The 54776-nt window shown below is 42.7% G+C and overlaps 3 protein-coding genes across 4 annotated transcripts in view; 1 reads left to right on the forward strand and 2 right to left on the reverse strand.

The window, feature by feature from the left end:
- The window catches only part of LOC311307934 (ferritin, heavy subunit), a 3355-nt gene extending 420 nt beyond the window's left edge, over positions 1-2935 (reverse strand). The window contains exons 1-5 of the mRNA XM_084436827.1: positions 2592-2935; positions 2067-2172; positions 1496-1642; positions 863-988; positions 1-95 (exon numbers count right to left, since the gene is read on the reverse strand). The exon at positions 1-95 is cut by the window's left edge and continues 420 nt beyond it. Coding sequence (XP_084292953.1) covers positions 1-95; positions 863-988; positions 1496-1642; positions 2067-2168 — 470 coding nt within the window. The 5' untranslated portion in view covers positions 2169-2172; positions 2592-2935. The remainder of the gene's footprint in view (positions 96-862; positions 989-1495; positions 1643-2066; positions 2173-2591) is intronic.
- An 11367-nt stretch (positions 2936-14302) lies between these two features.
- arfgap2 (ADP-ribosylation factor GTPase activating protein 2) lies at positions 14303-35826 on the forward strand. Of its 2 annotated transcripts, XM_084436948.1 has the most exons (17): positions 14303-14393; positions 15423-15541; positions 17381-17453; positions 18377-18508; positions 18805-18885; positions 20276-20387; positions 21284-21340; positions 22183-22235; positions 23779-23915; positions 24027-24158; positions 25996-26115; positions 27177-27305; positions 27542-27694; positions 27782-27908; positions 28773-28863; positions 32343-32464; positions 32574-35826. In XM_084436948.1, exons 1-17 carry the CDS (start codon positions 14322-14324, stop codon positions 32592-32594), a joined length of 1731 nt encoding a protein of 576 aa, XP_084293074.1. In that variant the 5' UTR covers positions 14303-14321; the 3' UTR covers positions 32595-35826. The 2 variants fall into 2 exon arrangements, with proteins under 2 accessions (XP_084293074.1, XP_084293075.1); XM_084436949.1 differs by lacking the exon at positions 25996-26115.
- Positions 35827-37860: 2034 nt separating this feature from the next.
- pex16 (peroxisomal biogenesis factor 16) lies at positions 37861-50793 on the reverse strand. Its single transcript, XM_084437267.1, has 11 exons — positions 50575-50793; positions 48898-48933; positions 48538-48614; positions 45321-45454; positions 44318-44418; positions 43142-43222; positions 41292-41441; positions 40728-40800; positions 39438-39557; positions 38447-38511; positions 37861-38214 (listed from the first exon to the last, which is right to left on the reverse strand). The coding sequence occupies exons 1-11, from the start codon at positions 50696-50698 to the stop codon at positions 38156-38158; spliced, it is 1020 nt and encodes a 339-aa protein (XP_084293393.1). The 5' UTR covers positions 50699-50793; the 3' UTR covers positions 37861-38155.
- Positions 50794-54776: the final 3983 nt, after the last annotated feature.

The following is a 54776-nucleotide window of genomic DNA, read 5'->3' on the forward strand; positions in this document are numbered from 1 at the left end:
GCGCCCATACGGCGCAGGTTGGTCACCCAGTCACCCAGCTCCTTGATGGATTTCACCTGCTCATCCAGGTAGTGGGTCTCAATGAAATCACACATCTGAGAGGGGAAAGATGATCAGATAGATGGATAGAGATAAAGATGGATAAAGATATAGAGAGTAGGAATGGAAGAGAGAAAAGAAAACAGTTAAAATACACAAGTGCAAAGTGCCAGTTCAAAATCCATCATAAAATGCCCATTGTGGTTTTTCTGCGTGTTCTATCGATCAGTTATTAAATGCGTGACCCATTCAGAAAACTGTGGGGCTGCACATGTATAACACTAGGGGCCGATAAATCGACTGAATCAGTAAAAATTCACCATTCAAATCATCACCTCCGGCGTACACCACAAACCGAAACTAATGCACCTCAACTATTTTTCTTTCATACCACAAACCAAAACAAATGCACCTATAGCTGAATAAACTCTTACCACTCTGTTTCAACAGTGTTCAATAACCAACTATTGATCTATAATTGTTGATACTATATTAGCTTTTGTTATTATATTCATTGTATTTATTACGTTTACAATAAAATAATCTGTGCCACAGGGCAAAATATTACAACATTCAGCATTGCACTGCCTTGGATCCTGAGCCTGAGCAATAACACATGCCGAATGTTAACTTCATACATCGGCCAGTTCGCTACATCATACATAATCCTACTACAGAGAGACAAGACACCGTCAGTCTCATTCAAGGGAGATGTCAATGGGGATTCATTTTAATCTATGTAAACCATTCTTAATTCTGTAGTCCAAGGGTGTGTGTGTGTGTGTGTGTGTGTGTGTGTGTGTGTGTGTGTGTTTGCACTCACGTGTGGGTCATTGCGCTCTGAGGAGACCTTGTGCAGGTCCAGGAGAGACTGGTTAACACTCTTCTCCAGCTGCAAGGCACACTCCAGCGCCTCCAGACCACTGCCCCACTCGTCACGCTCTGGCTTCTGTGATTCAACAACACAATGTGGGCCAGTTAGACCGAACAGATACACACAAACACACTCCAGCGCCTCCATGCCACCGCCCCATTCGTCATGCTTTGGCTTCTGAAACAGGAAACCACCCACACAGAAGACAGCGGCTAATGTTTTAATTGACGGTATCCAAGCTGTGACAAATTTTACTAATTATTAATTCATCATCATCCATGAGTAAGTTTACAGTTTAACAATTTATCTTGGCGGTTGTACTTGGCCAGTAGCTGCGGTTTTGTGTCTTTTCAAGATAAGTGATAAGATAACTCCCTCACACCCTCTGTATCTCCACTGTCTTGATTCTGCCCTCCCAAGATGGGCCCTATCATCTCCCCACATGAAACAACAGTTGTAGGTATGCGTTGAGTCGCCCCAGACAGCCCTACACCAACACCCCCTCCCCCCTCCTAAAAACACCTACAAATACACACAGGTAGGCAGGCGAGCACACACACCCACGCACACACACACACATACCCTGATGTCCTGTAGGAAGATCCTCCCGCCCCTCTGGTTCTGTAGTTTCATCAGTTTCTCCGCGTGCTCTCTCTCCTCATGGGACTGCTGATGGAAGAACTTGGCAAAGTTGCGCAAGGCCTGGTCATCACGGTCGAAGTAGTATGACTGAGACAGGTAGGAAAGAAGAGAGAGGAGCAGAGAAGGGAGAGAAAAAATAACTTGAAAAAAACAATAGGTCTTCGGTAATAACGGCATGTAGTGCACCTGATGCCCTCTGTACTATCTCTCCAGGAATTTAAACCCAAAACCCCATAGTTAATGATGGCCCATTCTCACTAAAAGCATCACCTTCTTTCTCCATACAAACCCTCATATCCCGCCAGTGTATTTAGACAACAACTTATCTTTAAGCCACTTGTATGCCCCATGACTCAGTGGTCTGTAATCTAGGACCGACACCAGCACTTAAACACGCAGTCTTGCGGGTGTCCCTGACTGCCCTGTCCTTGTCAACGCCCCGCCACCGACTTCCATCCTGCCTCTCCCCCCAAGTGTTGTCTGTCACCCTGTCCCTGTCTCCCCACCTTACCATGGACAGGTAGACGTAGGAGGCATACAGCTCCAGGTTGATCTGACGGTTGATGGCTGCCTCGCAGTCCTGATGGAAGTTCTGTCTCACCTGGGAAGTCATGGTTCTGCAGAGGCAAGGCAGGAAAGCACATTTCTGATATGCATTGTCATACCTGAAACTGAGATTTGATCTAGACTTTTAGGTTGACACAATTTACTAATGCAGATAGTCCATTAGAAGGAAAAGGCATTTGATCGAGTCAATAGTTTGTTGTCTAAACAGACTGACGCAGTAAATTATGCACATATGAACAGGTGTTACGCAAAAACAAAATACTTCCAGTCACATCCCAGCACGCGATCATGTGGCAAAAAGCAAAGAGTTAACACTACACCGAGTTAAAACAACCAAGCTAACCATTGACGGTTGGCAGACTAAACTGCGCCAGACGCCAACCACACAGCTAGCAGGGGACATTAGCCAGCTAGCTAGTGCTAGCTTCGTCGGTAGGCGTTTAATTACGTGCGCCCAACCAAATCTTACCTTGATGGGTTTCTCGTCCAAAGTCGAAGAGGTAATGAAAGCGTTTGTAATGTATTTGATTGACTGTTCGATTCGTTTTTCAGCTATTCTAGCAGGCGCTAACGTTGAAGGCTGACGTCACGTTGCGGGCTTTTTAACTCAGGCTAATATTACCTTATTTAACGCGTCAAATTCAAAGCAAAAGACCGATGTAAATGATCGTCTCGGTGTGGATGGATCAGTTGATCAATGAAATGAATCGAGTGGTGGTTTTGAGACAGTGGAAAGGTTGCCGTTCAAGCACTGTTGAAGCAGGTAACCTTCACTGACTCTGTAAGCGATGTATGATTTGTGCTCGATCTGTCGCTGTGCAGTGGGGTAAATAGAATGACGTCGCCAGGAGGAGGGGCAGTTTACCCACTGCTACAAGCCAATCAAAGCATCAAGCGAGTCTGATAATGATATTCAAAGTCTACCAACTCACAACCAAAGTATTGAAGTAGAAATACCATACAAAGTTGTGGTATTTTTTGTGTACTTTACAATTTCCATTGACTTTAAAGGATAATTCAAGTCTATGATTTTGTAGCCTCTAAACACATGTAATATGTGTCTTGTTTACAATGAACTTAAACCAAACCAGAAAATGTCATTATTTTTAGTAATAAGTTCAATAAACCGAATGTGGTGGTTACAGACGCTGTTATTTTGAGTGCCGTGCAATGCCAAAATACTGTGCAATTGTAGAATCAAGGATTTACCTGCCCAGCGGGAGTGAGTTTCCATCGGTTGCCGGAACACCGCAAAAAGTCCAAAGAACTAGGTTAAATTAAACCTATTTGACAATCTATTGTCATCTTTTGTGTGTGGGCGATCGCATATTTTTAATTTTGTTGAACTAACTTTATAGGGTATGCTAGAGCTAGAGGGTTAGCATGGTACACTCGAGTCCACGTCCTAGACGTTTTTCTTTTTTTGTAGTCCTCGTTATTTTGCTTCTAGGAATTTGTCAACGCATTTCGATGTCCCCCGGAAGTGCAGACTTTGTGAACATGCTTTATTTACATGGAGCAACTACAGTCAAGGAAAACACATTTTTCTTTATTGTTTTGTGGGTGTCTAGTTCTTGAGCCTAATGTTGTTCTACTTCACTGGATTTATCGGGTTCAGGAGTTCCTCAAAGTGCTCCTCCCACCGCTCAACAGGCCACCTACTGTAAATACTGTCCAAACCTTTTGATGACTTTGCTGAACTGCCGTCTATCATCTGTATTGACTTTGACTGTGTGGTTATTGTTGGTGATTTTAACATCCATGTTGACAACCCTCAGGACAGAGGGTCTAAAGAACTGTGTTGTGTCCTTGATAACTATGGACTGACTCAGCATGTGACGGAGCCCACACACAAGGGGCACACTTGGTCATCACCAAAGGTCTGAATATTTCTAAGGTTGAGGTGTCTGATGTTGCGCTCTCTGATCATTCGTGTGTTTTCGTTGAGAGTACTATCTCCATGCACACAAATGTTCAAACAGAGGTAATTACAAAACGGTACATCACTGAACACACCAGTTAAATATTTACTCAGGCTTTCTTGTCCACACCGGCCCTCTCTTGGGTCTCAGTCAATGAGCTTGTAGATCATTTTAATTCTAAAATTACAAATATTATTGATGCCTTTTCACCCACTAAGGTGAAGGTCGTCTCTGGTAAGAAAAAATCTCCATGGAGAAAAAAAGAGTGTCGAAAAGCTGAACACAGGTGGCGAAAAACATATCTCCATGTTCATTATGACATCTATAAAGAGAGACACTTCCCATTTATAATTTGGAGCTGAGAAATGCATGGCAGTCCTTTTCTGACATCAACAAAAACAATAATAATGCACATGCTTTGTTTGCCACTGTTGATAGGCTAACAAACCCTCCTGTGTCAGTAGCCTCTGAACTTCTGTCCACCAGGGCCTGCAATGAATTTGCCTCATTCTTCACTGACAAATTTCAGAAAATTAGACAAGCAGTCAGTGCCCCCATATCAGGTACAGCATATGTGTTGTCCCAGTGTCCACTTAAATTTGATATCATCTGCCAGTCAATTAGGCTAAAGGTGCAGTTAGAGGTTGCAAATATATAAACACATCACAATGGCATATGAATAGCCTATATACACCAATCTAAATACAGATACAAAAAAACAGATACAAAAAAGAGAGAGACTATAGATTATAAAAAGGACTTATCAACGTGCAATAAATAGGCCTACATCAATGTAGACTACACTGTTTGGAAAATGAACGCACCAAACACCAGTTCACAAAAAGGGCTTAATGTCAAACTCCTCATTAAGGCCATTAGGTGACATGGTATTGAGTTTATATATCAAGTAGGTCTCACGCTTGAGAAGCTTTCTCTCTAGGTCACCTCTCCTACGTGGCTTCTCTACCCTCTCCACTCCTAAATACCTCAGGGTGCTAACGTTGTGCCCTGCTGTTTTGAAGTGGGCTGTGACGGGGTTACGCTCATCGCCAGCTCTGATCTTGCTTCTGTGTTCACTAATTCTAGTGCGTAGCTCCCTGGACGTTTTGCCAATGTAGGCTAGGCCACAAGGGCAGCGGATCATATATACTACATGTGTGGTGTTGCATGTGATAGCACCACTTATAGGGATGTCACAGCCTGTGTGTGGGTGGCTAAAAGTGTCTCCATCATTGCCCACGTGTGCGTTGAAATCTCTCAGCAGGACAGTGGAGTCCCCCGCAGGAGCCCCATATAGGACTCCATTTAGGGTCTGCAAAGGGCCGAATACTCTGGTGCATATGCACTATGGTGCATATGCACAAACCACAGTCAGAGTTTCCCCCCCACAGCCATAAGGCGTAGGGAGGTGACCTTCTCGTCCACTGGGGTGAACTCTAGCAGAGCGGCGCTCAGCTGGGGGCTGGCTAGTATGCACACACCTGCCCTACGCCTCATACCATGAGCCACTCTAGAGAATAATAAAGTCCAACCCCTATCCAGGAGTTTGGTTTCAGAGCTGGTGCTGTGCGTGGAAGTGAGCCCCAGCAGGTCTAATCAGTAGTGCTCCACCTCCCTCACAAGCTCCGTCTTTTTCCCCCCCAGCGAGGTCACGGTCCATGTCCCCAGAGCCAGCCTCTGCCGCCCGGGTCCAGTCCATCGGTGCCCTCTGCCTTCACAGCCACCTTGTTGGCAGCGCACCCGACCCCGACGGTTCCTACCGCGAGTGGTAGGTCCATGGGACTTTCTTTCTTTCTTTCTTTCTTTCTTTCTTTCTTTCTTTCTTTCTTTCTTTCTTTCTTTCTTTCTTTCTTTCTTTCTTTCTTTATTTATTTATTTATTTATTTATTTATTTATTTATTTATTTATTTATTTATTTATTTATTTATTATTCGTACACTGGATACTTTTACATTTAATACTTTGTCTAACCTTAAGTGAGTTTTACTTATCATATTAGTACATTTAATATCATTACATTACAGTCATTTACTGTAGCTGACGCTTTTATCCAAAGCGACTTACAACAATTGCATTGAACGAAGGAAAAGCCATGTACTACTACTCACAAGTGTATCTCCTTTCTAAAACAAGAGCATAATCTAGTGCTGAAGGCAAAGTGCAAGAATAGCAAACTAAAAATACAATAGGTGCTTAAGAGGGAGGATCGTGTTAGAACTTCTTGAAGAGGTGAGTTTTGAGCCTGCGGCGAAAAATGGGCAATGACTCTACTCTCCTGACGTCACTGGGCAGTTCATTCCACCACTGCGGGGCCAGGACAGAGAAGACCGCAGTCAATCGACCACAGGGGCCAGTGTGATGGGGCAACTAATTGCCCTGAGGTAACAATGTAGTGGTCGGGAGGGGGTGTATGATTTGACCAGGTCAGTATGGCTTTTACACTACAGAAAATGGATAGAAAATGGGAACTGTGTCAAGATGTTTGGTCATATTAGAGAACAGAGAACACACTGCAGTATGGGTTTTCTTGTGTTATTCCCCCACATTCAAGATTAGAAGGAAAACTACAACTACAGTGGTAACAGTCATTCACAAAATATCCCTAAAATATGGTGGGAGTGAGACTGCTAATGTGTGTGTGTGTAAACAGCTGAATAGCAGAAAAATAATCATCCCCAGCGATAACCAATGTTGTGAAGGCCAACCTTACCACTGTGTGTGATTACGTCATACGGTATATCATGTAATTACAGAGTATGCAGCGGTATAATACCATAAATATTGTTCAGCTCTATGTTCAGTTCTAGACAACAACTGTCTGGCTTCCTGAGCAGCCATGTCTCACTGTCTGTGTGCCCTGGTTGTCATGTGTCATTCATGCCTTAAGTGTAATCAAGAGGACATCTCTACAGCCTTCACCTCCATCCACCTCTGCTGCTGTACAACAATATCCTAAAGAGAGGACTTCAACCAGCACAACAGAGATGTTCTGCAATGAGGATAAACTATTTTATGGTATCATATATCCAGTCATAGATAGATTTCAATCTTTAACTATGATTGTATCTGGTGGATGTTCAGTTGACTATTTTTGCTGTAAATGGTTAGAAAGACATCCAAAGAGGACATTTTAAGGCATCCCATGTATATTGATCTCAGTTTATAGTATTTGATTCCAGCTGGCATCTTAAGCATGTAAAGCTAGATGTTTATCAATACAGAGGCTATTTATTATTTTGTTGGCTCAGCTAGAGTCTTCATTGCTTCTGCAAGGTCATAAAGTGCAAGTTGGATATGGTACCTTGTAGCAGTGCCCTGTGCCTACTCTTAAATCAGGATAATGGATCACTTGTGGTTATAAAATGTTATAGAGTGTAAAGTCTGTTCCATTCCTGTGTCCAAGAGGAGTCCCCAGTACCAGAAATAGGGAGGTTATTTGCTGCTGTCCTCCCCTTTAATCATTGATAAGATGTTCACTTTGTAGATCCACATCAAACAGAATTTCAGAGTGTGAGTGAGTTAAAGATTAATGTAGTGATGACAGAACACACCACACTCACAGACATAACTTTCCCAATATAAAAACTCAGCATACGTACAGTATGTTACCCTAGCCTTAACCCTAACCCTCTAAAACGGTTTGGGAAATTTTCACTTTGGCTCAACTTGGAGTAAATTTATTTTCTATTTCATTTAACCTTTATCTAACCAGATAAAAGCAGTACATCTCAGTAAATCTCTTTTACAATACTGACTTGGCCAAGAAGGCAGCAAGGTAACTGTTCTGCCAACGGGAACTGGGGCCTAGACATGTGTAACACAACCCACAGACAGACGGACACTGAAATACTAGGCCCAAAGATTATTTATTAAAACTAGGAGGAGTGTGATGTGCGTCTAAAGTGAGTAAGATATGTAATTATGCTATGTGAATATGTGTATGAGCTGAGTGACGTGTTGACAATTTGCATGCACCCAACAACCAAGTCCAATGGGGACGTCAGATGTGTGGATCCGAGAGGTGGAGGGGTAGTCCGGAGGGGGGGGGGGCGCAGAGAGGAACAGAGATCCCAGAGGAAGGGGTCTGAAAGGGCTGAGGTCCGTGGGGTCCAGGGGGAGCGAACGCGGCAGGCGTGGGAATCAACGAGGAGGAGCGGGAGGGGTTCTTGGGGTGAAACAGAAAGAAAACAAATGGTAAGTAGAGAACAAGGAGAACTGAGCAAAGTACACGTTTGGGAGGGTTAGGGTTAGGGTTTAGGGTTAGGGTTAGGGTTAACGTTAGGGAGCTTGTCGGTGATGCTACCGCATGGGTTCAGTACGTTCAAGCACTGAGCACAGATCTCTGCGTCTTCTTGTAGCGAGGCTGACTGCGGCTGATCGGAGTGGCTGATTGCCGATGGGCAACAACCGGAATGGAGAGGACCTCGGGGCGCGGCTTGGGACGAAACCCCAACAGTAACATGGCTTCACACAAAAAGAACATAAAACATCAAATCAAGTCAAGTCAATATAATTACACATTTCATCAAGAACAGCTGGTGGTAAAAAGACCCCTGGGATTTTCTGTTTAAAACTGTATAAAGAAATGAGGGAAAACAGTTTGAGACAAGTCTGTAGGTCATTCCAAGACCAAGGGCCACATTTTTTTTTTTTTTAAAGAAGGCAAGCGCTTGATCTGAGATTGTAGAAGTCATGAGCAGGTATAAACCTAGAACCCCTAATTAGGAAAGTTCACTTGCCTAAAATGGCTTTGTACATTAAAATATACCAATGCTGCATCCTATGCATCGTAAGTGAAGACCATACAACCAGATGGTACTGTACAGCGTGCAATGATGAGTCCTGTAGGCTGAGTCAGAGCAGCATGATAAAGTGGGTCAAGCTTGGCCTAGGCAGTGGGACAAGCACATCTGTAAATAGTATCATCGTAGTCTAGCTGAGACAGGAATAAGCCTGTTACCACCCGTTTACAAGAAGATGGTGTGACACCGATTTTTGTCTATATAAGAAACCCAACGTAAACATGAGTTTCTTAGTATATTTCAATGTGGTGTTTAAAGTTAAGATTTTTGTCCAGCCAAATGCCCAGGTATTTATTAGTGTCAACAAACTCAACAGAGATACCATCAAAGGTGTCAATGGAGAGGGAGGTATTTACAGATTTATTAAGTGCAAACAACATAGCTTTGGTTTTGTTACCAGCTGGACCTCAGTCAACCAAAGGAGTCATCCTCCACTGAGTTTGAGATTGTGTCCCTTAAAGGACAATGCTCGTTTTTGACAACCTGGACCTTATTTACGACATACTGTATTATAAGACGTTTGACTCACCGAGATCACTTTGGTGTAGTTCGGAGGCATGTAGAAGAAATGTAAAATCGAGTAGAGTCAAACGTCTTATAATATGTCGTAAATAAGGTCCAGGTTGTCAAAAACGAGCATTGTCCTTTAACACCGTATCCCTAACAGCTCATATACAGGTCATCAGAGCAGACCCTAACCTCAAGTCTGCACCAGTCATCCTCCTCCAGGAGACATCACTTCCAGCCAATCAGCAGCTGGATCAGCCATTCCACCTGGAAGGCAGACACAGCAACTTCAACAGCACAGGACACAGGAAAGGCCTCGCCACCTACAGTACTTCCCAGAAGACTTCACATTCTGTAGAAATGCCACTGATGACAAGTTCCAATTAACATCCATCTCATCAGATCTGCTCACCATCACTAATATCTACAGGTCTAATAATGCATCCCATGACTTCTTGACTGCCCTGTCAGATTTCAGACAAGATGACTCCATCTCTTACACTATCCTGGGAGACTGGAACTTTTGCAAAGATATGACACCAATCATCCAGTCAGGCAATTTCTGGAGGCGCATCAGTTCCAAGCTGCCATTCACCCTCCTCAAGCTACTCACATAAAGGGCAGATGCCTGGACCAGATATACATAAGATTCACCTCTCCAGGTGTACAGTGTAAAACCACTTGTGTCAAAACATGCTACTACTCAGACCATGAACCAGTTTCAATTACACTTCAATTGGACCGTCAGATACTGTAGGTGAGAAGTCCCTTATACTACGTGTGTAGTGTTGCTTTGTCTGATCAAGCGAACCTCTGCAGCACTGACAGATGTGTATTTATGACTGACAGCTCCGTGATATGTGACAGGGAACCTCAATATAGAGTGATTTGATGTGAAGCCAAACTGTCAGATAGGTGCATAGTCCCCTGTAGGGGGTGGGTTAAGGTCAGGGGTAGTAGGAGTCCCCCGGGGTGGGTCTGGGTTGGGGTTAGGGGACCCGGTCGGTAGGGGGCTGGGGCGACGAGACCAGGTGGGGTTAGGGAACCCGGTCAGTAGGGGACTGGGGCGAGGAGACCAGGTGGGGTTAGGGGACCCGGTCAGTAGGGGGCTGGGGTTAGGGGACCAGTTGGGGCTAGGAGACCAGGTGGGGTTAGGGGACCCGGTCAGTAGGGGACTGGGGCGAGGAGACCAGGTGGGGTTAGGAGACCAGGTGGGGTTAGGGGACCCGGTCAGTAGGGGGCTGGGGTTAGGGGACCAGTTTGGGCTAGGAGACCAGGTGGGGTTAGGGGACCCGGTCAGTAGGGGGCTGGGGTTAGGGGACCAGGTGGGGCTAGGAGACCAGGTGGGGTTAGGGGACCCGGTCAGTAGGGGGCTGGGGTTAGGGGACCAGTTGGGGCTAGGAGACCAGGTGGGGTTAGGGGACCCAGTCAGTAGGGGGCTGGGGTTAGGGGACCAGTTGGGGCTAGGAGACCAGGTGGGGTTAGGGGACCCGGTCAGTAGGGGGCTGGGGTTAGGGGACCAGGTGGGGCTAGGAGACCAGGTGGGGTTAGGGGACCCGGTCAGTAGGGGGCTGGGGTTAGGGGACCAGTTGGGGCTAGGAGACCAGGTGGGGTTAGGGGACCCGGTCAGTAGGGGGCTGGGGCGAGGAGACCAGGTGGGGTTTAGACATAATCCAGGATGGGTGGGGATTGGGTTCTACTCATTAGACCCAAACCTCTGATAGTGTGTCTACAATCAAAGGGTGTGGAGGGGTGGGAATACATTAAAACTATACAGTGTTGAATCCCTCTCTCCTCCCTAGTGTCTCTGCTCCTGCTATACTCTCTCTCTCAGCCTGTCTTGGGACAACAGATTGGCTGAGGAGGACAGAACGCCCAAGATTAATATGCCATCAACTCCACCTTTTACTAACATGATGATTGGTGTTTGGGCAGAATGGCGCCGACTGGGGTAGCCATGGCTTTGTGGTGTCATGGATGTATTGGTTACAGTATGTTATGTGTTGTTTTGTCTCAATTTGTGTCCTGCAAGACCTCCTACACCAGAGAGGAATTTATTGACCTGGGACTTTATCCCAGACTTACTCACCAACTCTGTGGATTTACTGGATATCCTGGTCAGAAGGGTTAGGGTTAGGGCTGTCTTCGCCCAAGCTGTGAGATGGTGCGGGCGCAAGCGAGGGAGGAGAGCTGGGGCCAACGCGGAGGAGGAGGGTGTACCTGACCAGCCAAGGCGCTGTTTGTGGGTACATGATATCATCCACGGCCAATAGCAGTATATGACTCATGTCATATAACTGTGTAGTGTGAAACGGCAATCACAAGTGGCTCAACCGGTAGGCTACTTTATCCATCTTGAAGTCTTTTGGCGGCACTGGTAACTACATCCAAACAAACACAGATATTTCTAAAAACGCATTTTCTCCCCCGGTAAAAAAAAAATCACGTCCACACTAACAGATTTTTGGAAAATATCACCGTCCACATGACAAGGAAAAGGATGGAGATAAAAAGGCTTAAAAACTGACCCTTACTAACTTACTCTTCCCCACGAATCCACTTAAACCTGAGTTTTTACAGGTCTCCACCTTGGAAGGCGTCCTCAATAAGATACGTTTTCAGTGACCAAAAACTCTGCGTACATGTGGACGGGAGGCCAAAACGCAGAGAAAAAAGTATGTTTTCATAAATATCTGTGTACGTGCGGACAATAGTGCATAACTAAGTTATGGACGGAAGACGTGTACCAATTGGAATTCTCCTAGTCCGATTGGTCAGCTGTCAGAAAGGCGTTTGACAGCACACAGTGCTTTTCTGAAAAGTTAAACAAAATTCAACTCAAAGGCGTTGGCAGCTGCACATTTTGTGCATGGCTGTAAGCCAGCGCACCATAGATAGCGTTTGTTAGGTTGTTACTCCCTCCCTCCGTTCCGTTGTTGACCTGCATTTCTATGTTGCCACCACAAGCAGCAGTAGTCCCAGCACACCAAAATAAATACACTATGGCCGTGTCCAAAATGCCTGCTACCTGCTATATAGCAGGCGAGAAGTAGCATGCTACTTCAAAACTGTGCCTGCTACCTCTCGCCTGCTATTCTCGCCTGCTACCTCGCCTGCTATATTGGCGAAAAAAACGGCGAAACACATAGCATAGTTCAAAGCATGCTATTCCGGAAATCACATCACTGTCCAGCGAAATTTTCAGGACAGCTGTCATGGCCGACGCCGGTGACTGTCAGGCGGGACAGAGCGAAGGAGTTTTTAAATGTAAGTATTGGCTAAATTTGTCCATGGAAAAATTATTTTTTCTGTCAGATATCTTAGTTATAACGACACAGAGCTACAAATGCAGTTTTGTGTTTATATGTGAGCTAAAAATTCGATTTTGAGAACTCACAATGTTGTAGCTAGCCCTGTAGACATGGAAACGCAATGTTACTGGCTAAGTTAGCCAGCCAGTGGAGCGTAACGACATAACCCACACATTCCCGTCACCTGACTCGAGTAGCATGCTACATTTTCTCACCTGCTATATCGTTTTCTTGGAGTAGTATGTACTAAGTAGCATACCTTACCCTATATACTGTAGCAGGTAGCAGCAGGGGCGTGCTGGCCATCTGTAGGTTCTGGAGAATCACAGAACGGCGGTGATAATGGCAGGTGGCCGCCAGGATAACTGACCTGGGCCGCGGTAAACGCCCCCACCGGTCGACAAGTCGCACAAGAATAAAATTTGCCTGCCAGCACCCCACCCCCCCTCCCCCTGCTCAACAAAATGAAAAACATATTATAAATACAGAGGCGGCTGGTTCAGACTCCAGGACTCTTTTTTGGTCCCAGCACGCCCGTGGGTAGCAGGTAGCAGGTAGCAGGCAGGCTCTATGACATCCCACATTCCCATGTTCCTCGGGAGTGTAGTGGATAAAGCGTCTGACTCCCGTGCGGCAGATCAGGGGTTCAAGACCCTGGTGGGGAAGACTACCGTCCTACCAGTCCTGAACAGAAACAAGCCAGCCACGCACATAAGCCTGGCTGGACCTCGCCTGGTTAAAAAGGCGGCCGCCTTTTGCCTTTTCCCATTGAGTTGCATGTAAAAAAGGCGCCAGGGACAGCGGTCCGCTAATAATCCGAAATGCTCCCACGATTGCTCTACCACCATTCCACCGGTAGTTTATTGTCTATATCCTAGCCCATTGACCCTAGGCTTATGGATTTATATTGCTAAATTAACTTACTCTGAACATTTTGGGGTAAACCTTCCTTTCATAGTCCCCCAATTATTAAACATTTACCTCTAAGTATAGCCTAATATATAATGGGTAATTACTGAGACACCTATACTGTAGGTATCATTTCAAAACAGGAGTATTTCAAATTAATCAATTACTGCACATGATAACTGTTCAATAACTGACATAGCACCACCAGGTAACCACATTTTTACATAGCTTCTATAACATCCAGTTATAAAAAATCTCCCTCACCAGGGCTTGAACCCCTGACCTTTACCATAGAAGTCAGTCACTTTATCCACTACACCACAAAGGATCTGGAAAGTGTGCTGTGTCATATTGTATTTATTTTGGTGTGCTGGGACCACTGCCTCTTGTGGTGGCAACATAGAACTGCAGGTCAACAACACGACGGAGGGAGGGAGGGAGTGACAACCAAACGATATCTATGGTGCGCTGGCTTCCAGCCACGCACAAAAAAAGAAGTCTAGTGTGAACACAGCCTTACTGTTTACTTTTCTGAATTTTTGCTCTTTGACCTGACAGCAGCTATATCTAATTGTCCGTGTGAACAAATATATAGTTGAAAATTGCGAGTGCAACAGTTAGGCCTACTTGTAGTAACCTGACGTACCCTGATGTTGCACTCCGGTATGGTAGGTGGCGGTATGCACCTTAAGTTGGTTCGCGATCCGTCATTAAGCTGGGAGAAGAAGAAGCAGCAGGCTGTGTCAAGATGGCTACGGAACCAAACAAGTCTGAAATCCTGACCATTTTTAAAAAATTAAGATCTATTCCAACAAATAAGGTAACAGGAAGATATATAAAATGCTACGTATCTATCCAGCGAGAGATAGGGAAATCGGAGATGCATGTATTTATCCATTTGTGGAGTTACGGCTTTTAGCTATGTTAGCCAGCCAGACATTCCTAGCTAAACACAGCTAGCCTAGTGCTATGCTAGCTATATCATGCCATTCTCTCAATGCCGGTAGCTGGCGAGATAGCATAGCTTTGCAATGCTAGCACAAAATCTCAATCTAGCATTCTCACCGTGAATCAATCCGCCAGTAAAGCCACGTATAACATACTAGTCAACGAGATAAATGGCGGAACTAAGGTTAGTGCTAGCTACGGTAGCGCTAAATTAGTGCCCAGTGGGTGCTGTCTGTTGTTTCCTCTGATCTAGTGCTAGCTAACGTTAGCTACCAATTAAACGTAACGTTAGCTAGTAGCTATAATACTATACTAGGCCTAGCCTAAGTATACTAGCTAACGTTAGCTATAGCACGAATTAGTTGAACTCGGAACCAAGCTGTACTGCTGTAGCTAGCTAGTTGATTCTCCTACCCAGCTATATTGGTAACTATGCTATGCTAGTTATCGAGCCATGACCATGAATTTATAGCTGACTTCGTAAGCTAGTGCTAGCTAACCAGCGTGTCAGCGTAGCTAGCTCTATATGACTATCTAGCTAAATTGGCTTGTAGAATTAGCGAGCTAGCTGAGACTCACCCTAACTCTGAACGTCACAACGTCTTAGCTAAGCAATCAAGGTAGCTAGTGTGCTCTACTACTAGCTTCTAGCTATGCTAGCACTAGCTAATTCTTGACGCCAGCTAGTCTAAGCTACGCGTGTCAATAATATATAGCCACTAGTGCTATATAATAATGCATAACCCCGAATAATATACCGACCTGGACCAGGGCTAGTACTAGTCTAGCTAACATAGATAAATGGTAAAAACATATTCCACTTTGCTCTTTAAACAACACTAAAGTAAAATACTGAAAATATCTATAATATGTTTTATGTGGACATGTACTTTTTTCCCAGGCATGCTTTGACTGTGCAGCCAAGAATCCCAGTTGGGCCAGTATAACATATGGAGTGTTCCTGTGCATTGACTGCTCTGGCATTCACCGATCACTGGGAGTACACTTGAGTTTCATCAGGTAGCCGTGATTGTATCACAAACACAGTTTTACAGTCAAGCCGGAAAGTCTGCACACCCCTTTCACCCTCTCTACATTTTATTACATTAGACTTATTCTACAATAGATTGAGTTCAGTTTTTGCACAGTGACTATTTTCATTGACGACTAGACAGTGGTTTTGCAACCGACTATACGACTAGTCTAAAACAGATTCAACCACCACTCACCTGACTATACGACTAGTCTAAAACAGATTCCCAACCACTCGCCTGACTATAGACTAGTCCAAAACAGATTCACCACCACTCAGCCGACTATACGACTAGTCTAAAACAGATTCACAACCACTCGCCTGACTATAGACTAGTCTAAAACAGATTCACAACCACTCACCTGACTATACTACTGGTCTAAAATAGAGATTCCCAACCACTCAGCCGACTATACGACTAGTCTAAAACAGATTCACAACCACTCACCTGACTATACGACTAGTCTAAAATAGAGATTCCCAACCACTTACCTGACTATAAGACTAGTCTAAAATAGAGATTCACAACCACTCACCTGACTATAAGACTAGTCTAACATAGTGATTCCCAACCACTCAGCGGCAGTCAATTTGCGTTTGTTGCGCAGGGTCCCTTCGCTCTCCCCAAAACAGTAGTTCAGCCTGTCTTTACAGCTTATTACTTAGCAAAGATCTAAATGTGATTTATTTAATTGAAGAGTAGGCTACCCTAATAGCCTGTAATATTTAATTAGACTAAAATTAAAACATTGATATTAGCCTATCAAAGGTCATATCTAAACTAGCTTGTTAATTGAATTAAGCAGAGCGAAATTGAATGACTGTTTCATGAAGGGATAGTTGATGTTAAAAATAAAATATAGAAAATAAATTACAGAAGAAAAGCACAATGTGAGTATTATGAAGTATAGACACGTCTATATTTAGTTTGAATGATGAGAGCAGTTGAGTTGAGCGCCCAAAATCTTTTATTTCGCCCTATTGCTCTACCCCCCCCCCCCCCCCAAGTTTAAAATAAAATGAAATTAAATCAAATGTATGCTTTGCATGATAATAGAGATCATATCAAAGGGTGTACACACTTGTGTACATACTGTATATTTCACATTTTGATTTTTAATAAATTGGCACAAATGTCTAAAAACCTGTTTTCACTTTGTCATTATGGGCTATTTTGTGTAAAATTCTGAGACAAAATGAATTTAATCTATTGCAGAATAAGTCTGTAACGTAATAGGGTTAGGGTTAGAAGGTGAAAGAGATGTGCAGACTTTCCGGCTTGACTGTAAATGTAACCGAGTCACTCCTCAGTATTACTACCCACCCACACCATTGCGTCACCAGCTTATTGTGGCATAGTTGGCTAAAGTGGTGTTTTCAGAGATTGTCATGTGCGTTGGCAAGTCAGAAGACCTGGGATTGGATCCAGCATGGGCAAGTGAGGGTGGAAGCAATACTGACGAGCGTTGCAGTGACATCTGTTACATACACACAAATATGCAAACTGTTTTACAAAATCAGTTCGATTACTTTGAACTACATCCTTCAAACTGTTTGTTAATGTTAATGAGAAGAGTCAGGTGAAGATCTACCACATAATGACACATTTAAACAAGTTGCAGTATGTTTGTTTGTGTGTGTGTGTGTGTGTGTGTGTGACCTAGCATAACAAAGTGCATACGTGTGAATCAGTTCGTAACCCACCCATTCCTGCTTTCGGGTGGGAATACATTTTGAAGTTGACTCTGTTATCAGTAGAAATGAACACACTTTTAATGCCTGGTCCTGGTGAAGCATGTTGTTGATGACTGCTTTGTTTTTGTCAGATCCACTGAGCTTGACTCCAACTGGAATTGGTTTCAGCTGAGATGTATGCAAGTCGGAGGAAATTCCAATGCAGTAAGGACATATTAACCATCTAGACCCCATAGCTACAGCAACTGGTTATTGCTAATGACTTGGTTTATGGTAAATTTAACAAATTACCTAGGGACAATTGAATATTTGTCTTTTTCAAAATGTCTATTGGGGCAATACCAGCATAAAACATTGACATCATGCTTGTGGTTGGATTTGTGCTGTAATGTAGCCAACATAAAACATTGATATAGTGCGGCTTGTGGTTGGATTTGTGCTATAATGTCTAAATTCTGGCTTCTGACTAGGGCTGGGTTAAAAAAAAAATTTGATTTATCGATTCTGAATCGATCTTTAATTTAATGAATGAAGGAATGAATTTAAGCAATAAACCACTCGAGGCCGTGTGTTATAGTGATTTTATAACAGGTAGGGGGCGTTGTTAGGCACGACGCGAAGCGGAGTGCCTAAAACCCCCCTAGCTTTTATAAAATCACTATACCACACGGCCTCGAGTGGTTTATTGCTTTTATACAACGGTTACTACATCTATTAGTGTAAAATAAACACACAGCAATGTAAAATATTACGATTTATTCAAAACGAAGCATCATTCCCTCAATTCCGCCGAGAAAAATAGTTCCTCTTACAAAAGGGTTGCCAAGCAACAACAACAACTACAATGCATTTGGATCAAATGAGTGCATAACTTGGCAGTCATGTAATTAAGGTTTCAGCTAAAAAAAAAAAGTTTTTGGTAACACTAACCGAATCGATATTGAATCGAATCGAATCGTGATAATCGATTCTGAACCTTGTGAATCGGTTTGGAATTGATTCTTGAAATTCGAATTGATACCCAGCCCTACTTCTGACCTCTGTGCAGAATAGTATCAATTGCTGATGCTGAGAGTGATGTAACTTATCCTTTTGTCTTCCCTCACTGTTTTTTTCTGTGTGTAAAGACGGTGTTTTTCCGGCAGCATGGCTGCTCCACCACCGAGACCAACGCCAAGTACAACAGCCGAGCAGCCCAAATGTACCGGGAAAAGATTCGACAGCAAGCCAACGCTGCCCTGTCAAAGTACGGTTCAGAAGTGAGTATCTAAGTATCATCGGTTTATCAGTGGTATTGCCCCATATGTATTTTATCATTCCTCTATTAGGCATGTCAAATGTACTTTCACTGTAAATAAACTGGCTTCTGATTACTACTTATCTACATGGCAGAACATGTTTCTATTCATGTCTCTTTTAATATCATTGGAATCATTATTTACATGTTTACTGAGTCATCAGGAGAATTGTATTTTGAAAATTGTATGTTTTTAGTAGAAAGTATTGTCTTATTATTCACAATACTCAGCAAATACCTCTCCATTGTCTCCCACAGCTTTTGATTGATCCGGGAGTAAGCACCCAGGAAGAGGCTCCTGGGAAGAAAGAGAGTGACTTCTTTGCTGAGCACACTCAGGTATGCCTGTATTCTTCTGTACACATTCAAGACATGCATGGGCACAGGTCTCCTGCTTTGAGTGGTACCGCAAGTGGCACTGATTTGCAATTTACGGGGACCTTTCAAAATCCCACTTTAGGCACCCTTGATTCTTCTTTATTTGATATTTATTTAAGGGGCACAGTCACGCTTGTTTCAGTTGATATTATTTCTTCTTAAAATCACCATCAGTGTAGCCGTTTCCCTACATGGAGCGAAGCTTCTGAATACTGAACTGAGATTTGAATACCAACGGCAGCCCTATAGTGAGTGTACAAAGCAATATGTGTTGGCAATGGGAAAATGAACTGTGGCTCGCACCAATGAATGATGGGCTCTAGTACTATGATGGATGCACAAAGGGACGGACGAACGGTGGGTTGATTGGTTGGCTCATTCATAAGTAGAAACAGGATCTAGGACAATCACGTTTCTGATCTAAGCAATGACTGGCACTCTGAGGCTACCCTCTGGGCTGGAATGTTGTTTATTCTCACACATGCCCGGAAACGAAAAGTGAAATGAGGCAGGCAATTGTTGGCTTGGTGTATTTTGGCCTCCCCTGGCCACGTTTTCTTTGGGGGTGATGCGCTTCTGACCAACTTTTCAGGAGCACTCAGCCCGACTGTCAGCAGCAGCCTAACTTTAGCTAAATTTTTAGGGTTACAAATCTAACTCGTTTCTACACTGAAAATATATATTTCCCAGTCGAAATGAGACATAATTCCTACATATTATGAAAGCCAATGCTTTATTAGAATCTGTTAAAAGCCCTAAACGGACAAAAATCAATGTGTTCACTTAAAATTGCATTTCCCACGAATGAGCCATTGTGACATCTGACTCATTTTGATAGAGCGCGTCACATATACACAATATACAATACGATGTACATTATACACGATATAATACAAAAATATGCTTGTTTAAACTATAGGCCTTTATAGCATAGACAGGCCTGCTGCCAGACAAATTGAGTTTGCTTGCTCAACGACGCCTCTTGGCAGCTATTGTGCAGCACTGAATAAGGAGGTGGTCTGGAGTGGTCCGAATGCCTCTCTGAAACTTTGCTGCCGCTGTCGTGGTTGCTCTGACCACGTGGTAGGGCGAAGTATTGAATTTTGGCTGACTGTACTGGGCGCGTACTGCTTGCTTGCGTTCATGAATATCCGAAGCAATGACGTTCCATGTAGTGTCAGAAAACCGTTTAATCATTCCCTATATAGTTCACTATATGGCAAAAACTCATAGGGAATAGGGAGTGAGAAAAGGATTTCGAACACAGCTTGTGTCTTTGTACCTTTTGTTATATAGTGAACTAATCTTGTAAATTAATGCTTGCGTTCATTGCGTTCATGCTTGCTTTCAGCCTGCAAACAGCTGGGACATGGCGTCCCCCTCCTTAACAGAGCAGAATGGAGCAGCCATCACCCCTCAGCTGATGGAGGAGATGCCCAAAGCTGCAGAGACCAGCAACACCCGTGAGTACACATGACTTCATGAGTGCAGTAATAGTAATACAAGTCAGTATTTACACCAACCTTGACATAAGAGAAAACTACATTCTTTACTTCTGCCCCAGCGACAGGAGCTCAATTCATTATTTGGAGTATTTGTTTTTTGTCCCGATACTCCAAACCGATGCCACCGTCGCTGTAAGGTTACACTGAGTGACTGCTGCACCGGAGTGGAGGAGAGACGGAGGCTAAAATGCTTCTTAAATTGACAGCCCTAACCCAGCTACCGACACAAGCACGTTGGTGGGGCGAGAGTTGGAATGAGCAAAGCTGGACTAGGATGCCGTAGCCTATGTTTGGTAGCAAACAGCCCACAAAACATTTTTTAAGCCATTTTTTAAACTATCAGCCTCTAGTTTATGGTGGTACAAAAATGTTTTTTATAAAACTGAATTGGAAGTGGTTTTCAAGAGTTTATGGATGTAGCCAGAATGCGAAAATCAAACCTACTTGTCAGAACGTGAAAGTGAAACCTAAACTTGGGCAGACTGACACAGTAACAAGCCATGATAAAATAAACCCTCACATGATTAAATCATAAACAAATAGTCAGCTAGCAAGCTAAACAATCTAGCAAACCTACAATCTACAAGTAGCAGGTGGCAAAAGTTGTACAACAAGGCAATGACTATCTAGCGTGCATTGCTCAGCTTGTCACCGGTAGATATAGACTATGCAATGCTGCCACCAAGGGGTTGAGAACAAATAATATTTGGTATTCGTTCGTTCACACCAGAGTATTAGAAGCCTGTAAAATGTTATTCAGGACAGCCCTAGTAGGAAACGACAAAAATATTATGTGTAGCACCTTTTACCAAACACAATGATTTGTGCTCACCAAAGAATTTGATTGTTCCCAGAATCAGAGGAGGGTCCCAGCATCGAGGGTCTGAGCACATCACCCAAAGCTTCCACCGGTGAGTCCCTGTCCTCTCCAAGGATAGAAGGAACATGCTCAATTATAGCTGCTGTACAGCAGTGAGTCGGACCGGGCATTTTGCAGAGGAAGTTGGAGGAAGAGGAATCAAATGACGAATACATGAGGGTCTGTGCCCGGACTCTAGTTATCTTAAATTAAAAATATCTTTAAAATCGTGTCTGAAATCCACACAATACAAAAACAAGTCATGTTCTTGTTGAGCTACGTGCCAAGTGCTTGGCCTTCTAATAAAACGATGCAGGAGGTCTTTCCCAGCTGTGGTACCTTCTTCAGCCCCAGGGAGAGGTTGAATAGGTGTTGGAACACGCCAGCCAGCTGTCTCACACACTCCTTAAGCACCCTGGGGCTAATTCCGTCAGGGCCAGAGGCCTTTTTGATTTGTAGCCTTTGGAGTTCACCCCTTACCTGACTCTGAATGAATGGTCTAGTGGAGGCAGAGGGGTAGTTGGGGGGCAGGGGCGGAGGCATTGAGCTGCCTCCTAGCCTCACAGGGGAAGAGGGGGGCACGGGCGGAGGCGTTGGGCTGCCTTCTAGCCTCATTGGGGTGGGGGTGTGGATTTGAGAACTGTTGTAATGGCAGTTGATGCAAATCACTGTTGAGAAAATTACTTGAATTCCTATCCCTACTGTATATCAATCTCCAGTAGTTTATTGTCGATCTTGCATGTCGCTTTCCATATGAGGAGTGAAAATATCACTAACCCTATAGCCAGCTACCCATCCGATAGTAGAAGGGATGGCCTCTTTAGTTCTGTCACCCTGAGTTGAATAGCCTATCGGTGTGTCCACTCGTTTGCCATGATGTCATTTGTGTTTCAGATGTGAAGCCCTCCATTATTGGAAAAAAGAAGCCTATAACTGCCAAGAAAGGGGTGAGTAACATTACCCGCAGCAGAACCAACTGAGGAGTGAGGAAATACATGTGTCCACTACGCCAAATGGACACTTGAATTGCCTAACATGATTAACTGTTGTTTTTTTACATTTTGTTTAACCTTCATTTCTTCAGTCTAGGGATGTACGCAGCAAATATTTTCACTGACGACTAGACGGTGGTTTTGCAACCAACTGTACGACTAGTCTAAAACAGAGATTCCCAACCACTCAGCCGACTATACGACTAGTCTAAAACAGATTCACCACCACTCGCCTGACTATAGACTAGTCTAAAACAGATTCCCCACCACTCGCCTGACTATAGACTAGTCTAAAACAGATTCACAACCACTCGCCTGACTATAGACTAGTCTAAAACAGATTCACCACTACTCGCCTGACTAGAGACTAGTCTAAAACAGATTCACCACCACTCGCCTGACTATAGACTAGTCTAAAACAGATTCACAACCACTCGCCTGACTATAGACTAGTCTAAAACAGATTCACCACCACTCGCCTGACTATAGACTAGTCTAAAACAGATTCACCACCACTCGCCTGACTATAAGACTAGTCTAAAATAGTGATTCACAACCACTCAGTGGCAGTCAATTTGCGTTTGTTGCGCAGGGTCTCTTCGCTCTCCCCAGAACAGTAGTTCAGCCTGTCTTTACAGCTTATTACTTCGCAAAGATCTAGATGTGATTTATTTTGTTTAATTGAAGAGTAGGCTAGCCTAATAGCCTGTAATATTAAATTATGCTAAAATTAGAACATTGATATTAGCCCATCAAAGGTAATATCTAATCTAAACTAACCTTTTTAATAGAATTAAGAAGAGTGCAATGGAATGCCTGAGTGACTGTTTCATGAACGGATATTTGACGTAGGAAAACGAAAAATAAACAACCCCAAAAAAGCACAATGTGCCAAACTTAAATAAATAGCCTACTTTGGACATTGGTATAGCCTATTCAAGTCTCTAAACATATTTCTTTTAAGTCAGAACACAGACATAAAACAAGGCTGCATGCTCTCCTATAGCCTATTCTACCCACTAAGGTGCGTGAAGAAAACATACTCGTCTGGCTTTGAAGATGATCAAAGTGGGCTCACAACTTTCCCAACTGTTACGGAGGCACATTTTTCTTCGCAACCAGCTCCATGTCTACTTGTTCTCTTCCATAGTGTAGCGTGTGAAGAATAGACACGTCTATAGTTTGACTGATGAGAGCATGTGAATTGAGTTGAGCACCAAAAATCATTTATTTTGCCCTATTGCTCTGCCCCCCCCCCCCCCCCCCCCCAAAAAAAGAGAAAGCTGCTTTGAAAAAAAATAGGCCTAAACATCTCATACTCTGATGTATCACAGTTAACAATTTCTCTCTGGGTCCATCTTGGTTATCCCCTTGGATCATTGAGGCTGCTAGTGCCAAGCTGTTACACTAGTTGGGCTTTGTATATAGCTCGGACCCCTTTGTAACTTTTTGTTATTCTGCTATGTGTGTAGCTCTAACTCTGTGATCCCACCTCCAGCTGGGTGCTAAGAGGGGCCTTGGGGCCCAGAAAGTGAGCAGCAAGAGTTTCTCTGAGGTGGAGAAGCAGGCGCAGGTGGCTGAGAAGATGAGGGAAGAACAGGCTGCTGAGGCCAAGAAGCAGGCTGAAGAGTCCATGTGAGTAAGCCTGCTCTGGATATGTTCACATTTCAAAACAAATGGTTGGTATCTGGTCCAAAACAACACTTATAAAGTGCTGGTTTCAAATGATTATTTTCCTTGTTGCAGTGTGGCATCAATGCGATTGGCCTACAAGGAGCTGGAAATTGACAGAAAGATGGAGGACAAAAAGCTTCAGAACCTGGAAGGGAAGAAGAGGGAGCAGGCTGAGAGATTGGGCATGGGGTTTGGCAACCGGAGGTAAAATTAGAACATGTTTTTTTCCTTAGTAGAACGTCACAGTTGTGATTAGAGGCCAGGCAGCGTAGCTGGCGGAACCCTATTGTATTTGCCAATATTATTATTATTATTTTTATTAGGGGCCTAGCCCTGAAAGGGCGAGGACCCTATTGTTATTGTACTCATTCCCTATTATTATTATTATGACGGCTAACTCTGTGTGTGTGATTGGTCAAAAGTTAATTTCTCTCACACCTCACCCACCTTGGAAAACTAGGCTCCAAGAAATATTGTATCGATTGGCCAGATGGTGGCGCTATAGGAACCGTTTGAAATCGCGAACTTTGAACAGGCATATCTCAGGCCCCGTTTGACCTACAGACATGAAACTTTGCATACATATGTCTCTCCTCATGATGAACAAATTTCCCTCAAGGACCCATAACTTCCGGTTATATAGATTTTCCGCCATTTTGATTTATTTTTTAAAAAAACACAAAATCATCTCCTCTTAGAGATTTTTTGACCAATCTGCATGAAATCCGGTACACAATCTAAGGACCGATATCTACAGGACTATCACGGCAGATTTTTGAAAAGTTATAAAAATATGCCTTTCTGGGGCAATTCAGTTTGCAGTGTGTGATGCTTGGGCGGGGCTTATTACATAAAGGTGTATAATGTCTCAGTGGATAGACCAAACACCACCAAACTTTGTAGCCATGTCTGGACACATAACAGAAAGGGACCTCTCCATTATTGGCCCAATCTAACCAAATGGGGGCGCTAGAGAGCTCATTTCCGGCGCTTTCATTGTATTTTCATTGACTTCAATGGCCGCCTAGTTCTAATGTGGCTATGGCTTGTTTCGCTTGTTGCCTTTGATGTGTTTATTGCGCTTGGCCCCTATAGAGGCTGCTTGCAGCTTTAATTATTATTATTATTATTATTATTATTATTATCCATCTTCCACTGAAGTCTGACTTCCCGTGGACAAAACATCACCAAACCTTGCACATAGCTCCAGTCCTATACCCAAAGTCCTCAACCTGCATTGTAGGTCAATAAACCTGAAGGTGGCGCTACAGCAACAGTCTAAAGTTTAAAACTTTAAAAAATCATAACAAATCAGCCATAGGTGCTATCACTGTAAAACCACCACGTGAACGTAGTCCCAAGTGACACACAACTTTCATATGCTCTGACCTTGCAGGAATTATGAAGTCCATCATTCTGATTTTTTCATAAACTGTAAAACCTATCTCCTTCCACATTTTTTGTTCAATTGACACCAAAATTGATATACTGTTTCTTTGGACTGTCCTTACCAAACAATCCTCACAGATTTTTGAAATATAAAAAAATGGGCCCACAGCGCATCAAAGTTTTACTTCAGTTCTGTACACAATTCCTACGAATTCTCGCCAAATCAATGTCTGATCTTCCTCATAAAAAGTGACAACATTGGCAACATATCCAAGATGTAGTGTGATTTCTTTCAGAATTTTGACCCTCAAACGGTCAATGGAAAAGAATATATCTAAACCTAACTCCTCCCACATTTTTTTTCCATTGCAACCAAAATGCATACACTGCATCAGACAGCCCACACCAAACGAACCAGACAGATTTTTGAAATATCAAAAACTGAGCGCATGATGCATCAAAATGTTTTACTATTAGCAATACTGTAAATTTACAACAAATTCTCTCTCAATAAATGTCCAATGTTCATGAAAAACTAGGGCAAAATTGTCATGACATGGTAGATGCAGTGTGATTTTTTCAGAATTTTATCTCAAATTTAATTTTTGAAAATATGTTTAATTCTGTCCTCTGAAACCAACACTTCATACAGAGAAATCTACACTACCCACAATCCAACGCAAGCTCCACCAATCGGAGACATCGCTGTTGGCAACCCTACCCAACCCGCGCCGAGGATTACAATGACTATGACCTCTTATCCTGCACCCTGGTGACTGGCTTAGTCAATTTGAAGCCAAACATGAATTGTTGCTAATTAGCTCAGTGAGATAGAGGATGTTGCTTGGTGACAGAGGTTACAAGTTCAATCCTCAACTGATGCAAAATGAACATTGGGATGTCAACTTTCTTGTCTTCCTATTCTCTCGCTTATTGCTCCTAAACTTGTCTGAAATTGCCTGGCCCCGGCTAATTGCTGCATAGCAGCTTTAATTGTTAATTGTCATTAGCAAGACTGTTGATGTCATGTCATTCCAGAATGGTCCATTGGCTGTCACAGTGCCTCCTCTCCAACCAAACTTAAAAGGCCAACACGGATGTAAATTTAAATGAGCTGAAAATGTATGTTATTATTATGGCAATGAACAGAGACTAATAATCTCGGCGTTACTGCAGCATAAAAAAGACCTTAACCAGTAAGCACCCCCCTCTTGAATAGTTTACCCCCCCCCCCCCCACACAAATAACAATCACCCTGCAGCCCAGCGTTCACTCAGTCTGGATACATCTGATCAGTACATAATAAATTAAATAACAATAACATAGTTTTGATCTGATAACTCATAAAATCATGAATTGTTATTGTTATAGGTTTATGCATGTGTATGTAAGATGCATTCATCTTGTGTGCCAGGGTGTCCTGTTGACAATGAAACTCGTTGGTGTGTCAGGCTGATTTTGTTTGAAATTAGTGGTGTTTGTGGATATTCCTCGGGGGGGCACACGCCCTGGAACATGACATCCAAAGTGGGGTAGGTATTAATTGATAAGGGTAGGTATTAATTGATACGTAGGGTAGGTATTAATTAACAGTGAAATTACAGAAAGATTGCCATGTATTCCCTGAAATCACCCCCACCTGTGTTGGCCTAATGCAGAATGTCAGATTAATGAAAGGGTCTAATCACCACTAGTTACCCGCTATGTCCTTTCAACCCTAGTTCAAAACCATTACAAACCAGACCTCAATATTTATGGTCAATGGCTGGATGATAAATGAACATGCAGGAATGTGTCTGTGTGTTCTCATGGTGTATGTATTATTTTTCTCAGTGCTGTGTCTCACTCAGTGATGTCGGAGATGCAGGTGATTGAACAGGAGACGCCTGTTGGGGCAAAATCCTCCCCTCACTCCAAATTCGATATGTTTGATGAGCCCGGCTTGACATCTGGACCCCCCAAGTATGTCTCTCACAGGGCTTCCATTTTTCACTTCTGCAGTTCTTTTGAATGGTGCAAATATAGAATGGTCTAGTTCGTATATGTATATCCTTGATGCAGTTCCCTTTGTAATGCCTGGACACAGCAACCCGAAGGCCAGGCAGATCTAGTCTATTATGAATAATTGAATATCTTGTACAAGGCCACTGCTTTTGGAGTTTTTTGAGTGACCATATGTCTTGGGTGTTTTGGTACAGGTACAAGGACAATCCTTTCACCAGTGGGGACAGTTTTGGATCACGGTGGGACTCTGAGGGAGGCACAGCCTCCTTCACCTCATCTTGGGCCGTGGAGAAAGAGGAGTCCAAAGAAGAGGTCACAATCTCCAGCATTCAGCCTATTGGAGAGAGGTAATATATAGGCTACATACAGTACAAATATAAAATTTTAAAAAAGCCCATTGTTCTAATGCAATGTCTGTTGCTCCTGTGTTTCAGGCTGTCCAGTCGCCGTAAGGCCGAGGCCACAGCACCTGTTGCAGAGTCAAGTGAGGCCAGGCAGAAGTTTGCCAATGCAAAGGCAATCTCTTCCGATATGTTCTTTGGACGCGAGAGCAATGCTGAGGTAAACAACCAAAACACAAACTGATTAGAGTGGTGAGGTCTTTAAAGTTAGCATTTAGTGTCAGAGCACTTCATTTATTGATTGCTGTCGGGATGTAATGAGAATTGCAAAGAAATATAACAAAAAGTGCTTCGGAGCCTCCTTTAATTCTGTCAGTTTGGTTTCAATAACTTTAGCTAGCAAGTTTTGCTAGTCACAATTGAGCTTGCTGACATTAAAACGTTATTAATACTATTTTAGTCATGAGACTAATACTACATTTTTCAATAAGTGTATAGATGTTGTCTACATGTTGTCCCCCACCATTATGGTATTGCTCAATTATGTCAATGAAGCAGTGGAAGCAAGTGTAAACATTTTGGAGCCATTTGCAGGTTTATTCTACTGATAATGCATCAATGCAAACTTCAGCAGGATCGCACAAGAAAAAAATCCCACAATGCTCTGCGAATGTGACAGTGACGTCAAAAACAAAACAAAAATGTTTATGACAACAATGGTGGACAAAAATAGTAGAAAACAAGTTAAAACGCACACCACTATGACATTTGTTGCCTTTAATTATCGGTACTCTAATGTCACTGACCCAAAGCAATAAAGTAAGTTAAATCAAGCACAACTGCTCACATTGTCTTTGCTGGTTATGAGCAGCTGGTTTTGACACAGCTGGAGATGTCCCATTCATATCCCTTAACTGTGTACATTTTTATCAGTAAGCTAGTTACTTACCGAGTAGACTGCTCAGGTAAGACGTTTGATGCGAGTAGGAACAATGGTGCTCGTCCTGCAATCAGCGAGATGAATGAAAATACCTGGGATTTATGAAAATCTAATCAATTGGTGCTGATGCCTTTTTGGTTCTAGTATGATGCAAAGACACGCTTGGAGGGCATGTCTGGCAGCACATCCATCAGCTCTGCTGACCTGTTTGGGGACGGCAGTGACCGAACATCAGGTAAAAGTTCATTATTGCCTGTTTTGTGTTTTTACATTCATAATTCTAGGGCAGGAATTGCAATTCCCAAAATGCACTGAAATATCACATTTACATACTTATTCAGACCCTTTACTCAATACTTTGTTGAGTCACCTTTGGCAGCAATTAGAGCCTTAAGACCTCTTGGGTACGATGCTACAAGCTTGGCACACCTCTATTTGGGGTATTCCTCACATCCTCTGCAGATCCTCTCAAGGTCTACCAGGTTAGATGGGGTGTGACGCTGCACAGCCATTTTCAGGTCTTTCCAGAGATGTTTGATCGGGTTCAAATCCAGGCTCTGCCTGGACCATTCAAGGACATTCATTGCTCTGACACGCACTGTCAACTGTGGGACCTTATATAGGCAGGTTTTGTCAATCCCCAATCATGTCCTATCCATTGAATGTATCACAGGTGGACTCCAATTAAGTTGTAGAAACATCTCAAGCAGTGTCAGTGGAAACAAAATGCACCTCAGCTCACTTATGGGTGTCATATCAAAGGGTGTGCACACTTGTGTACATATGTTATTTTACATGTTGATTTTTAATAAATTAGCACAATGTCAAAAAACCTGTTTCCACTGTCATTGTGGGCTATTTTGTGTCGAATTTTGCGACAAAATTGTGACAAAATTGTGCCCATTGCAAATCGGACCGAATGACCTCCAAAGGACTACTGCAGGGTAGGGATTTCATCATTTTAATGGAAAGGCCTTTGGCCTTCAGTGTCACTCAATTTTTTAGGGCACAAAGGCCAAGTGTCAGGGCATGAAGGCCATTGAGTGAAATAAGAGGATTTGGATCCTACAAAAAAAAAAACTTGACTTTAAAGTTTTTATATTTGGGTTAGGCCTACTATTTGACAACGACCTTGGGACATATGAAACCCAAATATAAACTGAACTAGGGCTGCGAGCAGCAGTGAGCGGGCCCTCGCACCCCACACGTGTCGGGGTGTGGTGCCGTTAAAGGGTGTGCTATTTCGGTGTCCAGTACTGAGAGAAACTTCCTGTCACCAGTAGGTGGCGCTCTAAGCGTGACGTAATACCGACGCATAGATGTGTTCAGGACGGTACCTTGATGAAGCCTGAGAAATGTTGTGTAAATCGGATAATGTATGTAGGAGCTATGAGTACTTCCTGCTTGACCTGTAGGCGGCGCTATAAGTATGACTCAATACTGACGCACAGATGTGTTCAGGATGCGACCTTCATCAAGCATGAGCAATTTGGAGTAAATCGGATAACGTATGTAGGAGTTATGAGTACTTCCTGTTTCACCAGTAGGTGGCGCTGTAAGTGTGACTCAATACCGACGCATAGATGTGTTCAGAAGGTGACCTTCATGAAGCGTCAGCAATTTGGTGCAAATCGGATGATGTATGCAGGAGTTATGAGGACTTCCTGTTTCACCAATAGGTGGCGCTATAAGTATGACGCAATACTGACACATAGATGTGTTCAGAACAGAACCGTCATGAAGCATGAGATATATCGGACAAATTGGATAATGTATGGAGGAGTTATGAGGACTTCGTGTTTTATGGCAAAATGTCAAACTTTGGCGGGGCGCCACGGCAAGGGTGTTTGGTGAAAACTCAATTTTTTGATAACTTTTGATCACAAAGGTCTTAAGATGAAGCTGACCGAATAGGAAGTTGATCGGATGAAATCTGTAGGAGGAGTTCGTTAAAGTACGAGGCATGGAAATGGTAAAAACAAGGGGAAAATGGCACATTAAGAGCAAAATGGCGGACTTCCTGTTGCATGTTGGGTATAGCTCCAAGAGACATTTTAGTGTGTCTCGATGAAATACATATGCCCTCCGAATTTTGTTCGCCTACATCAAACTGAAAGGTGGGGCTCGCCATTTTACATTTTCCAGGGGGCGCTCTTGAGCCGTTTTGCCACGCCCATTTCCGTCACCCATGAATTATCAAATTTTTCACCGGGACTGACGTATCTGCAAAGTTTCATCCGTTTTCATCGATGTTTAGGCCGCCAAAAAGGCATTTGTTTTGGAAGAAGAAGGTAGAAGGAGAAGGGAGAATAATAATCCTTCGAAATTCAATAGGGCCTCGCACCGCCAGTGCTCGGGCCCTAATAATAATAATAATCCTTCGAATTTCAATAGGGCCTCGCACCGCCAGTGCTCGGGCCCTAATAATCCTTCGAGTTTCAATAGGGCCTCGCACCGCCAGTGCTCGGGCCCTAATAATCCTTCGAATTTCAATAGGGCCTCGCACCGCCAGTGCTCGGGCCCTAATAATCCATCGAATTTCAATAGGGCCTCGCACCGCCAGTGCTCGGACCCTAACTATCTCTTTTACCATACAAATGGCTAAAATTTAATTATCCTGTATAATAACTGTGTTCTCTGTCCAATAAGAAACATGAATGAAATGGAAAACAAATAGCCTACTGTATTCACTTTTTTGTATCATGAATGCCTCCATAATATTGTTATAAGACATGCAATCTTGGTTGAATCATTTCGATAACAGTAGCCACTAGCAACTGTATAACCCACTGTTAGACAAGATAATTATGTAGCATGCTCTTAGCAGCAGAATCTTGTAGACGTTTCAGTTGTGACATTCTGGGAAGGCAAGTGCAGTGAAACTAGTTTAGGTAGTGTTAGCTATTGCTAGAACCAGCCAAGTGTAATCGGATTCTAACTAGCTATGTTGGCTAGCTAACTAGCAAGGTAGTGGGTTAGGGCTGTGAACTTACACTAGTATTAAAAATGGAAGGTTTAGTTTCAGTCAAACACTCAGTAGGTCAGCTATCAATGCTGGCTGTCAGTGATGTAGCATTAGCTAACTAACTGGTAAGCTGCCTGTGGTCTATGGAGCTAGCTAGAATAACAATAGTTAGCTAGCTAGTTAACCTTAGGTATCACTCGGCACAAATACTTTCTCTGCTCTGGAAATTATTTTGTTGAAAACAAAGAACAGTTGGGCAATGGCATTTTGAAACGTGGCATGATTCATTAGCCAGCTACCTTGCTTGCTTGACTGCCCTATTCAAACCAGAGCTGCAACAATGTAGATAAATAAAGCTTTGATTTGATTGATAGATTGGTTGTGGATTGGTCGCATGCACATGCCTGCGTCACATCGCATCAAAGCCACTCAAGCTACAATATATACTGTTATAACATAGCCTACACTGAATTAATTTAGGAATATCAACAAAATGACAGGACGCTTTCAAAGCAACCTTGAGATTTTGACAGTAGCAAGGGCACAAAAGTCATGGGTACAAATATCAGGGAATTCCAGCTAGAGCGAGGGGCATGGATGGCCATGGCCTCCATGTAATTCCCACCCTGCTATTGGCCATTAAAAGCAGAAGTGCTCATCATCAAACATTATATACTTGTTTAACCAAGTGATTAATCAGTGTTGTGTTGTCTTACTACTTAATAGTGTAATATTCTCGTACTCTTTAGGTGCATCTGGTTTTGACAGTGTGCTACCCTCAAGTCCAGACATTGCTCAGTTCAAACAGGGAGTGAAGACTGTGGCGGGCAAGATGGCTGTACTTGCCAATGGAGTCATGAATACCATTCAGGTGAGAATGACACGAACATATTGACCAGTGTGATTTTTTGTCAGTTTGCAATTAAACAAAATTGCCTCAGACTTTACATTAACTAGTCTCTCATATGTCTGTGTGTTAGGATCGCTATGGCTCCTATTGAACAGAACTGGATGACCCCCTGCTTGGCAGAAGAGAGACTACTTCATACTAACTATTACAGCAAAACAGCCTGTTGCATTCAAATTCAAGAAATGGGGAGGGGGGTCGGGGGTCTCTGTGCTGTCTGTCCCTCCACCTGTAAAGGGTGAATTATAAGAGTGAGACAGTATTATTTTTTTCTCTAGGAGACATAAATGTAATTTTGGACGCACTGGACAGGGTGTTGAGTAATTATCTGAAACAAAACTGTGGAATCAGCTTCTTACTAAAGCTTGTTTTCTGTTCTGTTTTTGGTCTATGATTTCAAAATTATTGATTTAAATATTTTAAAGATTAATATAGTAACCAAACCTATCTTGTAGTTGTATGCTTATAATAGTTTCATTATTTTAATTTTATCTATCTCATGACCTTATCAGGCAGAGTTGTATATTTTTAACATGCAGCAGGATTAGTGTCAATTCTGATTACCCAATGAAATTGAATGCATCACCAATGTTAATAACTGAAATGCAAACAGAAATTGGAGACACTTATATTGGACACATCTTCCGTGTTCTATCATAAGCAAAAGGTGGTTCGACGATGAACATCCTGGATGGGCTGGTTTTAATCAAATTTGCATCAATTTTCCGCAATTGCATGCCTCAGACGTAATCGGTCAGCAGTGTAACATTGTGTAGCACTGCCCACCCTGCACCCCTAAAGCCAGACCTGCATTATCTGTTAGCAAGCAGCAGAGATTAATTATTGGACAGTATTAAAAGTAAACTAGCTACTACTGGAATACATTTCACAGCTGTTCTTTTCACCTATACCTAGTTAAGAAAACTGTATTTTCATTCATGCTCATAAAGATGGACCACTCCGCATGCAAACTTCAGGTGCATTGTGGGGATTACTGTCCGTGAAGAAAACGTGTGCTTTTCTTTTTTATTATAAAGTCTCGGCTGTCCCAGTGCTATCCCATCAAAATAAGAGCCATGAATTAAGGATGGAAAGAGTCTGAGGTGCAGCATAGATGATTCAAACTAATAATGACGGTTGATCAGTCTAGAATTTAATGCTGCTCGTTGCTTGATAGAGACTTTGAGCTGTCAATGACAGAATCTCCCCAAGTTACACCTGTAAGTCAGGAGAAGCTTAGTTTGACATCACTACTGGCCATTCTGGGGATGCTAACATTAGACACAACCCACTTAAGTTTCCTTGTTCGCCTTAGGAAAGACCATATAGCTCACATTTTACCAATAATGTGTTGACAAATGTTTCACCAGCAGAACATGGCATCTACAAGTACTGTATCTCCTTTTTTCCTTTTTTTTTTTGTACATTCTGCCATTGATGACCCAGCCACTTTCATTGCATATTACTGTATGAGTTCATAATTGCTATGAAATTCCAAATCACTTCTGTAATTTAAATTTTATTTTAATTGAGTGAAATTCTAGGAGTTGAGGAAAAAAGTAAACAGAATTCAATAAAGTGAAATTCATTTAAAAATCTGTCATTATCCAAATAAGAATGTGTATGTCTAAAACATGTCATTTCTAAACTTAAAGCACTCCTGTGGTAACTGTAATTACAAAGACTTGACATGTTTTGTTCACATTCACTATCATGTTTGATACCAACAGTGTATTTCCTAGAATGTATCTGACCAAACTGAACTGAGAACAAGGAAACAATGCAACACCCAAAGGCCCATAGCACACGGCATCATGAGACAATTTTGATTTGGTCACAGCACAACAGCCTGGAAAAGTAAACTTGAATTCTATTTCTGTTAGCTGTTGCAATGCATGCATCATCAGTTGTGTTCAGTGTACTTTACCAGGTTAAAATCAATTCACTCAATGTTTTCATTACAGAATGTTTGTTGATTGCCATGTTCTTTGGGTTTACCATCCTTATCAAAGTTTGTCATTTTTTGATATTTCATTTAGCATTTCAAATTATTTGTGTTGTATGATTTGTGTTATGGAATCATTTGGAGGTCTAGATCTATAATGAGGCTTTCATGGCTCATGATTGGATTTAATTTATTTGAATTGCATGAAATTAAATTCTGCAATTCAAATTTGGATTGCAAATCTGTACCCCATAGTCTGTTGAATTAAGTTCTGATATGCTGTTATTTGCTATCGTCATGTCAGTATTGGAGATGAAGGGGAAAAAAAACTTGCAGTCCAAGGCCTAGTTCAAATACCACTCTGACGTAGCACCAAACTGGGGTATATAGCACATTCTTGCTCGGAATGGAGTGTCGTCTAAAACCTAGCCTCGCGTCACCAGTCTCTCCTCGGAGAGCCTGGTATCTATTACTTCACTGCCTTAAGCCCGCCCCATCATCCGGCTCGAGCCTGTAGAGCCCGCCTCCAACATCCGCTTGCTTTATTTTTCCTTAACCGGTAGTTCTCCTCGCATCTTCTTTTACAATTTTCGTCGGTGTTATGCCTGGTGATGCCATCGCGAATGTTATCTACTCGAAACTTCATGTGCAGCCTACAGTAAAAACATTACAACAACTGTTCGTCTTCCGGATGATTATGCGATTCGTCATCGCGCTTCCGCTCTAGACCGGCGAAACAACACCGAACGAGAAAGGCTCCAGACTATCTCAAACCTAGCAGTCTGCCAAGCTGCACTGTTGACTATAATTCAGCAGCATCTGATGTTCTTTGGACAGGTTGCTGCTGAAATGAGGAGGAATTCTTGTCATCTCCATATTGTAACAAAGCATGCAGCAAACGGCGATGTCACTAGACTTTAAAGTGTGACAGGACGTGTTTGCCCTTTGAAGTTTTGCCCACAGTATTTCCCATATAATGGAATGGCTACACTAACGGTGATTTTAAAAAGGTATACACAGAATTTAAGCATTTAAATAAAACAAAAATTAAAATGAATCAAAATATTAACTGAAACCAGTGCGATTGTGCCCCTTTAACCACACAATGAACTGTTGAGAAATGGGCACTATAGAGATAAGAGGTTGTGGCAGTAAGCTAATGCCAAACCTAGCTGGCTAGCTAGTGAGGAGACAGCCCTTCATGAACCACTGGAGGTCCTTGGTGTTTGTGGATGAATTGTAGCATGATCTTCACTGCATGACTTAAGGCTTAGTTCACACTGTAGGTCTTAATGCTCAATTCCGATTTTTTACACAGATCCGATTTTTTTGTTTAGCTGTTCACATTACATTTTAAATGTAACCTATATTTGAATGCCGTGTTAACAGCCCACGGCCCTGAACAGACCCGCATGCGCAGAAGAACAATAACAAAGACGTCAGGACGTCACGCGCAGCGCACCGTTTATGGAAGTAACTTTAACCATGGATAACGTTCTATTAACCCTCCTGTTACATTCAGGGTCAAATTGACCCGTTTTAAAGTTTGAAAATCTAGGAAAAATACTTAAAATGATTTTTTTTGTATGAAACCTCTTCTGCTTACCTTAATTAGTACTATAAAGATGTAAAATGAAAATGGTTCATGTCATGTATTTGCAACCCCCACCTGCATGTTTATATCACAGAGATTGCATTTGGGTCAATCTGACCCGGCAGTGAAAGTGGAGGCTAAAAGGGGTCAGAAGTTCAATTGTGATGCATATTGTCATTACATACTCCCTCCCATACACACACACACACACACACACACACACAGAAGAGCTCGCTGTCTCTCCTCTCCTGTCATTTGGGTTTAATTGGAACTATTGATCGCAGGGTGTGTGTATATGACGTGTGTGTGTGTGCGCGTTCTGCCTTGACCAACGCTCGGCGATGACTGGCAGAGCCGAAAAGCCGGACTGGAAAAAAGCCTGGATGTGCACACACCCACACACATATACACACACACAATAGTCTATTTGAATACCCTTTCAAGCAGACACCATCCCTCCCTCCCTCCCTCCCTCCCTCCCTCCCTCCCTCCATTCATCCATCCATCCATCCATCCATCCATCCATCCAACACCTTCAATATAAATGTATGTACAGACATGGAAATCATATTACAGGGTCCTATCCACCCCCACCTACTGTACACACACACACACACACACAGTGCTACACAACCTATTTCCCATAATGACTGGGAAAGTATCATAACACACACACACTCAAACACACACACACACTCTCTCCCTCTCTCTCTCTCTCTCCCTCTCTCTCTCATATTCAGACATCACATGTGACTGCTGTCCTGTGAGAGTAACAGACCACACCAGTGACACTTTGATTAATCTAATCTGCTCCACTGGGTTAGACACACACACACATTCACGCATGCACACACACACATTCACGCATGCACACACACTCAATAAAAAATAACTTTGAATAAAAATCCTTATGACTCATTTAGCATGATTTTAAATGAACAATATGAAAATTGTATAAAAAATAATATAAGAAAATGTATGTTATGCAAAACTAATGTAATATCTACGTTTTTGTGAAAAACTAGTGAATTATCCTAATTTGAACCATGATCTGTGAGAGGTGAATAACACAATCTTTTTTTTTTTTTCACTAAATATTGATTGAATTGATAGTAATAAGAGGTACAAACAATGTTTATCTGAATTTTGAGGTTTCTGACAATTTTTGGATAATTAAATATGCACTGGGTCACATTGACCCGGGAATATTTTGGCTGTTACAGAAAAACGAATATGACAGGAGGGTTAATACATCCATGATAACGTTACAACCACAACTGAAGTTAGCCTTTACGGGTTGATTTTCAAGTAGGCTATTTGTGCAGTGGAAGCCGGCGACGGCATGAACAAATGATAACGAGAAGAAGGATGAGGATCGTCTTGTGACATGCAGTATGCCGCACAAGCACACCACAGTGGAACGCTTCTCGAATTTGCAAGTCACCGCTCTAGAGACCTAAAAGTAGCATTAAACGCGACATGACTGTTCAGACGGCGGGCGCGTTGCAAATAATACCACCTCTGAAAGCGACCCAGGTTGGATTTAAAAAAAAATCTGATTTCATGTGACTTGCACTGTTCAGACGGTCATGAAAAAATCTGACCTGAGTCGCATGTAGGCAAAAAGATCGGATTTGGGTCACATTTCACTGCCGTGTGAACTAAGCCTATGGGACAACATCACAGATGTGGTTTGGTTGCAGAAAAGGGCTGGTCTTTTTCATAGTCTTATTCCTCACTAGGGCCGAGTCCATGTAATTGAATGTTAATGCAGATTTGATTTAGTTTGACTTTATTAATAAGAATCTTGAGTGCCAATAATTATGTTAGTGACTATATATGCGGACATTAAGAAAAATGGAATCCCAAACTCAAGGTTATATAAAAGCTGTGACGGAGACAGACAAGAAATTACCTCAATACTTAAACTTTTACTGAGTTGAGTAATCACAATATCTAATGCATGTAAACATAGTTAGATTTTGGTCATTGGTACTGCATATATCATCCCGCATAGACTTCCTGTGTGTCTTTTGAGGGTTCTTCATGGGATAGCATTGTGTGTCTTTGCAGCAGTGCATTGAGAGATATCCCTCTCTCTCTCTCTCTCTCTCTGCTATCCCCAGTTGTAGAAATAGATCTTCTGCCAGACGGGAAGGTAATCCATTAGAGGACCTGGTGGGAGAGTTTTAGAGCATGACAAGACAGTAACAACACAATCATATTCTCAATTATATTTCACTATATAATTATATTTTATTTTCTAATTCTATTTTCTATCTTTTTGAGGCAGAAGTGAATTAGTACTTTAATTCAAGACAAGGGCAGACTTACATGGTCACCAGTGAGCCAGGCGGTGTGCCTGTTCATATAACACAACAAGGATGCAATAAGGATGATCACTTACGTGCAATCAGCCCAACTCCTGGTACATAGTCAGCCAGGAATCTAAGTAGGAAAATAATCCTTGTTCTGTGTGAAACAAAACATTAGTTAATGAGGAAGTTTGAAATGCATTATTAATTGTGATGTGATTGTATGGGTTTGTATGACATTTGTGTTGCAGACCAGTGCAAAATAAATGTACACATTGGTAGGGCTGCACGATTATGACAACAAAAATCGTGATTATTTAGTGTGATTAACTATAGCGCCACAAGAGCCACTGACATGCGCTAAAATCAGCATTAAAATCTATTCATAATTACCCTCATCAGGTGAAGGTTTCGACCTTATGAATTGTGCAATCCAACATTTAGGGCCATTTTAGCATTTTTACAGCACTATATCATATGCTTGTATGGATAAAAGGATGCTTGTTTATGCAATAATACATTCATAGTAGTTTCAATTCGTTGTCAGATATAAAATCTTTGATTGACCAACAGTCAATCAAGTCAAACAAGTTTTTACCATGGAAGTGGCATCAAGTTGTTACTGCTATCCCTCCCTCTAATAGGACACACCTGTCTATCATATAGCAGCTAGCCTGTTACAACCAACTCAAAAGCAACAAACTAGCTTCGGGAGATGCTCCATTTAGGGAGTGCTCTGTATGTTTACCTAACTCCACTAATTGCAAATTAGCCTTTGGGGACCACATTGGAAATAAATGTTGGTACAGTAAATGCTTTACATGTTATCCCCTTAGTCCGTGTGCTGTATGGTACTGTACGGTATGGTACTGTATTGTATACTGTATTTTGTTTAAACACAAATAAATCTAACCTAATCTAGCACACACGATTGGTTTCCTTGATCAATGGTTAGACTCCAAAATGCATTTATAAGTACACATTCCCTGCTGGAAATCATTCTTAGCGCAGCCAAGGTGTCATCACTGTCTGAGAACCTTGCCCAACATTGTAAATTCAACTGGCTAAGCTGATTCTACTTACTCAGAGTATCTGTCATAGAAAGGTGAACGTAGCAGGTAGTATAGAAGGAGGAACGCTCTTCTTCTCAACTCTGCTCTTTCCAGACGATTCAAAGATTTAGTGTCGCTCAGCAAAGCAAAACTGGGGAAAGAGCAGACAAGGGTTGAGCATTCCTAGTTATATTCTTATCAGGGTTGTCAATAGATAAATAAATAAAAATATGTTATTAATTGATCTAATTAATCGCATATACCATTTTGTGCTGGGAAAAGTCCTCAAATTTAGATATTTCAATTAAAAGACATTACATTATTGTGGCAGACGAGTAAGGCATTGAATAGACATTACAAAGGGGTCATCCCTATGTTCCCACAGCCCTACAGTATGTTCCCACATTTCTAAGATTTAGGCCCTATGTTCCCACAGCCCTATGTTCCCACATTTCTAAGTAATCATACTGCAAGGGCATGAGGCGTGTAGCGTGGGAAGAACGCTTCTTGTGTTGACCACGATCCGTCCATAGGTGGCGCTATTGCGACCATTTTGAAAAACCAAATGCACAATTGCGCAGATAATACTGCACAGATTTTCATGTTATTTGGTAAGGTGGTGTAGCATGGAGCGAGGAACCCCCCCCCTCAAATTTTGATCGCAATCCAAAGCCACGCCCCCTTGATGCTGATTGGTCCATCCATAGTGTTTGCTCAATATCTTTGGTTCTAAAGGTCCCAGAGCCACCAAGTGATTGAGTGTTTTTTCTCCCATAAATCAAGTCCATAGTAGAGGACAGGCCCCCTCAATGCTGATTGGTCCACAGTGTTTGGATGCTGGGGACATTGAAATCAGCGTGAATTTTATATGGGACATGTGCCATGCTACACACCTGAGTGTTTTGATTGATTAGGCTAATGTCAATTCTTGCTACTTAGCTTTATGTCGCCACCTACTGGCCCTGGACCGGGAACATTGTTTAAAATATTGTGTTATAATTGTGAAATTTGAAAAATTGGCTCCGTCAGTTCCTGGCTATGCCAATGCTCAATGCCCATGCCCTGTCAGATGGATTGGTCAACCCAATGAAGAGAAAAGAGGCTTCAGACAGGCACACACACACATACTTTTCTCTATTATATAGTTAGATTACTTAGAAATGTGGGAACATAGGGCTGTGAGAACATAGGCACGCTCCCATTACAAGAGGTGGCTTTAGAAGTTAGTGCCTAACTGCTTCTGAATAGTTAATGACACAGAAAGAACACATGTTTGTATTCCTTTGCTTGTTAAGGAATGAGGAAAATGAATCATATTTACCTGGTTATTTCCAGGGCTCCAGAAATTACCCAAGGTTTCCAGGAGCGTCTCCCACATAGCCCAAGTGAAAGCACTGCATTTGTGCTTTAAGAAAATAAACACAACAAGATTATATAAGATGGCCAATACCCTTTCATGCTCTTTATTCAGTAAGTATTTGGAGAAATATGTACTGAATATGTTAGGAAAAGTTCATTAAAAGGGGTTGACAGAACTACTATATACTACTATAGGCCTCTCCAATATCCACACATAATAATAAATATCAACTTATTTGGATCCCTATTCGTTTTTATTCTTACTGGAATCCACAAACAAAAATAAATCAAAAATACAACAGACCTGACCTGAGTTTCCTATACTCCTATACGTAGTTCCATAGCCATACTGTAGCATAATGCCAGAGGATTCCAATGGGATTTGAGAGGTTAGTGACAAAAACTGTTATAATAAAATAAAAGCTACAGACTACACAGTATGAACTGTAACCAATGACAATCCCCCAGTATATTGCTTTAAAAGCTTCAATCAGTGATATAGGGACAGAAAGCCAAGGTAGGATACAGTGCACCAGTGGGCGTCCAATGTAGAGGGACTCTGCTATGGTCTCCTGGACACTCAGGTGTGTGGGAACAGAATGCAGGTCTTCATTTACACAACCATGCTTCTTTGCCTTACGAGGGGCGCCCCACAAACGACTGTTCACAGTGGTGGCTAAAAGCAAGCAGGGAGAAAGATTTTAATTATTTCCAAGGATAAGAGGTTACTGTGAGAAATATACAAATGGTGGCATTTTTTTAAATGAACAAGTGCACAGTAAACACCAATGACCTATTGCCCCTATGTGTCAATGAAGCAGTGGAAGCAAAGGTAAACATGTAGGAGTAATTTGCAGGTTTATCTATCTTTCTATCTTTATTTTAGATCACCAAATGATTATCTATCTTTCTTTCTTCATGATTATCTATCTTTCTATCTTTATTTTAGATCACCAAATGACTCCCGAGCGCGGCACCGCTGCTGCTCACCGCTCCCCCAGAGGATGGGTCAAATGCGGAGAACAAATTTCACACACTCAGGTGTGTGACAATCAGTGGGACTTTAACCTTTAACCTTTATTCTAATGGTAATACATCAGTGCACACTTCAACAGGAGTACACAGGAAAAGATTCCACAATCTGTCATTGAATGTGTGAAGTTGAAGTGAGTGTCTTTGTCTTATTGAGTGTGTGAAGTTAAAGGAGTAGTAAAGGGAAAATGCATGTTTAGCCCTGTTTTAAGGTTACTTATGATCATATACAATGGTTCAGATCAAAACATTGACAAAACTAGCACTTTTGAGAAAGTCTGATAATTGCTCTACCACCGTTTAGGTCATACAATGGATGTGGGTGGGCACCTTGAAAAATCATTCAAAAACATGTTAAACTCTCGATTTCAAAAACAAGAAGCTCACCGAGGGGGTAATTGGTGTTCTGACATCAAATTCGCCACAAAGTATGAATCCTGTAGGGTTTTATTGATCATTTTATGAAATCCATTGACTTGTATTGAAGCGACTGTTGTAGATGTGTAGATCAATCCGCAGAGGGGATTCAGGAAGCGGAACTACTTATGGTAGTTATTGTTATTGTTTATGTTGCTAGGCTACCTAGTTTGCGTAAGTTTACACACGTATGTGCTGCGACTAAATAGTTCTATGCTAAATATTTTAAAAAGCCTTTCCAGATGAACTAGAATCTTACTTTATGGCGAATTATATGTCAGAACGCCAACTAACACCTCGGTGAGTTTCTTGTCTTTCAAATTGAGAATGATTTTTCAAGGTGCCCACCCACATCCATTGTGTGACCAAAACGGTGGTAGAGCAATTATCAGACTTTCTCAAAAGTGCTAGTTTTGTCAACGTTTTGATCTGAACCATTGTATATGATCATAAGTAACCTTAAAACAGGGCTAAACATGCATTTTCCCTTTACTACTCCTTTAATGTGAGAGGCTTTGTCTTTGGCGGCTGTAGCTCAGTTGGTAGAGCGGGTCGTTCAATGATCGAAGGGTCAGTGGTTCGAATCCCAGCTACGACTGTCCACATGTCGAAGTGTCCTTGAGCAAGACGCCTAACCCCAAATTGCTCCCAATGAGCAGGTTAGCGCCTTGCATGGCAGCTACCGCCATTGGTGTGTGAATGGGTGAATGAGAGGCCATTGTAAAGCGCTTTGAGTGCCGCTAAGGTGGAAAAGCACTATATATGTGCAGTCCATTTACCATTTATTGAGTGTGTGAAGTTAAAGTGAGTGTCTTTGTCTTATTGAGTGTGTGAAGTCAGTGAGTGTCTTTGTCTTATTGAGTGTGTGAAGTCAGTGAGTGTCTTTGTCTTATTGAGTGTGTGAAGTCAGTGAGTGGTTTGTCTTACTGCTGCCCAGTGTTCTCATCAGCCGTCCAGACCGCTGGCCTACGAACGAGGGCTCTCCTGGGAGGTCTTCATGCTCCATGTCTGGACAGGGAATACCAGACCATTCACACAGTTTACACCTATGGCTTATATTAGTCACTGGTAGATACAGTGACCTTTCAAAGTAATGTGATGCAGTTATCATGAATTAATAAAAAAATAAAGGGTATTATTGAATGTGGTATGCTGGATGGATATAGTGGTCATTGTAAGCAGACACCCCGTCATTCACCTCTCACTCAGTGAGATCGCTAAATTCATTCATCTATCAGAATAGAGACTTTGTGTGGCCCCCATCGTGAAATAAGCAACTTGGCATTTTCGGGCCACTACCTGCTGCTTTTTCACAGATCTGAGCAAGACTTAAACCTAGAGTACCCTAGGACAAAGCATACAATAACATAATTTTTATGATCACTCCCTAACTTTATCTGAAGAGAACATTTTGCTGATGAGGTTGTCGGGCTTCCCAATATTATATTCTCAATATTATATCCCAAGGGTTTGTGTTTTTGTGATTGAACAGGTCTGATTAAGATTTAGGTTACACTCTGAAAAATCAGCAGGTAGACCACAGGACACTAGCTTTAACAGTTTCACTTTGGGTGCTTGTGTCTTTGATTAATTTCCTTGCGCCACATTTTAATGGGATAACATTACATTACAGTAATTTAGCAGACACTTATCCAAATCGATTTAAAACTAGAAATGGTGCTCGGAGAGCACAGACCATGAAGGCATTTGGTGGCTCTTTTGCGCGCGCATGTTCATGCCAGCAAGACATGTTCGGTATTGCTGCATTCACTGGCGCTGGGCGGAGGTAACAACTACTCGCCAGAACCCACAAGTTTCTCAACTCACACTTTTTAAACAAGTGACTAAGACCATAATCTAGTGCAAAGTGCAAGAATAGTGAAATATAAATACAATAGATCCTTAAGAGGGTGAATCTTCGTAGTACTTCTTGAAGAGGTGAGTTTTGAGCCTGCGGCGAAAGATGGGCAGTGACTATGCTGTCCTGACGTCAGTGGGCAGTTCATTCCACCACTTCGAGGCCAGGACAGAGAAGAGCAGTGACCGTATCGATCGACTGCAGGTGATATGAGATGATTAATAAGATGACATGAGAACTCTGACCTCTGTTGCCAAGGTCTGCCTCTCTGTCCAGGGGGATTATGGGAGGTGAAGTCTGAATGCCAGATTTGTACCAGAAGAGCAGCATGAGGCGCAGGATTGCTCTGGAAAAGAGAAAGAGATCAAGAATATCATGATTGAGATGAGATGGAGATGAAAAGGGTGAGGGCATCACACCTGGCACAATAACCATATAACATTGACAACGACCATGATCACAAATATAATCTGCTACACTAAAGGACTCTGATCTCAGGCGCTAGCGCCCATATTATCATCATTCTAAACGAAAATTGAATTGAATAGATTTAATGATGGGCCGTCTTATGTTTCTAGACGCAATGTTAAACAAATGAAAATGTATTAATAAGCAGTGAAAAATATGAAAAGTCTGGATGTGCTGTAGTAACATTTGAAGCCATGAGGGGGCACTGTGGCAATCTGAACATAAGTGAATTCACATGTTGCTGTTGACCACCACTAGATAAATCGGCTATGTAAATAAGCCGAGTTATTTAGTGGCCACAATTTTCGGGTAAGGCGAATCGAACCTCAAACCAATTATCCTCTAGTGTGCACCCAGCATTACTCTGCTCTAACATCTACCGGGTTTGGAGGAAAGGGGCAGGCCATGATGGATAATTATCTAATTGGTTATAATTCTGACCATTTTAAAGCTCTTTTGCTATGATCTCTGAGCTGGTTCCACCTTGAGTTTACTTTGTGAAACAAATATTCTGACTTCACAACAGTTCAAGCTCCACCTACCTAGTGGGTTATCTTACTGGAATACCCCTGAGGTCTATAATGATGAAACAATGCACAACTGTCTTGAATGCCAATAAATCTTATTCAATAAGGATAGAGGAGTTCAAATTTCCTTTTAAATCATATTCACAACTAGAAAAGGTCAGTCAAAGTGTGCATACCTCCACCCATGGTGCATGTCGTACAGCTCAAATCAGGTTTTCATTGATAAGCAGTTCATTGTTATGGGAGGACATACTTTGCTATCTGGATGAGCCCGATGACCATCCAGCGCCCTCCTTCTCCCCACGCCCTGCCAGCTCCCATCTCCATGAACACCTCCACAGACTCAAGAACCGAAAGCCAGATAAGGAGCTTCTGCTGAGAGAGAGACTAAAAGAGAAAGAACACACAACACAAAGGAGTTGAGAAGAACTATTAAATGCTCTATAAAGTATGGAACTCTGATCCGCATACAGCTGGCATGACAACATTGACAAAGATGTGTGTGCAGGTTGGCAAATATTGATCAGTTAGTTGGTGCCATCTTCCCCATCTCACAAAAATCACCGTCAATACTAAAGGTTGAGTTTAGGTTAGTTGATTCGTCTCTGGTATGGAGAAATTCTCCTCAATGGACCCAGATGTAAGCACTGTCCAGAACATTCGGTCCAACATTATACTAGTGGAGTATGACATCATGGTCTCATAACTACAGGACGCATGTGGGGCTGGTGCTGGGAGCAGCTGGTGAGAGGGACCAGAGGATGGGAAGGCTTAGGGTTCTATTAATACATCCATGGAGGGACCAGAGGATGGTAAGAGTTAGGGTTCTATTAATACATCCATGGAGGGACCAGAGGATGGGAAGGGTTATGGTTCTATTAATACATCCATGGAGGGACCAGAGGACGGGAAGGGTTATGGTTCTATTAATACATCCATGGAGGGACCAGTGGATGGGAAGGGTTAGGGTTCTATTAATACATCCATGGAGGGACCAGAGGATGGGAAGGGTTAGGGTTCTATTAATACATCCATGGAGGGACCAGAGGACGGGAAGGGTTAGGGTTCTATTAATACATCCATGGAGGGACCAGAGGATGGGAAGGCTTAGGGTTCTATTAATACATCCATGGAGGGACCAGAGGATGGGAAGGGTTATGGTTCTATTAATACATCCATGGAGGGACCAGAGGGTGGGAAGAGTTAGGGTTCTATTAATACATCCATGGAGGGACCAGAGGATGGGAAGGGTTAGGGTTCTATTAATACATCCATGGAGGGACCAGAGGATGGGAAGAGTTAGGGTTCTATTAATACATCCATGGAGGGACCAGAGGATGGGAAGGGTTAGGGTTCTATTAATACATCCATGGAGGGACCAGAGGGTGGGAAGATCATAACATAAAGGGGAGAAAAGGACGTTGAATATTTGGAGAACTGTCTCCATACAGTAGCTGAGCTCGCTGGGAGTCTCGCTGCTGTGCGGACAGTGTACAACATGACATCCCCTGAATCCAGACAATATCCAACAATAGACTGGTCTCAGGTAAACCTGGTCAGTAAAGCCAAGGACATCTGCATCTGTGGAAAGTTAAAGTATGCTTAAATAGAAAGGGGGCTTGTAAGATCCTGGTCATCATTCCCCACACACAGTACCGAGAAATAAGAATGATGAGCTGGTGGGTCAGGGTGGGGCTGTATTAGTCTATTGTTAAAATATGGTAAAGGATGTTAGCTGTCTATCACCTGAACAATATATCAAGGACTAAATGATTTGTCTCAGCAGGATCTTGAAAAACTTGTCCATGCGTTTATCTTCAGTAGACTCGACTACTGTAACGGTGTGTTTACAGGTCTCCCCAAAAAAATCGATCAGACAGCTGCAGCTGATTCAGAACGCTGCTGCTCGAGTCCTCACTAAGACTAAGAAAGTGGATCACATCGCTCCAGTTCTGAGGTTTTTACACTGGCTTCCTGTCTGTCAAAAAACTGACTTTTAAATACTACTGTTGGATTATAAAGTACTGAATGGTCTAGGGCCAAAATATATTTCTGATCTGCTGGTACGTTATGAACCATCCAGACCGGCGCAGGCCTGCTTTCTGTCCCCAGAGTTAAAACAAAACATGGAGAAGGAGCGTTCAGTTTTTATGCTCCACATATCTGGAACAAACTTCCAGAAACTGCAGGTCTGCTGCAACTCTGTTCTTTAAAATCAAGACTGGGAACTTTTCTAATTATTCATTCACACACGGCACTGTAACTTTCATTCCTGTATTTTATTTTTCCTGAAATTTGTTTTTTTGCATTTCGTTTTATATGACCTTTTATGTGTTTCTTGCACTCTGTCTTGATGCTTTTAATGTCTCATGTAAAGCACTTTGAAATGCCTTGTTGCTGAAATGTGCTATAGAAATAAACGTGCCTTGTCTTGCCATGCCTGGCTGATCATTAATCAGGGAGAGTTTGGAATCAAATCAAATCAAACTTTATTAGTATAGCGCATTTCATACACAGAGGCAACACAATGCGCTTTACACAGAGCAATGGGAGGGTGGGCATACGACCCACCCCTACATATTCCAGAGGGAACCAAAAAAACTGTTTCACCCTGGGGCCAGAAAAGTGAGCTGTAAAAATTCTTCCCTGACCTCTCTCAACGAGATGATCGAGCAAGCTCCTGCAAAATGTTTGTCTATTATTGGCTATGAACATACAGTATACATAGCTGTAAACATGGGCTAGATACTTCATAAAAGAGATAACTAACAGGAGAGTGCACAAATAGTTACAGAGAACTTGCCTACATGGTAGGGCATTATGTGTTAGCTATCCCTGCAGTCTCTAATATAATATTTAAGTGAATCATATAACAAAGCACAGTAAGCACTTAGCAGAACAGGCTACAGGGCATCCTGCTGCAGGGTGGCCTGCAGGAGACAGGGGGAGTCCACAGGACCTGTTTAGAGAATAAGAGGGAGAGACACTAGGGAGGAGGACAGGGTTAGTGGCTATACTGGACATCCACAGCAGACACGGAGGTATCTATCGGACTCAGGGTGGTCTGCGGGTTACAGTGGGGCATCCACTGGACCTGGTTAGAATGTAGGAGGGAGAGAGAGAGGCACTAGGGAGAGGGGAGGCAGAAAAGGGTTAGAAGCATGCAGAGCCATAAAAGCAAAACAGATATTAAAACAGAACGTGCCAGTTGCAGGGTAACCAGCACAACTGCTGGAAATAGGATAAGAGTTATTCAGGTCTGACAAAATAATAAGGTGCCGTCTTCATCATTCATCTACAGACTACATGGGTCAATAAGTTTTAATTTGATTGAGACATTTCATGCCTTGCTTGGCAGGGTTAGGGTTAGGGTTAAACCTTAGGCTATGCATGAAGGTTTGGCTCCTCTGTGATTGGCAGGTGAGGGTGAGAGGTGAGGCTCCTCTGATTGGCAGGTGAGGGTGACTCACCGTCGGTACGGTCCGACTCATCCCTTTGCGTAGGATACCATCATTCAGCAACACCAGCAGATTGGAGGCAGAATAGACTTTAAAACAGACACAATGATATAACAATCAATATTTTTAGAAGGAAAAGACACATGCCCTAACATACCCCAACTTAACAGCTAGCCCAAATTACCCCAACAAACCCTGGTGTTGATGCTAAGCGTAATCGTAACTGTTTCGATTGGACCAATCAGCATCCTCTGAGAGACAATGGGGTAGTAGGCTGTTGATCCAATCGTCTGTGATTTAATTTTGGCAACGGCCATTGGCAACGCCTCCAGGCTCAAATGGTTTGGCGGGGGGGGGGGGTTGGGGACTCACCTAGTTCGGAGAGTTCATGGCAGTTTGTAAACCTTCCTGCAAATGAGTCATAAAAACACCAATTATAATCCATAGATAATAGCAAAGTTAGCTCTAGCCCTGGTCCAGCTCTGTTATGGTTAGGCCTAGCTCTAGCCCTGGTCCAGGTCTGTTATGGTTAGCTCTAGCCCTGGTCCAGGTCTGTTATGGTTAGCTCTAGCCCTGGTCCAGGTCTGTTATGGTTAGCTCTAGCCCTGGTCCAGGTCTGTTATGGTTAGCTCTAGCCCTGGTCCAGGTCTGTTATGGTTAGCTCTAGCCCTGATCCAGGTCTGTTATGGTTAGCTCTAGCCCTGGTCGAGGTCTGTTATGGTTAGCTCTAGCCCTGGTCCAGGTCTGTTATGGTTAGCTCTAGCCCTGGTCCAGGTCTGTTATGGTTAGCTCTAGCCCTGGTCCAGGTCTGTTATGGTTAGCTCTAGCCCTGGTCCAGGTCTGTTATGGTTAGCTCTAGCCCTGGTCCAGGTCTGTTATGGTTAGCTCTAGCCCTGGTCCAGGTGGGTATTACACCCCGGTATACCGCCCCACCAGGGACCATTCATTGCGCCATAGACTTTCACTCAGTCTACATTACCGCATCTACAGACAATGGCCGCATTTCCTGATAAAGAACCTTCTTAAGGAACCCTCTTAAGCAACCCTTTGTATGGGAGTTAAGAAGTACTTTGGAGTTAATTGCTTCTTAACTCGTTCGGGAAACCCGGCCAATATTATTTCTCTACTCACCAAAGTGAAGGCATTTTTCAAAAGATGAAAGCCTTTTCTCCGAGGTGGCTACAGTTGCAGCCCCTCACATTTAATATAAAAAGCACTTTTTTTACTGTGTGTCTGTGTGTTTAATAAAGCATTCAGGAAAAATTTGAGTCATGAGTTGTGTATTTCCCAATTCTGTTAAGTGCTGTTTACAGTTGTTCTGATATTAGTATGATTGTCTGCCTACATTTATCTTATCTAAGAACCCCATGTTACTTACAATTTACTTCTAAGGGACAATACTAAACTGTACTTTCATATGTTCTTATGAATATAAAGATTATATATATATATATATATATATATATATATATATATACAATCTGATTCACTCAAGTGAATCTGAACTGATTCAAGTACTGTAGATGTCCAGATAAGCCAGTGTCTTGATCTACTTACTTTTGTCCAGAAACAGAAGTTGAACCAACAGCAGCAAAATAGCTAACGTTACAGGAATCATCAGTGTAACTGTTTTAACCACCGACAGCTACCTTTATTGTTATGGAAGCTGCTGCTAGTTGTGAGCTCATGAGCTAACTGGCTGTCGTGGTCGTATTGTGCTGGGTTAGCATTGGAAGCATTGGATCTGGGACCTATCTTAATTTACCAGCCATTATTTCACGTCATTTCAGTTCACAGCTATTTCAATGGCATGTCTAGCTGGTTCCGTCCTCTAACCAGTCCTGAAAAAAAACTCATGAGCCAGACTTGATCTGGTTTTAAACAGACAATTGAATTCTCTCGTATGACATCCATGTTGTTGTTCGTGTTCCGGAAATAGAAAATACAGTGAATGAATATCGAACTGACGAAACATACAGACTGATCCAACACAAACGTACACTAATGTGTTGGTGCCCATGTCAAGTTGCACGTGAACGCGAGACTCACCTGCAAGATAGGACAAGGTCCGTACCGTGCTCTCCAGCTGCGCGGTTGCTGCTGGATTCTTCGTGACATATTCCTGATACCGCTCATAATATTGCGTCAGTTTTTCAGTGCACATGAGAGCCATTCTTCGGAAAATTAGATCAGAAAAACATACAGCCCGACGTCCAGTTACAACCTTTGCCTGCGCAAAAAGCACACTTCTGATAGCCACAGTGTGTTCTTCCGGTCTTTGCGTAGCCTCGCGACACCAGGCTCTCATCTGTGGAGTAGTGTCAAAGAGTATGGAATGCCAAGAATGTACACTTGAACTACAGCACCCGCCTGAAGAGGGCGCTCGCATAGCGTCGCCGCCATTATGGACTGTAATCTGCTGCCGAATTAATCCAGTCCCAATGTCCACCCTTACAGACTCACAGACTTTGAAGCAAGTTCCCGCTAAGTGTGTGAGGGCTTAGAGAGCTGTCCCATTGACAAATCGTCAAGTGCAAGAGGGCTCTCTGGTAGATATTTTGAGCCCTTCATGCCCCCTTACCGTAAATCTGCACTTCTGCAAACTTTGCCTAAGGGAATTACCCACAGTTCACATATCGTTGTGATGTGAAACAGGGTTACCTGAAGAACGGTCAATAAACAAGCACAGACAGATCAACCAACCATAACATTCACGTTACAAAACAAAAATGTTTTCATGTTTTCAGGGGATTTGCTTATCTGCACAAGTAGCCTTATAATTGTTTTGGTTTCAATATTTTGATTATCAACCCTATAGGTTTGTATAATTTGATTTGTTTGAAAATATGCAGGCTATGGTTGTAAATTACATAGATTTCTGTTGCCATAAATCATATGATTCCAGTTAAAAGCTGCATGAAAGCGGCACCATCCATCTCGGTGCAGTGTTCTTTGAATTGAGATTTCCATCATGAATATGGAAAGAGTTGAGAGGCGCATATGTGTTGTCATTTTTGAGTAGCCTAAATACTTTTGTATTGATCATAAACAAGAACAAGTACTGTACACATGTAAACACGTGTCTCCCAACCATTATGCATGTTCCCTTTCAACAAGCTCCCTTCCTCTCACTGACTGGCACCTCCACTCCCCTCTCTGGCTCCTCCTCTGAGGGCTCCTCCTCTGAGGGCTCCTCCTCTGAGGGCTCCTCCTCTGAGGGCTCCTCCTCTGAGGGCTTCTCCTCTGAGGGCTGGGGTGATGACTTGGATGAGGGCTGGGGTGAGTTGAATCAGAAAACGGTGTGCACGGTTTTATTATGGTTTCCAAGTGGACGAAACATTTTCTCGTTGTTACCCTACCCAATCAGCAGAGTGGTTCAGTACATACATACAGTTCAGTACAAAATACAAATTAATGTATTTTGTATGTCGTAATTGCCTTGTATTTTGTATGTATTGTATTTTGTATGTCGCTCTTTCGCCAAAGAGAACGGACAGAGAAGAGAAAGGTGAATTCAGGGTGATTGGGACATAAGGTGAAATGGGACAGTATAATTGTACAGCGTTTATTTTCTCAGCCTACCAGTGAAATTCTAAACTTTTTTAGCTGAGCACTAACTGTGAAACCACGTGATCAAAATTGCATGTCCTCATTCGTGTGACCTCACATAAAGGGGTGGGGCATTAAACTGGAAGTTGACGCTGCAACATATGAGGTGATTGGGACAATTTGGGTGAATAGTAGTAACCAAGTAGCCACCTTTGAATAATGAATATGACAGTGCAGTCACCCAGTGGGTACGTGTTATATCACACGGCTTCATCTGGTGGGTAAATGGGTCTATGCACACGTTTGTGTCACTTGATTGCTAGCTAAACAAGGGGGTCAGCTCTATGTTCCCACAGCCCAATGGTCCCACAGCCCATTGGTCCCACATTACTAAGACTTTTTTTTTTCAAAATTAGGCCCAATAGGTCCCACAGCCCAATGGTCTCACATTACTAAGACTTACTAAGCCTGTGGGACCATTGGGCTGTGGGACCATTGGGCTGTGGGACCATAGAGCTGTGGGACCATTGGGCTGTGGGACCATTGGGCTGTGGGAACATAGACACGCTCCCCTAAACAAGACAGTGCAAATCTAGGACATAGGACCAATACTGCTGTTAGGGAAAGAAACGAGACTGAACTTGTAAAGTTACTTTACGAACTTCCTGTTTTCATTTAGAAGCTGTAATAAAATCGAAGCCTGGTGTGAAGGAGGCAGAAGTGAAGAAGGTGGTTGTCACAACGTTAAAGCACGCACCAGAGAAGTGCAAGAAGAATAGGGAGGGTGTCGTATATTTCAAATGTACAACTTTGAGTAAAAAAGTACTTCAGGAGAAAAATGCGGTCGAATCAACAATTTATTGAGCATGCCTTTACACAGGGTCAAATCTTCGGCATTACTAAGGTTCACAGGTGGGGCCGAGTTTATATGTACTGGCTTCAGGCCAGGTCTCACATGACAAACAAATTTGCATACAAGGGATATAAACATGGTCACAAACGGTCAACTGATGTTCTGAATGGTCAATGTATCCGCTGATCTTTGCCCCCCCTTCGGACACGGGGGCTGCTGGGTCTTCCTGTGTCCTCCTAGGGTCACGTTACAACTGTAGGCTAACTGACTTCAAAGGTGCTGTCTTATTGACTCAGGGACAAAGGAATGCTGACTCAGGACAGGACATCTGTTGTAACCCACATGTTAAACTCCTTAATTAACACAGTTCTACCTAAAGTAAGGTTTATTCATTATTCTTAATAAATTGATTACTACATGAGAGTAATACAAATGTATTGATGTAATACAGTATGGTACAGTATAAAAATACTACAAGGGAAAGTAATCTCATCGCCCCCTAGTGGTAGCGTTCCTAATGCCGAGAGAATTAATGGGATTTCTCATAAACTGAATCCCAAATCGCGCACTTAGGCGAAAGTGCAGAGCACTCGCGGCCTTGTGGCCTTACATGCACGTTCCGCTAAATCCACAAGGGCTCAGGGTAGTCCCAAAACGAAATTACTAGGTCCACAAGTGCGCCACTGCCGCCATTTTCCGCACTTTAACCGCACTTACCGAAAGTCCGCAATTTCGCAGACTTCGCGTCTCATGTGACACAGTGCTTGAGTGCATCAAACAGCGATTGTCCTCCATCTTGGTATCGAAAAATTTGAAAATCCCGCCTTGCGATGACGTCTTTCTCCGTCAAGTCATATGATTGGTCGGCAGCTCCGGCAACGCATCTGAAAGTTGAATATTTTTCAACTTTCGACGCTAGCAACGCAGGAACGCAACGCACCGGGACAACAACGGAACCAGAATACCATTCGGCTGCAGCCAGTGCACTCACACGCTTGCGTTTGATGCGTCAACATTGAAGGATGCCATTCACTTTCGCTGCCGCACGCAACAACAACCAATCACATTGTCCAAAACTGCGCTCGCAACAACCAGTATATTCTCCGAACCTGCTAGCGCGCACTATTTTGAAAACCCACCCGGCTTTTCGTTTAGTGCTGTCATGGATGCTAATCTGGTCGAACGTGTGGCGATCGTTTATGCATTGTGGTTGAGGCAATGTGAACGTGGTGCCCGCAGGTATTGGGTACATCCTATCCTGAAAACAAACAATTCAAACAGCTATTGTCCTCCATCTTGGTATCGAAAAATGTGAAAATCCCGCCTTGCGATGACGTCTTTCTCCGTCAAGACATCTGATTGGTCGGCAGCTCCGGCAACGCATCTGAAAGTTGAAAATGTTTTAACTCTCGACGCTAGCAACTCAGGCAACGCAAGGCACCGGGACAACAACGGAACCAGAATGCCATTCGGCTGCAGCCATTGAAAGTGAATGGCATCCGTCAAAGTTGACGCATCAAACGCAAGCGTGTGAGTGGGCATCCGTCAATGTTGACGCATCAAACGCAAGCGTGTGAGCCCTGTAGGTTATCGCGCGATTCTCACGCGGGTTGTCCTGGGTTGACCTCCGTTTGTATCTCTCTGTTCCGTGTTCTATATAAACGCCATTGAACCGTCTCTGTTCGTGTTTCGGCTCAGTTATTATAGTACAGCCTCAACTGGCGTGGTGACAGCTTCGGAATTATAGCCTACTCATGCTTTCCCCTTCACGTGAAGTCTCCCTACTACATCGAGGACGTTACTGATGCCGACTTAAGCTGAATCCCAAATCGCGCACTTAGGCGAAAGT

Source organism: Borostomias antarcticus (genome assembly GCF_949987555.1).
Source record: "Borostomias antarcticus genome assembly, chromosome: 4".
Lineage (NCBI taxonomy): Eukaryota > Metazoa > Chordata > Actinopteri > Stomiiformes > Stomiidae > Borostomias > Borostomias antarcticus.

Excerpts from the sequence above, each read along its gene's own strand:
- arfgap2 (XM_084436948.1), top strand. The coding sequence starts at position 14,322 with ATGGCTACGGAACCAAACAAGTCTGAAATCCTGACCATTTTTAAAAAA. Across the intron at positions 22,236-23,778 it reads CTATAACTGCCAAGAAAGGG|CTGGGTGCTAAGAGGGGCCT; the intron begins GTGAGTAACATT and ends TCCCACCTCCAG. Across the intron at positions 27,695-27,781 it reads ATTCAGCCTATTGGAGAGAG|GCTGTCCAGTCGCCGTAAGG; the intron begins GTAATATATAGG and ends CCTGTGTTTCAG.
- pex16 (XM_084437267.1), bottom strand. The coding sequence starts at position 50,698 with ATGGCTCTCATGTGCACTGAAAAACTGACGCAATATTATGAGCGGTAT. Across the intron at positions 48,934-50,574 it reads GACCTTGTCCTATCTTGCAG|GAAGGTTTACAAACTGCCAT; the intron begins GTGAGTCTCGCG and ends ACTCATTTGCAG. Across the intron at positions 43,223-44,317 it reads GGCAGACCTTGGCAACAGAG|ACATGGAGCATGAAGACCTC; the intron begins GTCAGAGTTCTC and ends TTCCCTGTCCAG.